Source organism: Paroedura picta, chromosome 8 (genome assembly GCF_049243985.1).
Source record: "Paroedura picta isolate Pp20150507F chromosome 8, Ppicta_v3.0, whole genome shotgun sequence".
Taxonomy (NCBI): Eukaryota; Metazoa; Chordata; class Lepidosauria; order Squamata; family Gekkonidae; genus Paroedura; species Paroedura picta.
The window spans coordinates 29,185,771-29,257,859 of NC_135376.1; the positions used below are offsets into that span (position 1 = coordinate 29,185,771).

Here is a 72,089-nt window from a genome sequence, read left to right on the forward strand (position 1 = left end):
TTTTACAAATAAATTCAGCCGAAAATCGGGCCCGTGAGAGGGGGGGGGGATTTTTTTTTTTATCACTCGAGGCAGCGTGCAAACGATCATACAATCAAACGACAGCTCACATTAGGCAGCTGGATGGGTCTCTCCGTAGCAACGAATCTACCTAGATTCGTTGCTATGGGTCGTTTTTTTTTTTTTTAAACCTTTCTTAAAGGGAAAGGGGCTGCTTGGGAGCATGCTAACGGCTGCCCATTGGCTGCTTGACGGCCAGGGGCGGGACGAGCTTGGCAATAGCGCTTCCTTTCTAGCGATTTCTGCCGAGACCGGAAGCCTGTGGGAAACGCTAAAAAACGCAACTGATTCCACTACAAAGGCAGGTATGCATAACGACGAATTCCACTATTTTAAATGGCGATTTTTCATTCCGCAAACAATTTGCAACAAAGATCCCTGTGCGAAAAGGCCCAAAGAAGATTCTCTTCTTCTTCAAAGGAGAATCTCACACCTACCTATGAGGATTTACTAACATGCAACCTCTAGATTTTCACCTGTTGCTTGCTTGACAATTGACTATGCAGATTTAGTGTAAAGTAATAAATGTTAGCAGGAGCCTTTCCATTTGACTGTTGAGAGGTCTGCAGAGATAGATGCATGCATGTATGTGACTGTACTTAAAAGGAACCTGGTTTCTATTGGTGGTGATATATGCTGCTGGATTTTAATTTTGTTTGAGTTCTAGCCTCTAAGAACTCCAAATCCCTCCCAGAATATAGAGGCAATATATGATGCATTTAATTCTAGCACCACACTCACATGGAAGCAGCAGCTCAGCTTGGCCGGTGGTTAAGAATTGTGGTTAATTTATTTGACAGGTTTCTATGGTCCCCAGGAAGGCAGTTTCATGGCACAATTGTGCAATTGGCAGTTTAGATGACTAAGATGGTGGTATACTTTGTTCAGAGTAATGAACATTGCCAAACATACTGTCTCAAAGTCCCCTGAGCAGCTTTGAACTGTGCTATCGTGATTGCTCCTTGACTTTTCATTAAGCGACTGCTTCTCCCAAGCCATGCCCTGAAGTGGTGATTGAGAGCAGGATTGTGCCAGCAATATATTGTCATCTGTCAAGGGACCTTCCGTTTTATAGCCTCTTTGAAAGCACAGGCTCATGTGCAATGCAGCTAGGAAAATGGAAAGGAACAATTATTTCTTGTTTGCTTTAGATACCTCACAAACACCGCTCTCAAACATGAGCTTCTATGGCATTTGCTTCTGTGAGTTAATTCCTTATGAGAAAAATAATTCATTTACATCACAGACCTTCTCCACTTAAATTGCTTCAGGATTTTCTCATTTGTGCAGTGCATAACATTTTCTTTCTTTCTTTCTTTCTTTCTTTCTTTCTTTCTTTCTTTCTTTCTTTCTTTCTTTCTTTCTTTCTTTCTTTCTTTCTTTCTTTCTTTCTTTCTTTCTTTCTTTCTTTCTTTCTTCCTTCCTTCCTTCCTTCCTTCCTTCCTTCCTTCCTTCCTTCCTTCTCTTTTGATGATTAGGGGCAAAAAAACCATTAGAAGATGGGTTATTTAACTCTTTCCCTGCCTACCTATTGCCCTTCTCAGAGCAGTTTTCCAGGCAAGGAAGGCATCAAGTTGCCATTACACCAGCTTGTGTATGAAATACATTGGCTCCTGACTGTAAAGACAACTTTCATTCGGAAGCACTTACCTATTATATACATAGCTTTTCTTAGTCCACCCCTTCCCTGCTCAATTTTTCATGTTCTTAGAGATCCTAATGCATTGGAGTCAAAGACACACAGACAAGGGCAGACAAGAGATATTGACTTCAATCCTAAAAACATTTCACCAGGAATAAGTGTAACCCTGGCTGATTCCACATGGGTGGAAAAGGCCGGGCTGGCACCCATATGCCTGCGGGGCTAATCCCTGCAGCCACACAATGTCACTGCCATCCCAGGCCCGTCCCAGGCCCATCCGAGGCCTGGCACAGATTGAGTCCTCCTCTGCCCTGCACGAAAGGTATGCGGAAATATCCTCATTTCCTTTTTTGCTGTGGAGGTCAATGGGGCCTAACTCTGTGGAGGCCCATGTGGATGTGGAAGAGGGTTTCTCCCTATCCTATGAAGGCCCAGGGTGAACAGAAAAGGCCCCACTTGGCTCATTGTGCTTCACAGTATTGTGGGACAGAATGGGGCATTTGTTTTTTGCAGGAAGGTGGGATTGCATTTTCACACAATTCTTCTTGCAACCCCCCTGCGGCCCCCCTGCACAGCATAACCTTTCCACCATGGCTGTGTCCATGGGGATGTATAAAAATGGGGTGGACACTGAAATGTGTCCCCCATGAGGACATAGGAAGTGATGGAGCATGCAGCTCTGCCACAGTGCACTGGTGGTGACCTGGTGTGATGCCGCTGGTGCAAAATCAGCCCCTGAGTCCACTAGAGGGAGTTACAAAGTTGGGGCATTCTCCTAAGGAAAAAAAGTGACAATTTTCCCTGAGGGCTTGAAAGACCTGAAGCTGCAGAGAGAAACACTCTCACCTCAGAAGCATGCCTTTCTATGAAACTATATATTAATGTTTTAGGGATACTGGAAACTCCTGTTAAGAACAGGAGACATTCCAAGACAGAGCACAGTTGTGAAGTGGTGCATCTTCAAGGGACTGGTGAGACCTAAGTCAGAAAGACTCAGACCTTGGTCTGCTCAAATACAAGAAGCCTGAATTGTTACATGTTAATTATTGTTCCAAATACAATGTATTTTGAAGTTGGTTCATTATTATTTTCATCAATGCAAGTGTCACAAGGTGGGTTCACACTGTCATAGACGTGAACTCTCTCAGTTCATTAATAAAAAGAAAATATTTGTTTGATATTGCTGCTTGAATTAAGTAGGTTATATAAGCCCCATTGAATAAAATAGCATTTGCTTTTGCATAGACTTGCTTAGGATCTGTCCCTATGGAAACTCAATCTGAGGCTGAGAAAATCCTCATTCCCTGAAGTGGGTGGAACTGTTGCATTTCAGTGCTTTGACATTTTGTCAAAACTGGTGCCTGGGTAAAGTGTAACTTTTAGTTAGTACAACAGTCACCGCTTTGGAAACATTCCCTCTGAATTATGTCAAAGAGAATTCCAGTTTCTTTAATCTAACTCATCCGTATCATCAGCACCAATAAACTAAGCTACTTCAGACTCCAGACTCCAGTCTTGCCAAGAGTTGGCATTATGCTTGGCGCCAAGTAACTTATTATAAACAATGAGTAGTTCAGGCCTACATGTGTGTGTATTCTTGCAGGAGGGATGTGAATGTGTGTAGCTGGCACCAGGGTTTTTGATCCTGCTGCTGCATTCTGAACGATGAACTCTGAAAGCCGAAGTATGAAATAACATCATAATAATGTGTTTATTAGTGCCTTGGCAAGGCATGAATAATTTGAAAAACATTCTAGTGAAAGTAAGGCTTACTTCAGCCAAACTTGCAGAACTGTAGCAAATCTTTTGAGGGACATCTTCACTTCATTGCACTACAAACAACCCCAGGAGAAGGAAGAGCGTGTCAAGATAACTAGCTGTGTCTTGAAGTCATTTTCGAACCTTGGAAAACTGCCCTGCAGTGGGGAACTGAAACTTCTGTGCAAGGCCAGTACAATCTCTCTCTGCATAGTTTACTTTATAATCAATTTATTAAAACTAGTTAGTTTATTGCATCCCTGATTTCAGTAAGAACACTTTGATTAAAGATAGCAATGGGTGAATGCCATCCCCCTCCCCCACTTGTTTGGTAATTGGATGGCTACTTCCAAAGTTACTTGTAGCCATGTGGGAGGCATGTTTATTCATTGTAAGGTTTACTGCCACCCACCCTTCCCACATTCCAAAGGGTCTTATATAAAAGGCAGTGAAAGCAATATTAAATAAAATAATATTTACTGAAACAAAAAATACATATTGGGTCTTAAAGGTGTCACTAGACTCAATCTACCATCGGAATATCTCTTCCTAGGGGAAAAGAGAAGCCCAGTAGTGGCTTCCTGGATGACTTCTGTTCTTTCCTTCCATGCTCCTGTGCCACTGTGAAACTGCAAAATGCTCCTGAATCTCCAGATTTTGTTGTTGCTGTTTCCTGCATACCAGCTGTGTTTTGTGTCATTTTGGGTGTTCCTGAGCCAACCTAAATTTCAGATATAATCTGAGCTCTGGTATATCTTGATCCATGGGACCCAACCAACTACCACCCATTCTTGCATTTCTGGGTAAGGTGGTTGAAAGGGCTGCCACGGATCAGCTCCTGGCATTCTTGGAGGAAGCTTCAGCACTTATCTATAGCAATCTGGCTTCCATCTTGACTATGGGGTACAGACTGCGCTGGTCACCCTGATGGAAGATCTCAGGTGTCAGCTGAATGGGGCAGTTCAGCTATCTTCATGTTGTTAGATCAGTTGGCCACATTTGATGTGGTCGACAATGAGTTATTAGCTCACCACCTCACTGGGGCTGGGATACATGGGACAGCTTTAGTGGCTGATCTCTTCTCTCCTGAACTGGACACAGAAGACTGCTGTGGAGAAAGAGTTGTGCCCCTTCCAACTCCCTTGTGGAATTCCACAAGGGGTGATTCTCTCCCCCATGCTTTTCAACATCCAATTGGTCCTGCATTCTGGGCTGGGCTGTCACCAATATGCGGTTGACATCCAGCTTGGTCTCCTGATGGTCAGCCACCTGTACCCCCCCTCCCCAGAAACATTTGTCAGTTGTTAGGAAGCCATAACTAGATGGCTTGAGCAGAGTCAGCTGAAACCCAACCCCTTCAAGATGGAGGTCCTGTGGCTAGGTAAGAAGGGGCCAGATCAGGAAGTGCACTTTCCCAGCCTGGCCAGGGTGTAGATTAAGAACTCAACCTTGACCAGGAATCTGGGGGTGATCTTTGATGCCTCCTTATCAATGTAGGTGTAGGTCACCAGAGTAGCCAGTGTGGTGTTATACAGTCTATACTAGGAGAGGCTACTAGTGCCCTACCTGTCCTTGGAGCACTTAGACATGGTGATCCATGCGATGGTCACCTCCAGGCTTGACTTTTATAACTCACTCCACACAAGCCTTCTCTTGTCCTTGGCCCAGAAATTGCAGCTCATACAGAATGCAGCTGCTAGGGTCACCACAGGAACATCTTGGAGGGCCCATATTCATCTGGTGTAGAGGCAGCTGCACAGGTTGCCAGTTGCAACCCAGATCAAGTTCAAAGTTGTGGTATTGACTTTTAAGGTCATCTGCAGTCTGGGACTGTAGTCTGGGACATATCTAAGGGACTGCCTATTACCTTATGCCCCCCGCAGGATCCTTAGCTCTGTGGGTGCAAAATTTCTTTTGTTTTGCAGCTAGGATCCTGGTTTCACTTCCTTCTGTATACTATGCAAATATGTCCAATGATGCAGAGTGCAAAACAGCTAATGTTGTTTCCATAAAAATTAGATGCGATGCAAGAAAATCAGAATCAGGCAAACTTATCTGCTTTTCTTTTGTTTTGCAGCAAGGATCCTGTCAGCCATTGCCTATATCAAAACCCATGTAGAGGTCACTGAAACCTGCTCCTGTGCCACTACATGGCACATCCGAGCTGGGCAGGTCAGAGTAATTGTCAGTTCCTCACTATTTGTGCTAACCTGAACTCATAAAGGGTCTTCTCTTCAGTTGAGACGGCCACCAGGAAGTATAGCATGAAATGATTAAAAGCAGTTTGAGGACTGTGAAAGAAATATGAATCATGAAGAATAATAAGAAATTAACAAAAAATGTGCTAATCTGATATGAGTGAGTGAATAATCCAGGAGACAAACCAATACAATATCCACTCTTGCACTATTGTTCCAAAGCAATATGGGAAATGGAAAAAGCTAAGATTATGTCCTAAATTACACTTGTGCTGTGTTCATGATTCTCTGCCATGTGTAGATGCACAAGTTTTCATATGTCATAAAAGAGCTACCTAACTGCTTTAAACCATTCTAAATTCCTCCAAACAACTGCGGAGGGCTGTTTTAAACAAATAAATTATTATCTGCAAATAACAATAACGATCTTAGCAACGTGATCAGCCACATTTTGCTGTCTCCTTGTTGGTTTCCATAAGTGGAAATTCCTGTTTCTCTGCCACACAGAAGCATGCAGTTTTGGAAAATGGAAGATTATACCTGTAATTTATTCAAGATGTGGAAAGACAAGCCCCATCCCCCTGGGATCAGATAAACTATAAATATAAAAATACGAAATCTGTTGGCCTGTGCGTTCATTTCATTTCAGCTGAACAATAATATAACATTGGTGGTCACCAGTTGTCGCTTAGATGAGTATCGAGAGTTTTAATAACTCTGTCAAGGACTTAATAAGTGCGGGATAACTTTGTGAAATACTTCAAGTGGACTAGAATCCATCTATTTATTCTGTGTAAAAATAGCCATGTTCACTGTGAAAATGCAGTCTGACAGAAAGTTGGTCTCTTTCCTTTCCCTCATTCTTCAGCTTCATATGAATGACTGAAAGATTCTTCTTCTGTGGAATAAAGACATCAGTGAGTTTACTTGAAGTTCATACTTTAATTATATCCAGATCATGAACCATTAGGAGTCAACGAAAGTTTTGTTGTTATTCAGTCTCAGGGAAGAACTAGATGTTATAGAAGTCTCTTGGTTGTTGCCAAAGACAGCACTCCACATCTCTTCATCATTTTTCTCCCGCAGCATCTGGCGAAAAGGAAATGTGATACCATCATACTCAGAGTCTTCCCACCTTTGCTCCACTTCATTGGCTAAAGCAATAGGGAAGCAGGGAAATTCAAACTATCACAACGTCCCATCACAGACTTCATTTTAGCAGATCTCCTGGGAACTGCTGTTGTGGTGAGGACATTTTCATATGTCTGTTCCTGCTTCAGCTAGAGGGATGCCTCCCCAAACTGAAATCTGGTCATTATGCTGCATTTGAGAAATGTTGGGTGCAAACAGACCACCATGTTAGCCTTTTGTGGCTAATAAAATAAAACGAAAGTCTGGAGGCACCTTTAGGACTATCAAGTTACACCTCACTTATTTGGAAATATAAACCAAAGATCATACCAGGAATCCTTCTTATGGGGAAGATTGCAAGGGGGGAGGAGTAGAGGCCAGGAGGTTTGGTGTGAACTCTCTCATGAATCTTTCAAGTGCAGATTCTCTGTGTAATAGGCAATAGGGTAGAATCATAGAATCAGAGTTGGAAAGGACCTCCAGGGTCATCTAGTCCAACTCCCTGCTCAATGCAGGAACTCGCAACTACCTGCCCACCCCTGCCTGGAGGGGCTGGGATGTGGAGGGGCCCTGGGTGAGCATGCACATAGCTATGCTTCCCAGACATATCCTGCATGATCATGCCGCTTCATCTGTGAGAAAGTAGGCCAAGGGTCAAATCACATGGGATGCTGGAGTTCCAGGAGAATTCCAGATATATTTTTGGCACTAAAAACAGCAGTAGCGGAAGGCTATTAATGTGGATCAGAGCTGCAACATTTGGGAAGGACAGTTTAACTCTTCTACCTATGTCATTTCTGTAAGTTCTCCCGTGCCCCACCCACCACAGTAAACTCCAGGGGAAAAAATGGCACAATATGTGCCTATATTCTTCCCTAAAGAAGCTGAAAGCAGTCATAGGTGGGGGGCACTTTTAAGAAAGACATGTGGGGTGAGTTAATTTCTCCTTCCTTACTGCCTCTGCTCCAGTCCATATTGCTCCTCCTTGAAACTTCTTTTAGGGACCAACATGAATTCCAATCACGAACTCCATTGTGATGTACAGATTGGTTTTAAGAAGCCTTTTTTTTTTTGTGGAGAAAAAGACATGGAGATGTGACAAATCACCCATGAAATAAACAAGACTATGACAGATGGTCTATTCTAGAGGAGGACAGAGTTAACAGGTTTTGGGTTGTTGTCAAAGATAAAATTATGAATTTTAAACAATATTCCCCAAACCAGAAGTGCTTGCTTGAGACAAGACATCTGGATCCCATGTCACAAATGAGCAATGATTGCCCATTTGCTGGACTATAAAACTGGTCATCTGGTAATGCCCTTAGACCGACTACCCCTTGAAGTTAATGGCTTTGATGGTGGCTGGGTCAGGCTCATAAAACATCTCTCTCTTTTTTAATACAATGAAAGTGTTATGCCCTGAAATATTGCCCATTATTTCCTTCTCACGGGTTCTTGCTTGTATAGTATTACTTAAAGAATTTTTTTGAAAAATGTGTTCATTTCCTTTACTTAAGCTCCGAGACCTCCTGGGAAGTCACAAGGGGCATTACTAGTTGACTCAAAAATACTTTTGTAGAAAAATCTGAGCCTTTAGCTCACTAGTCTGATTCAGTGAGAATGGATTAATCTGATTTTAATAAATATGTAGTTAAGGAAACCTGTATGGCCAGAATCTTATGTAAAATAGTGTTTACAAATTTGTTCCATTCAGATGAGAACTGGAGTGCTAGGCTGGAGAGATATCTACTAAATAGCTAATGGGGTTGACAAGCATTCATTCCTGATTTCTTTTTTTAAAAACACACCTTAGAACCACCTCCCAACATCTCAGCATAGGAACAGGTCAAAGTTTCTAATCCTTTACATCTACCCAAATGGAATCATGTCTTCATTTATTTCAGTGGAAGCAACTTCTGAAGTGGCTCAGTTAAATAAATGGTCTTCTTAACAGAGCTTCTCTTGGGCTGGACCTTGTCCATGATGTTGATCGTGTCCTATTTGCTTCTCCCCTATGCACCCTAAATAAGCCACTATGCTGCTTTAAACAATTTGATGCAGTCTGCACCTCTTCTTAGCTACATGTTTTAGAAAACAGTATAAGGCAGAAAAAAACATAATCCTGAATTTTATTCCACTGTGCTCGGGAGGAAGAAGAAAGGAAAGGATTTCCTCCAAGCTTGGTCTAATAAGAGTCTCATTTCCTGCTTGATTTTAAGCTTCTGTGGCACATTATCTCAAAATCTTGCTCCCTCCTGCCTATTACTGAAGTATGTCCATCTGAAACATGTGTCGGTAAGCAATGAGATCCTCTACGATGACAAAAGGGCAGGGGAAGAAAAGGAAAAAAAACTCACCCCATTTTAGGAAAAACATATTTCAAACAAATGCCGATGGGGGAGAGGGGGAAAGAAAGAGAGAGAGAGAACCAAAACAAAAACTGCTTTCAATGAAATGAATGACGTATTATACTACTATGACTGCAGAAACCAGGAAACATTTGGATTTAATTCACATTTGGATGCAGTTCTCTAAAGTTCAGCTGAATGTAAGTCTTCAAGCAAATGAAGTTCATTTCCTATCCACTGGCTTGGCAAAATAGATGTTTTTTTCCCCAAAACTTCTTTAGTATTGCATCTTCTTCAGCCATTTTAGGTTTTCCCTTTCAGTTTATCTTTCCTAGCAAAATCTTTGATTTGTGTGGAATTCCCATACTGATTCCGCACGAGGCTGCTGCTGGGAGTTTGCTACGGGGCCGTGTGCCCTGCCACTTCTTGGTTCTCCATGGGGGATGTTTTTGGGTGGTGCATCAGGTCCATCCCAGGTTACTACCTCCACAGCGAGGCAGCCAGGACAGAATTGTTCTGCTGCCCAGTGGGGACGGTGGGTTAAAAAAAAATGCACAAATGTGTAATTGCATGCAAATAATAATTAAAAAATGCCCCAGTTGGCCTTACACTGCTGTGAAGTGCCATGGAGCCAAGTGGGGCATTTTCTGTCTCCTCCGGAACACTGTAGGATGGGTCCAAATGGGCCTGTGGTGGGATAGGCCCTGTTGGTCCCTGCGGTAGACCGGAAAATGCAAATATTTCCATATTCCCTTGCCATGGGGCAATGGAGGCCCTAAAAAATGCCAGGCCCGGGAGGGGGTCATGCTGGTGCAAGCATCGTGTGGCAGCGGGGATTAGCCCTGCTGCTGTATGGGTGCTGGCCTGGCCTTTTCCGCCCATGAGGAATCAGTCCCAGAGAAACTTCTCTAGCAGTATAGGAGCTTTCTGCTTCCTTTGTTAGTTCCCTTGATATTCTACTGGCCAGAAATCTCTCTCCCCACAGTCTATCCTTCTACCCTAGCAATCTGCCGCTACTTAGTTCTGTCACTTGTCCAGACCGTATTATGTCTTCCTCCAGAATTAACCACTGACACTACTAGTATGAGCTTTGTTTCAGATTGTCCACTTTCTCACAAGCAGAATTTCTCAAGGAGGTTATCTGTCCCTATATGGTAAATGGATTTTGTCCAAGTAAGATGTGATTTCAAAAGTTCCTCCTCATATTTCAGATTTCAAGGGAACATTGAAGAGTTATGCAAAAAGCTGGGATTTTCCTTTCCAAACTGTCATATCTTACAGTGGTTACTTCTGGTTCATGGAAAAAATGTTTACCAATTCTGCATACCGTTGTTCTCTCTGCTATTATATGCTTTTATCATAGCATTCTATATAATATGCATTTACTAGTAAAAAATGTATGGTATGCTGCCTCTACCTAGTAACTCTAGATTTCATTATTATGGAAAAATGCAAAGACAGATGAATCATATCTGTGTGTGTTTGTGTACGAGCGTTGTTTTCTTAGCAAACAGAAAGACTTTTCATGTCAGAGTACAGATTAGTGGCTCATGGAACTGCATTTATGACATCCCCCCCGCCCCCCCAAAAAACTTATGTATTGTACTGCAGAATGACAAATGTTTAAAGTACAGTATTTTTGATAGCATGCTATGAACATTTAGAAACTACATGCTCCAGAAGAAGGGAAGGTGATTGTAAGCAACTTCGTAACTCCTTTGGGTAGTAAAACCTGGGGTGCAAAAAGCCAGCTCTTCGTCCTCCTCGTCCTTTATTCATTATGTTCAGATAAAGTAGAGATGAATGTATTTTAATTGTATGGCAACTGCCATGGCAACTCTACCAAAGTCTGGCAAGGGTTGTGGCTGGAGCTGCTCAGGGCAGCAGGAGCCCTGGCAGGGGATCCCTCCCCCAATCCCCCACTGGCCCATAGTCCCAGGCCCACTGTCCTCCCTTCCCTACTATGCTTACCGGGCTGGAACTTCTTCCAAGTGGAAGAAGTTGGAGGGGGATACAACCAGGGGCTGGGGACATCCTTCTTGATTGGCTGTTTGTTGGATGGACAGCCAATCAAGAATGGGACAGCCAGGATAGCCAACCTGATTGATGGTTAGGTGGTGAGTCCTGTCTCCTCTCAGCAGATTTATACCTCCATTCCCGTGAGATAGCCTAGGCTGAGAGAAAGTGACTCAAGTACACTCAGAGAGTTTCCATGGCCCAGTAAAGGTTAGGAGCTTTGTCTCTTAGATTTTTGTCCAATACCAGATAGTTAGAACCAATGCTGGAGGGCATTTGTCTGTGGCACCCATATTTACCTGCAGGAATTCCACTCTTAAGATCTTGGAAGGAATGGCAGTGGCAACACTGTCCTTATCCTTGCGTAAGGAGAGAGCCCAAGACAATAGACAAAGGCAACGAAGGCATTCTTTTTCTCCAAAGCCAAATTTACCCATGCCCTCCCACAGGGAACGTGACAGTGACCAGGAAACAGAATGCTGGTTCATACCTAGTGTGCAGAATCCATAACTCCCCTCCTCACAAAGTCTATTGTAAAGTGAATATAAAATCACAGCATCACGCAGTATAGAATAACAGATAAGCCATTTTAAGAAAACAGCCTTAATAACTATTTTCAAAAAATTGGCAGCTTCCTTTGTAATATCAGGGTCATTCAAACCATAATGGTCATGAAAGTTAGTAGCAGGCTTTAGAGCAAGCATATTTCCAAATGCCATATGAAGGTGGCAACCAAGTGGGAGTGTCAATGCACACCTTGTGAGTTTGCCAGAGATAGCTGACTGGTCACTGTCAGAAGCTGGCTGCTGGATTTGGTGGCCTGATTCAGTGAGGCTCTTCATACTTCTTAAGGGTTTCCCTTAATTTAATATGCATTTCAGGAAAGATACATTTTGCGACTATTTTAATCTAAAGTACTAAAATATCTGATAGGCTGTTAGCATGGCTTTTGGAACCATTTCAAACGCTGTTGTGAACCCACATTATAGGCGAGTTTAATGCCATTTAAAATATGTGCTTTTTTTTCAGCAACAGAAGAAGAAAATATATATTTTCCAGTCCCAGAACTTGTTTGCCAAGTTTCAGCCCAAAGCAAATTTTTATGGCTGAGTTACAAACCTCTGAAAATAGGGGTTTATAATGGAAACACTGACACAACGTTAACTATAGTGGCACAAACCGGGCAGCTATAATATACACTAGAAATAGAAAATAAGATTAGAGATGACATTTTGGACATGGGGCCTTCTTCAGGCTGTGGGAAAAATAACGTGTGCTATTTTTTTCCACAGCCTGAAAAGAGCCTCCTGGACTAAGTGTCACCTCAAATCCCATTTTCCATTTCTACCATATAGTTAATTCACCCCTTTTATTAGTTAGTTTTGAAATTGTTTTTAAAGTGCAACCTTAAAAATCATATTACAGTGTCCTCAGCTGGAGAAATCTGAGGTTGGTGGGATAACCTCAAAAGATGGTTTATAGCTCCTGGTATTTTTAATAGATGTGAAAAAGTACTTCTGAGCTGGGTGCATAATTACCTTGTGGAACTCAATGCCACAGTTTGTAGCGATGGCCATCAGAAAAGGGGGTTTAAAAAGAAAATGAGACCAATTAACGGGCATAGGAACCACCATATTCAATGATAGATACAACTTTGAACAACAATTGCAGGTTTCAACAACAGAAGTCTATGCAGAAGGCCCTGCTTGTGGGACTTTTGGGGCACTTGTTTGGCTACAGTGCGAAAGAAGACAATCTATTTGTGCTGTAAAATCAACTTGTTGACCATGGACTCTTGTATATAGAACAGAATCTCTGAGTATACAGATCAGTTCTGTCTGCTGCTATAAATGACTGCATTATACATGGAGTTGCCAGCTCTGTGCTAGGAAATTCCTGGAGATCTGAGGTGTGGAAACTGGGGAGGATGGGTTTTGAAGAGGGATCTCAGTGGGGTATAAAGCCATACAGTCCATCCCAAGCATCCAAAGGGGCTGATTGTTGCCGACTAGAGAACTGTTGTAATTCCAGGAGCTCTCCAGGTTCCACTGGGAAGATGGCAACCTCAATAATTAACTACATTAAATAATTCCCATTCTCTGCTTTAGGATGCTTTGGGCTGATCCTGCGTTGAGCCGGGGGCTGGACTAGATGGCCTGTATGGCCCCTTCCAACACTATGATTCTAAGATTCTATGATTCTATGATTCTCTTCCACAGAGACTCTGTAGTGTGAATACGCTGGACCTTTGTGGCACCACTGAAGTTAAAAGCAGTGGGTCATTACAAGGATATTCATTCTGAAACTAGAAAACTTTGATAGAAACTATAGAATCTTTACTTTGTATTGCTGAATTGGTATTTTGTATATTTGTGCAAAATCAAGTAAGGAAAAGCCCACCGGAAGAAGTCAAATGTAAAAAGAATACTGAAAGAACAATTCATCTGAAATGTTGAGGCTTTGCCTGAATAGCCTTCAAAGTTAAGGAACAAAGCTCCAGTTTGCGTTCTCGGTGTGTCGTGGTTAGGTGGAACTAAGTATGGTACCCTATGGTGACAAGACAATGGGGAGAAGGGTTTGATCTCCAACATAAATGTCCTTTTTGAAAAACAGTTTGATCCTCCAAAATGTGCTGCATTTCCTTTTATTATGAAGATGGCAATTGTCCTTTCTTTCCATTGACATTTTTAAAAATTCAGTTTTTAATACATCATTTGGTGAATGCAATATGTTATGAACATTTTCATTCACAAAATACAATATTAATAATTAATTAAAGACCCCCTCCCCATTCCCTTCCACTGAGACTCTGTGGCACTTGTATAACAACATCTTGGAAAATGGTTATTTTCTTTTGGCTGTCATGACATTCTGGGCTTTCTGTCTAGTGACACACACTGATTCCAGTTCCACAATACAGCTTTTGTTAGGGGAGTAAAAAAAGAAGGTCTCACAACACAAGAAACACTATTTAGACCTGTTTTCAATATAATAGTTCTAGCATCAATGGAACAAGACTGGAATATGAGTCATTTAGAATGGCCTTTGCCTAATGGGATAAAATATCGTCAAAATGATACTTGACCTATATCCTCTTTAAAAACAAAATAAAACGTACTGAAACATTTAAATTACAAAAATACAAAGTAGTACAATTTTGTAAATATACATAGCAAGCAAGGCTCAGAGGAATGTTATGAAATGGGAATACCACAATGAAATTCATACCTTTCCACAAATTTTTGATTTGAAATATTAATAGACATCAAACCTAGAAAGAACAAAAACATGTATTACAGATACAAATGAGTACATATCAATAAAGCATCAGATAGTCCATATATATGATACGAAATTACACATCTGTGATAGATGAATCAATAGATGTAATGGGCTGGATCTCACTGAAATTGTCTGCTAATGGAAGGAAAGTGATTTCTGCCAGCTCCTCCCTCCCATGACAGTTCGTTGGCTCCCCCTGCACACTCATCCTGTTCGATTCCTTCTTCCTGGGAGGAGCATTTCGGGGATCAATTTATGCCACATGAGGAGGAGGCAACCAAGTTCCATTCTGTTGATGGATGTCCCTTTTTCTAGTGGAGTTTTACCAAGGGGTCCAAGCCATACATATAGACAAAGTGGCTAAAAGAAGGCTAGTGATCCATAGAATGATTTCATTGTATGTGCTAAGTACAGTTAGTTTTCTTTGATGATTATTGTATTTTCACTTACAGATTGCTTATATAATTGTTGTGGAAGAAATATGAAGAAGTTCAGGAACCATATAAGCAGTGATTGTTTCTTTCTTTAAAAAGTAAAAGAAAAAGAAAAAAAAACAATCCAATCCAGTCAATCTTTAGTTTATCACCATTGCTTCTACAGTAACAATATAAAACGTTGTATTGGGCTATGCAAGGTATCCTATCCTATCAGGCTGAAGTTGCAAGTAAGAATCCTTAAGAGTCAATAGAGTGACTGGGTGCTGATGAGCCAAGCCTGGGGATCCACCGATACTGAGGAGGGACTAAACTGACAAGCCAAGCTGAGGGATCCAGAAGTAACCAAAGAAGAGCTGAGCTGACAAGCTGAAGCTCCATTTCTAGAGAAACATTTCAACTCTTAAAAAATTATTGAAGCAGCAGGCCATGCATATATCACATTTTGAAAATGAAAAGCAAAGACAGACAAAAATTACATTTCAGAGAAGTGTGAAGTCATGAGCGGTCAAAATAGGAATGATATTGGTGTTGTTACTGCAGCAATTTGTATAGCAAGAATTGTGTTCTTCCAATGAATCCTTGTAATGCAGTTCTGCAACATGACTGTTATGCTTTGCGTTTTGCAAAAGGTTACAGCAGTAGTCATTCTGTCATATGATCTCCAGGACTATCAGAAGTACTCAAGAAGCCTTACAGAGAAAGTTAGAATCCCATGAGTTCTGATGATAGGCTAGAACTTTTCTCTGTTCTTCTTAATGCTACAGATGTTTCTCTGTATTAGTATCACCAAACAACAGTACAGAAAATGAAACTTGGAGCCATGAAGAGTTACTCAACATAACTCTGGTAACTGACCTTCTGAGACATTAATGGAAACTGATGGAGCCAATATCAGAAAGACATTGGCTGGCTGCAGGAATAATTTTTTGAAATGATAAAAAAATGTATTCAAGACAAGCAAAGGTTTCTCAAGAAAAGATTGATATTGCAAAAGGCAGAAGACAAGGCTGTCCTATCTCATTATTATTTAATCTGGTACTAGAAGTCCCAGCTACAAAGATCAGATCCAGGAATTTCTGGTCTTCAAACAGATGGAGAAGAATTTAAGATTAGAAGCTATGCTGATGACATTGTAGTAATGATAATCAAACCTGGAATGTCCGCGCCTAGACTGATGAACTGCTTAAATGACTTTGGAATGGTATCTGAAGAAGAACAGTTGGTTCTTATATGCCACATTTCTCTACAAGAAGGAGTCACAAAGCAGCTTACAATTACCTTCCCTTTCCTCTCCCCACAACAGATACCTGTGAGATAGGTGAGGCTGAGAGAGCCCTGAAAGGACTGCTCAGTCAGAACAGCTTTATCAGTGATGTGACAAGCCCAAGGTCACTCAGCTTGCTGCATGTGAGGGAACGGGGAATCAAACCCGGCTCACCAGATCTGAAGTCGGTGCTCCTAATGACTACATCAAGCTGGCTCTCTGTTATAAAATAAACAAAGACTAAAATTGTACTACAAGGACAAGTTGAGAGAATTAACAAGACTGATTGGATGGCCAATCAGGGACAAGGCATCCTACCTGACTGGCAATTAGGCAGTGAGTCCCAACTCCCCTTCCCATTTTATTTATATATTCAGATCAGATGGTAAGCAGAGATATGGGTTAGGTTTTCCTTAGATTAAGCTTTATCACCACACAACTGTTTTAACATGTATAACAGAATAGATCAAAGACCCACTGAAAAGAAGCTTGAAATATGAAGAAATGGGCTCCATTCAAAATGTGTGTAATTTATTATGGCCAGCAAAAAAAAAAAAAAATCCAGATGGTATCAAATATGGAAAGCCAGCTTTCTGAAGATATGGGGAAAGTATAGAGAAAGGATTAGTCTGAAAGCTTCACAATTAAAAATTATCATTGAAAAGATATCAACAAGCTAGATTTTTTGTGTATTCAAAACCAGGCAGATAAAGAGAGGAAAATGAAAAGTTGACAGCAGATACAAGAAGAAGAAAAAAAAAAGTAAATTGGCTCACCTATATGCAATGGACATATAAGATGAAAAAAGAATTATAAGAATCCCGAGGAATTCTGAGAGACCAAACTGAATTTGAAAAGTTGATAGTGCAAGACCAATAGCATCTTTTGAGCAGAATTTATAAACTTTCACCCGAATATGAAACTGAGTCAGAACAAGGGAAAATGTGCATGATAAAGTGGATGCAAAAACTTTGGTGTGACTATTAATATGAAGGAATGGGAACAATTATTGTGTAAAAAGGTGAAATTGATGAAATGACAGACACATCATCAAAATTAGTATAAGATCTTTTTAGGTGGTATTTAACACCTAAGGTTATTATCAAAATGTCCAAACAAACTGATGTTAAATGTTGGAAATGTCAAGATGCTATTGGATCTTTTTTCCATATGTAGTGGAAAAGTTTTGGATACAAGTTCACAATAAATTGAAAACTACCTTTTAACACAAGTTTCTATTATACCCCAAATATATGTTGTTAAGCATTATACCCACAGGTATACCTAAACAGGGTGCTTTGTAACTTGTGAATTCCTGATGAGTGTACAGGGAGAGGGAAGGTCCCTGCCCTGGGACTGCCTCTCTTGGGGATACTCCAACAGGTGGCTAGAAGTAGCTTCAAACCCATTCAATAAATTTCTTCTGTTCATGTTATGTAGAATCCAACTCAAATATTTGTTTTAAATATTGCATTTACTTTATTTAACTGTTTTGATTTGACTTTTGATTGGCTTTAAAACAAATTATGGCATTTTAAAATAAAATCACCATACTACTATATCTACTGGCAAAGCACTGAAAAGGGAGACTTTTGGTTGGCATAATTTTTGAAGCAGCACTAGCCAGAATAGACAATCATGTAATGGCAGATCTAGCCTGGGACTGAGTACCACTACCACCTATCAGGACACTGTGAAAATGTTCTGGTAAGGAATCTGACAGCACCATTTAAGGATTATACTCTTAGTCATATTATTTACTTCTCATGCTACTACAATAGTCAGTGCTAAGAGTGGGCTAGATATTGCAGTGCATTAATTATTCATTGAATCTGCTATAATTACTTATCCATGTCCAGAGGGCTGTGGATATTGGGTGGCTTTTTCAAGACATAATCAGACTGATATCAGATTAAAAGGACATCTGAATGAATACACGGCTGAAACATAACAGGGTGATATGGTATTGCATTGTAATAAACACAGGACCTCAAAGCATTTGTCTTCAAATCAAGGTGGATGATCCTGAATATCCATTTACATGAGTCTTTCAAGAGGTGGTGGTATAGAAATCTAACAATAAAAGAAATAAACTTTTATTTATTCAATAGCCATAAATTTATATAGAGAAATTAAGAGAGAGGGATATGAACAAGGGATTCCTGTAAAAAATATTTCCTAAAGACTGTTCGTGGTTTTTTTCTCTTTCTGATACTAATCTACATACCCCCCAAATACAGTGTTTCTTGATGACAAATTCATTCATTCTTAAAATATGGCCACTTAGTTCACTAGTCTTTCTAGTCACATTCCTAGTCTTGATCAGAAGACTGATAGTGAACGAAGCTGTAGAAGAAATAAAACTTAGCCCACCAGGGATTTTGTAAAAAGTTTGGAAAGACTTGGTGCCTTTTGGCCCCTTCACACACCAGTGTAACAATGGATCTTTTTCCATTCCATTTTTTTAGCTCATCACTACTTAGTCCCTGGACTGATTCTTTGGCATCTGGACAGGACAGGATACTGAGTGTTGCAGAATCCCTAGAGCTAAATTGATGATGACTCTGTCCTGCAATAGGGTATCACTGCAGACCCATTCCACTGGGCCATCAGTATGCCTTGATTTATTGTTTTCCCCAGTGTTTTATCATTCCATAATGTTAACTGTTATTAAAGGTAAAGGTAAAGGTATCCCCTGTGCAAGCACCGAGTCATGTCTGACCCTTGGGGTGACGCCCTCCAGCGTTTTCATGGCAGACTCAATACGGGGTGGTTTGCCAGTGCCTTCCCCAGTCATTACCGTTTACCCCCCAGCAAGCTGGGTACTCATTTTACCGACCTCGGAAGGATGGAAGGCTGAGTCAACCTTGAGCCGGCTGCTGGGATTGAACTCCCAGCCTCATGGGCAAAGCTTTCAGACGGCTGCCTTACCACTCTGCGCCACAAGAGGCTCTAACTGTTATTACTGTATTACTATAAACTGAGTTATCTGTATTGTTCCTGTTTGATGTAAACCGCCCTGAGTGTTAGGGGAGGGTGGTATATAAATAAATAAATAAATAAATAAATAATGCCACTCCAAATAGAAGTAATGCTGGTTGGGAAGGCTGAGGTCTTGAAGGACATTGTGCCCCAGTCTTTGATGTGGTTCGGTTGACATTTGCTGACTTAGTTAAGAACCTAGGGCAGGGGTAGTCAAACTGCGGCCCTCCAGATGTCCATGGACTACAATTCCTATGAGCCCCCTGCCATCAAATGCTGGCAGGGGCTCATGGGAATTGTAGTTTATGGACATCTGGAGGGTCGCAGTTTGACTACCCCTGACCTAGGGGTTACACTGGATCTGACACTGTTATTAGAGGTGCAATGCAATGCAAAAAGACATTATTTAGCCTGGAATATGCCCGCCTACATTTACTTGGCTGATCTGGTTGTGTGGTTACCTCAAAGCTAGGTATTGCAATGTGCTCTACTTAGGTTTGCCCTGAAACACAATTTGAAAGCTCCAGTTGGTTTAGGTTGCTGCAGCTTAGATACTACCAGGCACTAGGCAGAATATACATTTCAAACCCATTCTGTAAACCCTCCATTGATTACAGATCAGTTACTGAGTTCAGTTCAAGGTTCTGGTCACCATCTATATAATGGTGTTCATTCATCTGAGCAAAGCTTTTTAAAGGTTCCATCCTGAAAATTCGTAAGATCAAGAGCTGCACATTCTGACTACCCCTGCCATAGATAGTGTGAAGTTTGCATTGTTTTCTAATTCTGTAATCCTAGTCCTATTGCATTATTCATTGGTTGTCTTATGATGCCTGATTGTACGGGTTTATATCTTGTAATATACCTTGAGTCTCAGCAAGAAAAGAGGTACTGTAAATAAAATAATTTCCTCTTATAGCAATACTTCAATAGAAGTGTTGTCTTCCTTCTAATCTTTGTATTGTTCTTCTTTCTTCTCCTCCTTCAGTTGCACATCAGCTGGATCTAAAAATTCACGATGATTCCGTGAATGACCTCTTGGATGTATGTGCTTGTGCTATATCATAAACATATGAGGTTCTGAAAATTCTCGGGGGCAAAAATGCAAAGGCTCTCAGACAACACCATTTCTAGTGATAAAAGATATTCTGGAAGGGAAAAAATCCCTCCCTAATTAGTGAGTTCTTCAAAACATGGGCAAGGTGAAGGGGGAAAAGGAAAATACATAAAATGTTGGCTGCAGAATCTAGCTTTTTTCTTTGACCTGCTCAGTTTTTTGAGAAGTATTCCTGCTGTCACTTTTACATCATTCTATCAATGCTGAAATTTGCTGATAAAAGACTAACATTGGAAATAGAAGCACTTCCCACCTTGAGTTTTATATTTGTTACTGTCAAACAACATTATGAGTGTTCTTCTAGCCTTTCACTGTGTAACAAAATTTGATAGGTTAGCAGCTTCTGATAGCGTCATGGCTTAAGGCTGGTCATAGCTTCACTAAATAATGGGCTGCTAGAATGCTGACTTTATTAAGTCCACAAACTTTTCTTACTCTCTCAAGGTCTTCCAAATTAGAGGTGCATTGAAAATAACATTAACTTCATGAAAGTTATAAAGATGTTATTAGAATTACATTCAATAATGGCTAGGATTCCATAGGTATGATCACACATAAGGGAATCAGTTACTGATGGTCAATCCCCTGATTTGAGACTGAGCTTGCCACACTGAGCTATTTTTACTCTCAAATTCAAAATAAATCAGCCCACCACCATTGAAGTTCGTAAACAACATTGTACTCTTTCCTTCCTAGCTTTCCTAGAAACTCTCAATCCACCCGAATCCTTCTTCCCTCATTAATTCAAATGTTTATATCCCACTTTTCTTTAGCCTCAAGGTGACTTGTAATGAAAACATTACAAGTTAAAACCAAAATACAATTACAGACTCCAAGTACCAGGCCAGATTCCTGCTGGTCATGCATGTATGTTATGTGTCTTCAAGCTGCTTCTCACATATGGTGACTCTATGAATTAATGACCTCCAAAATGTCCTATCATTAACTGCTCTGTTCAGGTCTTGCAAACTAAGTACCTTGACTTCCTTGATTGAGTCAATTTATTTTGTTTTGGAACTTCCCCTTTTGCTGCTACATTCAACTTTTCCTAACATGGTCGTCTTTTTCCAGTGACGTCTTTTTTCCATTCATGTGACAAAAGTGTGATAGCCTCAGTTTGATTTGATCTACAACCCATTTAATAGTCTTTTTGGCAGTCCATGGTATCTCTAAAACTCTCCTCTAAGGCCACATTTCGATTGAATCAAACTTCTTCCTGTCAGCTTCCTTCATAGTCCAGCTTTCACACTCATATATAGTAATGGAGAATGCTATAGTATGTGTTATCTTGATGTTGGTCACCAGCAGCACATCAATATACTAAAGGATGTTTTCTAGCTTCTTCATAGTTATTGTTCCCAGTTTCCATGCCCTTCTGATTTCTTGACTGCACTCTCCCTTTTAGTTGATGATAGAGCCAAGGAATGAATACATCTTTGCAAATTTCAGTCTCTTCATTGTCAACCTTGAAGATGTGCAATTCCTCAGTTGCCATTAAATTTATCTTCTTGATGTTCAGCTCTAATCTTGCATACCCATTTCTTTTAAAATAAACTGCAGCATTTCATGAACCATACAGTTAAAATCTATGCTGTAATCAAAAATTATTTTTCATGCTCCAGTAGCCAATATAAAATACCAATATGATATTTAATGCCTCTTCCTTTTCTGAATCACATTTGAACATCTGGCAATTCTTGATCCATATATGGTAACAATCTTGTAAGATTTTGAGCATCACTTTAGTTGCATGAGAAATTAATGTGATGGTTTGATAGTTGCCACAGTCTTTTATATCTCCTTTTTGGAATTGGAATATAGATTGAGCATTTCCAGCCCGTGGGGCATTGTTATATTTTCCATATTTGTTGATATATTTTTGTTATTATTTTGATAAAAATGTCTATGGTTTGAAATAGCTCTATTGATTTTCCATCTATTCATAAGAACATAACAGAAGCTATGTTGGATCAGGAAAATGGTTGAGGAAAACAATACAGTCCAAAACTCTGTGTCACACAGTAGCCCAAACCCAGGTGCCATCAGGAGGTCGACTAGTGGAGCGAGAACTCCAGAAGCCCTCCTACTATTGCTCCCCAAGCATCAAGAATACTACCTCACACATAATGTTCTATCTATTCCTTGTGGCCAATATCCACTAATGTACATCTGTTCCATATATATGGCCAATCCCCCCTTCAAGCTGCCTATGCTTGTAGCTCCCACCACTTCCTGTGGCAGTCAATTCCAGTGTGCATTACTCTTTGGGTGAGGAAAAACTTCCTTTTATCTTTTCTGAGCCTACTGCTCATTTATTTCATTGAGTTCCTGTATTGTGAGAAAGAGAGAAAAGTACTTCCTCTGCCTTCTCCATCCCTGGTGATTTGTTTCTCCCAACCACTTTGAGTGCAGCTTTGGCTTCACTTTCTAAAATCTCAAGTTCTTCTTCAAAAGATTCTTCTTTGAAGGAATCTGAGGTCCTTTTATCTCTTCTATATAGTTCTTTAGTGTATTGTTCCCACTTTTTCTTTATTTTGTTCCATTTAGTTAATGTTTATCCATTTTGATTTTTCGCCATGCCTAACCGTGCTTTACATTTCCCCTTTGATTTCTAAGATCTTGTGGAATGGGTCTGTTCTGTTGGGTGCTCTCTTCTACTTCTTTATGCTGGTTATTATAATGGATCTCTTTGGCTCTATGTGCCGATCACTGGAATGCTGCATTTAGATTTCTGATTGTGTTTCTGCTGTTCATAGCCCATCAAAAAAATTCTGGCAAATAAACAACCCTTTCAGTGCCTTCTGAGTATATCCATTGAGGGGATTTTTCTTGCCTCTTCAGGAGGATCATTACACACAGAAACTGTTTATGCACTGGAGGTTTCATGCCAGGCTACAGGCTAGAGTTTTAGTCATGGCAGGTTGTCCCACCTCTTCCTGCACCCACACGGGGGATCATTTGGCCCTGTTTGCCTCATCTGCCCCTGATTTGTGTTCCTGCACGAGAGCTGGGGCAGTGAAGTTCCCTGTGTATAAACAGTCAGAGAGAGACATATTATAGCCTGGGCTTCTTATTTTCCTGGTGGCAGCAGCAATGGTGGCAGCAGAAATTACAGTTGGGGAAAGGTCTTGCTGCTATGTCTAACTTACTGGCACCAGGAACACCTGAGTATCATCATATCAGGTGCCCAGGAACTGGTAAATATCACGTTCCCATGGGAAATTAGGCATCTTGGAGAAACTGTTTTCTGCCATGTTCCCTAGTAGGGAGAGAAGAATTCTTTTCTAGCTCAGTATTCAATATGACACACAGAAGAACTATTGGAGAAATGTTGCCTAATTCAAAATAGAGTTGCACATTACAACAACAGTAAGTTTATAGCTCAAATTGGGCAAATACAAGTTTTGGAAATATCTATTCTAGTGAGCAAATAGAACTTACTGCAGGCTGAGCTCATCTCACTCCAGTCTTTGAATGAAAAAAGTGTTCCACAAATGCTAATCATTGCTTAATTTAGGACAACTGTATGGGTCCAGTGTGGAGAGCTTCAGTTTAGGATCATCCCCCTGATGTGTTTATATACCTCAAAATGTACAGAGTCATAGAATCCTGCTTCTCCAAATCTCGTCCTTATTTCCTGCTGGCATACTTCCACAGATAAAGACTGCTAAGCACATTCTCTTAACATAAACAAGTCATTGATTTTCATCAGTAATAATGCTCCTGACTCCTTAAATGTTGCTGATGATCCTTGCAGTTTCCGCTCTGTAATGATTTTAAAATATCTGCTGCATTTTTCATTTGCCTATTACAAATCTGTAACTCTGTACTTACTAAAACACACACACACTGTGTTCTCTCTTGAAATGTTCTCCCTCTCTCTCACCTCTTAAAGACAGTGAAGATTAGGAAGATGATATAAGACTGAGATTAGTGATGAGTGAACTTTCCCAGGTTTAATTTGAGAATCCAGCAAATTATAAGCAACTTCAGAGAGCTTTCTACTTTCTAGAGGGCTTGCAAAGAAGAGCTCTTCCACCAGGTTTATGGTTGGGGCCAGTGCTAGAGCCAATGTTATGGGTCCCCTCTCCTGTTGGAGTGCCTACATCTCGTTGCCAGACATCTGTCCCCTCCCCCTCCATGCTGCCTCTGAAAGTATTCTGTTAGTAATAAGGGTTTCTGCTATCTGGGATTATTGTACTATTGAGTTTTTAATGGGATTTTATGGGCTTTTGTTGTATTACTGAATTTTCCTAAGAAACACTTTTTAATTGCTGTTTTATGTCTTGCATGCATTTAAGTATTGATGTGGAAATATCTACTGGCATACCCCCTCAAATGGATGGGACTACGGATGCGATGTCCACAGAGTGGCCAGTAGATGAAGAGCACAGGTGGCCTTGGTTGGCGAGACCCAGAGCCGAGCTCTGCTCACTGTGCTGCTGCTGCCCTCAGGGTATCATGGGCGGCCTCAGAGGATGAGTGGCAGTGGTGAATGGGGCTCAGCTCTTGGCCTTGCCAGCCACTGAGGCTGCCTTTGCCCTCTAGAGAGCATGGACGGTCTCCAAGAACAAGCAGTGGGGATGGCTGGCGATGCCCAGAACTGAGACCCATCTTCTGTGCTGCTGCTGCCTGTCCTCTGAGGCTGCCCCATCCTCAGGAGAGTGCAGGCAGCCTCAGAGGACAAGTGGCTGTAGAGTAGCGAACGGGGCTATGAGCTTGGACTCGGCCACTGTCACTTGTCCTTGAGGTTGCCCCTGCCCTCAGGAGAGTGCAGATGGGTGGTGCTGGCAGCAGCAGTGCAGTGGGCAAGGCCCAGTGCCTGGACTCGTGCCACTACTCTGGCCATTATATAATCATAGAGTTGGAAGGGAACTCCAGGGTCGTCTAGTCCAACCCCCTGCACAATGCAGGAACTCACTACTACCTGGCCACTCACAGTGACTCCAATTTCATGCCCAGGTGAATCCCCCCCCCATCAAAAATCTCCAGAAGCCAGCCTGGAGGAAACTCACCTACTATCCCACAGTGGCAATTAGTGATTCCCTGGGTGTGCAAGGAAGTGCCACAAGAGATAAATCCTGGCACATCCCTTCCTGTCCACCCACTCACAATCTGCTTTGGGGGAGTTGGGGGAATAACCCTGGTTCCTGTTGTCCAGAGTCACTATCTACAGGCAGATCCTGGAAATGATTTCTGAGTGTCAGAGGGGCAGAATATCTCCTTATTTTTCAACACCTTTAGGTAACGTTCTTCCTTGTGCTGTCGTCTTGTACTGGATTCTCCTTTACTTGGTGATACACCTGTCCCAACTGCCCTCCAAAAAGTGCTCCATGAGTTGTTTCTAAGAACTCTTTACCCTCCTTTTTAGAATACAGTGCTGACAGGTGTTCTTCTAGCTTCTGCACCTTCTCCTCCAGGAGTGCTACTAACTTGCACTTGGTGCATGTATATTTAAAATTACCCTGAGGTAAAAATACAAACATGCCGCAGACAGTACAAATCACAGCCTCAGGTCCACTGCTACCTATGTCACTTCGGTCCATTGCAGGAAGAAGCAGATCCCTTCTGCAAACTCTGTAAACCAGGAGTCCTTTAGGCTTTCTACTTCAATGTGCACGTTTGGCGAGCAAAAGCCTTTTACAGCACAGAGGTCCTCCCAGCAGAGGGTGGAGCTAGCAGTCAGCCTCAGGCAAAACTGCCAGCTAATGTAAATCAGCTCATACAATTAGCTGCAACCCCCCACCACCTAGGCAAGGAACAGACAAAACAACACTCAGCCTCCACTCTCCTGCAACCTATATACCCTCACACTCTGCCCTCACACACTCTAAGTAAGAAAGCAATATTCACCAGTAGTTCCTGGACTGGCACATTCTCCTTCTCCGTGCCTAACTGCTTGTGCTACTGATGTTTCCACATAATGGCTGAGAATCCTGGTGCCGGCACTTTTAATTATAATTCTTTACTGATGTGTCAATTTAATGGTTTTCAAAATATGATTTATTTTGGTGGCCCATATAAGGCGATTTATGTTGGTGGCCAATATAAGGGCAAAGAGATAGGGCACAAATTTTGTTAATAATAGTAATAATCAGTAGCACAATATACAAACCCCTGAGGTTTTGGACCTGACATGTCTCTGGCCCATTCCGCATGGTGGCCACCACACTGGGCCACCAGTGGTGTGGTGCTTTTTACTCTGGCACTAACATGTGTCCCCCCGGGAGACACAGCAGCAGAGGAATGGTTTGGCGGCTGCATCATATGAAAGCAGGGATTAGCCCCGCTTCCCTCTGACCGCTCTCTTGCCTTTTCCGCCTGTGCGGAATCGGCCTCTTTGTGCCTTCAGTATCTGTCAGCTCATGCACATACTTAATCTTGCAATCACTTTATGAGTAGCTGATGATGATTGCAGCCACATAGACAAAAAACAACGACATAATGTATCTAATGCTTGTCATTTAAAGGTTACACCAACTGCACAGTTGTAAAGAGGGGGTGAACAGTAAACAATTCCATGTTTAACAAATAGGTCACTTTCATGGCCTCATCATAAGCTTGAGGATTTGTGCCTCTTTTTCAGCAGTTGAGAAAATGTAGTTAAATTCATTATTTCAAGTTATTACCAAGGCACTACCTGCTGTGTAGCACAAATGTCTTCTGCACAGGTACAACACCACTTGATTATACTGTTTTTGAAAAAAGCTGTATTTATCATGAATAACTCTTCATGTTTCTCTTATATAAAAAAGGGTAGAATATAGCTGTATAATGTCTTTTGCATTTCCCTTTTCCAAAAAGTGTAGGATATTCCTGTAAGGTTAATTTTCTTAGGGGTGCTCTCAAGTAGTGTTTATTTACAGGTATATAATCCGCCAAGTGTTATGGGCCTCTAGGGACACATTGTAGTACCCTGAAACCACAATAGCATCTCAAAATCACAAAGCCCCTATCCAGCTCCAAATTCAGACTGCTTTTTCGTAGTTCCATACCAGGATTTCTGCTACACTGGGCTTCACCAAGGATTACTGCTTTGAATTCCAACCCTGAGCACCATGCGCAGTTCCATGGTCTTTTTTAACTCAATAAGCAGCATGACTTGAATGGCGGTTGGGAAATGTTTTAATTTGATTCGTTAATGAAATTTGTATCATTTTGATCTGAAATGTTTACAAAATTTTAAATCTATTTTGTCAGGGCTTATGGCTACATGCAAATAAACTGACTGATGTGAATGGTGCAACTATCCTTGCACAGCCACAGAACTAGCAGGGGTAGTCAACCTGTGGTCCTCCAGATGTCCATGGACTACAATTCCCATGAGAATTCTCATGGGAATTGTAGTCCATGGACATCTGGAGGACCACAGGTTGACTCCCCCTGAACTAAGGCTCATACAAGGCAACAGTTTTTCCATGTCACACATGCAGAAAAGTCAAAGGAGATCAGCATAGAAGTTTGGCAACTGTTTCACAAACAATCCACGGCTGAGCTTCCCCCAGGAACTCCAGATAGTTCATACTTTTAGCCTTACATTAAAATCCTATGTTGTAGGTAGGAAAGGAGGTGAGTTTGACCACTGAAACACATGAAAATGAATGACTGGTTGAACCAGGCTGGTGAACAGCAGCACTGAGATCCTGGGAAAAGCTTGGTAGGAACGATGAGAGAGTAGTAGGGAGGGGGACTCCTTCTTGCCTGGGTTGTCTCAAATTAATTTCTGCTTATGTTACGGGAGGACATTTCACTATCATTTTGTTAATAAACAGCAAGGGTGGAGAGAAAATGCTCCCTTTTGTGCTGCAGTGGTGAGCAGCACAGGTGGCTAGATGCTAATTAAATCTTAGGACCGTGACTGGCTGAGGAGCAAGGATTCCTTAGCAACCACACACTGGCAGGGATGCCGCATAATCACCAAACATTTGAATGCTGGAACATAACTCAGCGTCTGTGTTTCTTTGCCCGCAAAGATGCGGCTGCTACTACTGCTATAGCAGCTGCAGAGGAGAGGATCTTGCTGAAGTAAGCAGGGATGGCTGTCCTTGCGATCAAAACAACAACAACATGGTAGGTGGTGAAGCTCTAAGTGACGGTCTTGTCTAGGTCTGCTTAAATGTATCAGATAGTGGAATGTCTTATGCATGTTAAGGACCACAGAAAGAGGTCTTCACACCCCCTTTCATAAAATAGCAAAGAGCATAAAGACTGATCCATAATTTAAAGGGGGGGGGAACCATCTTCGACTGCTTCTGACAGAGTAACTGTGATATATAAAAGCCCGAATTGGGGCACATGAGTCTATGTATTCATAGCTAATGAACACAACAATTATTTAGTCACATGAACAATAATTTGTTTATTTTGAACATTTTCATCCCATTCTTCCTCCAAGGTGCTGATTGCCTTTTCTATTTTGTCCTTATGACAACAACCCTTTGTGATAGGTTAGGCTGAGAGATGATCCAGTGAGCTTCATAGCAGAGTGGGGAGGTGAGTCTGACTCTTCCAAATTTCTAGCAGACACGTTTCAATTATGTCTGTTTTTAAAATAAGTAATTGGCCTTATGAGCTATATTAAGCTGTATTCTGTAGATCTAGTGCAGGCTTTCTCAACCAGGGCTTGCTTTGCGAAACCCTAGGTTTCTTTATGGCCTTGGAAGGATTTCCTGAATGGACGGAAGTTAATTTATTTTTTAATATATTTTTAAAATTTGTTGGGTGATATTACCATATACGGACATGTCAATTTCTCTCTCCCCCCCCCATGGCCAATGATGGGCCTGGAGGGGGGGAAGGGGAGGGCCCCCAGGTGGACATGTACACAGCTATGCTTCCCAATCATATTCGGCATGATCACCCTTCTTCTGGGGTTTCTCAAAGCCTGAAGAATGTTTCAGGGGTTTCTCAACAGTTTAAAACATGAAAGGCTGATCTAGTGTTTGATGATATCCCAGCCAGATATCTTCCTCCCATATCCATATCATGAGACATGGATTATAGACTTCTAGGGTATTTTTGCACAGGAGTTTTGCATGCTGCAGAATTCCTTTGGAATGAAAAACAAGAAATCTGAAAACAAATTGTTGATTAACAGAGTGCTCCTCACTTGGAAACTGAGATAGAGTTTCTTCCATATCCCGCTGTGCCATTGGACTGCAGAAATATGCTGGCATGGGGAAAAATTACAACAATGCAGCTATAACAATACTGCTGTATCTACACAATCACAAGCAGGAAAGTGTGTCAGAGTCAGAGGTATGGTATGAGATGAGTGACTACAGGTGAAGTTTGGCACAGATGTTTCCAGGTTCAATCTCTAGCATCTCGGGGAGGAGATATTGAGAAATATCCTTGGAAAGAGTTTTTGCAAAAGCATTTCCCTGTTTAGTTTGCCTTATTCTTCTCTTCAACCCCCTCCCCCAGTGATGTGTAAATCAGCTTCATTCTTTATGTAACCCAGAAAATATGTTTTGGCCCATTATCACTCAAAAAACAGCACCTCATGTTACCACACTTACTAAGGAAATAGCCATCTCAGATGGAAGCCGATCCTTTCCCAGTATTTGCATTTTCAAATCATTATTCAAGCCTTTCCAGTGATTATTCTGTATATCTCTTGTCACAAAAGGATTCTGAAATATTGGGATTCTGCTAAAGAAAGAACTATACCCATATACCCACACATGTCTGCTAGTCGCAATAACATAAAAGACTCTTTGGAATTGCCCACCAACAGCCCATGTCAACAACTATACCAAGTGTCTCTATAATTAGGGCTAGACTGTATCCATAAAGTTCAATTTTTATTGGGATGGATATGGCCATCCTCCAATTAGTCTTCCTCCAGCAGAAGACCCATTTAAATTGGAGGAAGACTTCACACTTTGGCCTAAAGGATAGGTTGGGCTCACATATTAAATAAATAAACTGCCGGAAAATGGACTTCTGGACCCAACAGGGGCTTCCCAGAAGGATCAGCACACTGAGGGAAATAAGATGGTATTCCAGATGGACCTCTGGTCTGATCCAGCAGAGGTTTTCTTCTGCTCAAGGGCCTTTTTTTAGAATTGTATATTTAAGATTTATGTTGATCTTAACCTCATAATGAAATATTAATCCCATACACTATTAACTTACAATGATATACAATCTTGAGGTCAGATTTTTAAAATCCAAAATAGAATCAAAACATTAGCTTCTGCTTGAGCATACCTGGCTGACTAAAATATTTCCTTAGGGAAATATTCAATTCGGACAATGCCCTGGAGGGTCAAACAAACAGAAACCCAGTCTTTTATTGGATTGTTATGTGTGTTACCAAGGGAACCATAGATGGAATGCTGAAATGTGGTGTTCCTCCTCTAGCCTGAAGGAAAGCTGAGGGAGTATCTTGGGGTGCTTCAATCTCTGCAATTAGCTGCTGTTTGGTGGGGCTCATGATAGGCTTGATCAGACTAACTGCCTGTCAGAGACACTAGGTAAACTTCTCAACATTTTTGACCAGTTTAATTGAGCCCAAGGCTCCTTGTTCTATGCCCTTCTTCTGTCAAAAGGGATTCTCTCACAATACAGGCTGTCCACATTTATACCCAAGGCATATCCAGTAATAGAACATTAGCATATTGCCAAACCTTTCTGATGGACTTCAAACTGCCACACACAGGAGTATGTTTGACACAATTTCATGACAAATAAAGACGTTTATCTTTCAGGAAAAGGACATCCAAATAATCAGGTTTAGGCTATCATTTTTTTTTTTAAGCAACCCAGTACCCACTTTGTCTGGCAATAATCCGTTCCTCTTGTATGACAAAATTGTTCTAAATAAGAATGCAGTGACTTATCATTAATTTGCTCAATGCAGGCAAAAGTCCTGCTAACATCAATTCTTACAAATCTTCCTTATGTATAATGAGATAGCAGATGCACAGACATATGTTCTGCTCCTCCTATATGTGACCTGGATTGCATGTAGCGTACACATGATTCTTATATCATTTATTCCATGTTGTAAGGAATTGTGCAAATTAAATCTACAGATACACCAAAGTACACATATAGGCTCTGCCCCATATTTCTCATTGTGTGTACCAGTGCAGGGGACATATGTGGGTGGGTGTCTGCTGGACTACCATGCATGAGGCTGACAGAATGAGAATGTATGAACCACTTTCACGCTTAAAATGATATACACATGTTTCACATAGATGCCTCAGTATGAAAGGAGATATATAAATGAAAATAAACCAATGAATTTCAGTTATATTTTAATCAGTCACTGGTGCCCACAAACACCTCGTAGTGTCTGTACTATTGTGTGAGCAACAGACACAAAGAGTTACAAAGCACATAGATACACTACTCGAGAGCCTGCATTTATGTAGCTGTGGGACTAGTCATGAGAATGGTAGAATAATATTGAGTTCCACAGATACTTTCAGATTGTAGCTGTAACAGCATCTTCTCATGGCCTTGTTACAGTAAGCAAGGAATCAGACCTTAGCCTCTGAACCAGTCCCAAGCATGTGAATTTCATTTGCCAGCAATGAGATGTGACAACAGCATGTCCATATGTTCAAATGCAGTCCCTTGCCAAATAGATACAAACTGCGTGGGCAGGAGCAGAGTTGCGGGTCTTGTATGGTGAAGAGGCAGAGGAGAGTGTACTCCATCCGTGTACTTCCCCCCACCCAAACCTCTCCCAGATGTGCTCTGTGACCACAAAGAAACCTTGATGGTGGGGGAAGTGATTTGGTAAGGAAAATTAATACCACTTACATCACTCATATGTTGATGTGGTTGTCAAGCCACAACTAATTTATGGCCATCCATAGGGTTTTCAAGGCAAAGAGACATTCAGAGATAGTTTGTCATTGCCTACCTCACTACAACAGCTCTGGTATTCTTTGGGATTCTCCCATCCAAATGCTGACTAGGGCTGCCCCTGCTTAGCTTCCAAGATCTGACAAGACTGAGATAGCCTGAGCTAAACACGCCATGGAATTCTTGTGTTTTATTTCTATTTGGACCCTCATGATTCCAGCCCATGGCAAACTCTGCCAGCACTCCCACGTAGTTCCTGACTGACCACAAGAAATCTGGATGTTTAAAGGACAGTTTAACATCTTAAACTGATTGGGAGGCTACTAGTCTCCAATGCTAACTCCTTTCAGTGATTTTCTACTCCTCCTTCCAATAAAATTTCCTCACCTACTGCCCACTCGCCTAAAAAAAAAAAAAGCTGGACACTTGGACAGTTTAACGGAGGGAGACTGTACCCCACTGGAATGGCTTAACTGGGCCACAAATAATGATGACAGTCCTACACCATTCTAAGCCCACAAATTTCAACTTTTTGGATTGTATGGTGAGCATAGTTTGCAGTTCTACATTATCTTTTGTTTTATGACCTCCTGCCATCTCAGAACGATCTAGGACAATAATGAACATTTCTTAAGGAACGTAAAGACAAAAAAATGATTACATTTCATATTTAAGAACTGAACTGATATTAAGCTTTTCAGAAGTTGAGCTACTCCCTCTATGTTTGTTGATATTGTCAAGCATCCACCCGAAGCAATAGAAGGGCTACACATAATGCTTGCCAAAGTAAGTTAGTTTGGTTTTGTCTAAATGCCCATTTCTACAGATCATAAAACTGTTGCACAATTTGGTTTGACTGGCAGTCTCAGTGTAAAAGGAGCCAGCTTCTAGAAATGCAAAGGTTTGCTTGTTGATTCAAACTGTTGTACTGTCAAGAGATGGGCATGGCTTACCCACAGTGTAGCTGCCTTTGACCAATCCATAATCACTGAAATTACCATTAATTTTCTAAACAAATTTCCTAGTATTGCAGTTTTGTCTAGACATTGCCAGGAAACTTTGCTCCGTATGCTGAGAATTTATATGGACAGAAAGGTGAATGTTAATTGCCTTTCAAGTTAAAGAGTGATTTAAACGCCACTCTTTAAGAATAAATTGCCAACAATGGAAACAGTTCAGATTGCCTATGATTTGCCATTGCATCTTAAAAACAATTGAATGGTCTTTAACACAAATAATAACAGAGAGACAGAAAAAGGAAGTAAAACCAGAATCCAAACACTGAGAGCTTCTATGCCCACATGAATTGATAACACCAGACTGTTTTTAGTGACTAAAAAATAGGTAATTTTGGGGGTTGGGGCTGAGTTGTCTACTTACAGGAATTTCTTACCCTGGAGTTCCTGGAGACTCTTAGAGCAACCCAGAAGTTACAAAGGTACTCTTGTTAAGTAGCCACTGGCTCCTGTCATGACTTGCTTGGCCAGAGTTCCAGATCTCTGTGTAGAATTGGCTATTTATCTCCCACCAAGAGGTTTTAGCTGTAAACAGTACTATCCTTTGAAGATAAGAACCATCTTGTAGTGAAGACAACTACAAAATGGCTGCCACAGGAGGAGCAGCCAATGACCAAATGTCTGCCACAAGAGGTGGGGCCAAACACAAAATCTCAGGGAGTGAAGTCATGCATATTTCTAATATAACTCTTCAGCATTTCAAAAATAAGCTGTGTTTAACAGAAAACCTTTAAAATTTAAGCTATGTTTTAGAAACTCAAATAATTGTTTCAAAACATTTCATTGTGTACACACAATTTACGTTCAGTCATATGGTGAAGTAGTGATAGATGCTACCAAAAATAAAATAAAGCCAGATCTCCAGCTGCCAATCAGAGTCCCACTCTCCAAAAACAATTGGCAGGTGCCAGGAAAGATGTCAACCCATTGGCGTCCATTGGATTCCCACTGAAGAGAAAGGCAGGGTATAAATGAAAGTATAAAAGAAAAAACTAAAGTGCACATGTCATTAAAAAAAATAATGCTTTTCAATTCCCCTCTTGGGTCCCACTTTGGTGCAAGAGAAAGGCATTGTATAAATATTAGAATAAATACTGTTGAACATTAAACCATAAAATAAAATGACCTGTGATAAGTTGTGTGCACGTCAAGGAAGGAGACAATTGCAGTATACAGTTACAGTGATGTAGTGTGCACAGGCTTTTTACCCACTCCCAGTCCGAATAAATCCCTGCTGTTTACACTGAATTTGATTTCTATTTTGATTTTGGGTGCTTTAAATGTTCCCTCTGCAACATGCATAATTGATCCGGAGTGACCCTACCTTTCCCCTGCGATATTCAGAAGTGGATATAAGTTTCAATATTTGAAAAATCGGCATCAGTAAGTGTACAGCTTCCTGCCTTTTGCAAATTAACTTTCTTCTCCGTGCCTGGTTGCAAAGCAGTCTTCCCTGAATGGCCAGGGCATCAGTTCAAAGCCTTCCTGTTTCCCAATTTTAAGGCTTGTCTTAAAGTGACTGTGCTCCAGAAGTCCTAACTTCTGTCAGCAGATATTTGCCTCTTGGTTTTTCCCCTCTCCTCTGCTGTCTCCAATCCTCTCCACCCCCCCCCCCCACTCTCCTTGCTCAAGAAAAGAAAGGCTCCTGCTGTGCTTGGCTCCCTTCCCTGCTGAGCTTTCCCAATCAAGTGCAGAACAATTTCTGTTTCAACTGGGTGGGGGGATAGAGGAAGACATGAGTTCAAATCTATCTGAATTCAGCAGGATCCACAATGAAAAAACAAAGTGCAGAATCAGCCAGTGTTAGAGTAAGTCTAGAGAGAGCCAGGATCAAATCCCCACTTGGACTTGAAGCACATTAGTCACTGTTTTGAGGATCAAATTAACAGAGTATTACTTTTTCTGAGCTCCATCGGAGAAGGGTAAGATAAAAATGTGATTGATGGATGAGAGAACAGATTGTGAAAAACAGAATTTCAGACTGTGAACTGATCCCCCCCCCAATAAATCAACAAAAAACAATCCATATATACATCCAAATAAAGAGCATGGGGGAAGGAGGAAGTAAAAGAGGGTAAGTCTGTGATTTTAATGGCAAATCATGTTTTATTAGAAGCTTTTTTATTACACAAATTTTAATTATTTTTCTCTCTCTTAAACTCTATGCTGTAATATGTGCTGGGTTCCAATTTCTGGAAGAAAGGGTTATAATTATTTCATTAAACAAAACTTATGTTTGAGCTGAACCAGAATCAGGCATGGGGCAGAGTCTCCACTTCCCCACCCCTTAGTTGACAGGCTTGCATCCTTGTGTTGAGGGAAGCTGAAAACTGGAGATGGCCATTGGGCCCACCTTTAAAAGAAGGTGAGCTTCTCTCTCTCCCCCACTCACCCCTTCTCTGGCTGTCTTTCACTCTTCTCTCACCAACTTGGATGTTGCTTCTAGGAGTCATGTAGTAGAAGCAGAGATGATGGTAACCCATATGGTTGGACAGCAGGCTGAGAAAAGATTTTCCTTCCCTCTTTTCCTCTCCCATCTCATTCCTCAGACACCCTGCATCCATAACACACCATAACAACATAACACATGCTCACAAAATATAGTTCCCAAGATCCATGGCATCTAATGCCAGACATCCCAAGAACCACATTTCCAGAGTGACAGGAGCCATGGGTGCATTTAAATCAGGGGTAGTCAACGTGTGGTCCTCCAGATGTCCATGGACTACAATTCCCATAAGCCCCTGCCAGAAAATGCTGGCAGGGGCTCATGGGAATTGTAGTCCATGGGCATCTGGAGGACCACACGTTGACTACCCCTGATTTAAAGGATCAGAGGATGAGATGGAGGTTAGGAGAATTTTCCTTCCAGTTGGCCACTGCCACAAGCCATCATTTTAATAGCAGGTAAACAGAGAGTGGAGTGGGGATTAGGGAACATAGAACCCCACTACTGTGCTCGGGATATCAGGCTTGACATAACCACATTTATCAATTTGGGACATTGACAGTGTCTCTCTAAGCAGAGTTACAACTTTCTAAGTCCACTGAAGTAATTGGACTCAGAAGGGTTTTTAACTCTGTTTAGGAGGGTTAATATCTGTCTGGTGGGGTGGGAGTTTTTTCCCCCAATTAGCAGCCTGTTAATACTGACAGGTTCAAGGCAGCCTGTAGTCCCTTGGTGGTAAGGGGGTGGGGGGAGTGGCAAATTCAGGTTAAAATGTCAATTACAAAATATACTAGTTTTTTTATTTTTTTAAATCCCTACTCTGTAATGAAACCCTTAAAAGGATTTTAATAATCAAGAACACGCCCTTGCAGCAAGTATCTGACTAAAATGGCATTTCGCCACCGTCTCCATTAAATTTCTCCCTCCTGTGTTCAAGCTGTGTGTGTGTGTGTGTGTGTGTGTGTGTGTATGTGTGTGTTTGGTCAACCTATTATCCACAGTGAACGACAAAGCATTTGCCATTCCTACAATTAATACCATTTTCCCTTCCCATGTTCAATTCCTTGGAAATATGCCCTGACAGCCATCAGCACCAGTGAATGAAAGCCCTCCACGCATTCTATGGGAGGCGCATGTTATTTTGCCGTCCGAGGCTTGAGACGGCAACGGCGTCAAAAGCGGCGACGGCAACGACGACAAAACCCTCCAGCCTTTGATTAGTTGAGCTGACATCAAATGGTAAATCAGGCATTCAGAGTCAACACTATAGGAGGCCTTCCAAAGGGAAATTGCTGCTCCTCCAGCGTGCGCCGCTAGTGGACCCTTAACTATTTTCAGACAATGCCATTTAACTACCCTTAGAAGAACTCTCTCTTCTCCCTGCCGCCCCTGGGCTCCCAGTCCCTACGTCTGGTTCTTCTCCTGCAGGCCCCCAGGAGGAGCCTTTGAAATGGAACATTTATGTGCCACTGAAACATTTGGTGCTCGCAGAAAGAACTGAGCCCCATCAATCTGCTGGTTCTCAGGCAGCCTTTGGCCCTGAACCTCATGTGAGGCAAGCAAGGCCCGCTCCCATAGACGACCCTTGGCCACTACGAGTTCCTTGGGTTTTCTCTCTCCTCCCCACCTCTCAGCACGACCCCTTCTTTTGCACAGAGGTGTGTTATTGGTGGAATCTGGCAAGCAAGAATAAATCCAGCTTCGAGATCAGTTTGCTGTTTAGATGCGAGCCCTGCATGAATGGCTGGGAATGTGTGTTTGCCTTAACTTCCCCGAGTTCAATGAGGTCATTTTCTCATCTTCCCCTGTTTTCTGTATTTTCCACAGACATGCCAGCCTCAAACAACACCCTCTTTCTTCATATTAGAAATGGAAACACGTCCTCTGCAGGAATTTTCCACTTAATAGCTTGTGCTTTCCTACCGGGGGCCTCAGCGCACCACCACTGCAATGCCGTATTTCTTGCTGCTGCAGTTTGACATTTTGCAGCCAGCACAATAAGCTGTATTCACTTGCTGCAGATTAAAAAAAAAAAAAAAAAACAGCACGTATCCGTATATACACATGGTGCATAATGCAAACACCTTCCTTGCCATGCCTCAAATAAAAGATACTTGCACAAGATTTGGTGCTGCAGCATTGTCAAATCGTAATGAGCTTTTATAGCACTTCATACCGCTTTCCCCCCTTTGGACATAAATACACACAAGCGAGCCACCGTTTTGTGCTTGCTTCCCGGCAAGCATGAAAGGCAATTCTCATGTTCCGTAGCCGCCTGTAATTGTTTGCCTTTGTGAATTATATCCTTTGCATAGCATGTGCAAACTGTACATCAGCGCCTGACACGATGATAAGAGGGAACACAGATTGCTTATAATCTCTGCAGTAAACAAACAAACAAACAAAAACCACAACCCCAAAGCCTGGCTTTAAAACATGCTGAAATGACCTGTCTGGGCGCCACCGCATTTGTAAGACTCTGCCTCTAAACCCAGATGCTGCAGTATAAGATCTGGCCAAAAAAGAAATCTTAAAGGATCAGAGAAGCAAAAGATTTAAGTAGCTTCGATAGAGGGGTGTGGGATATAGTACCAATGATGCTTATCCCCCCCACCCCCCAAAAAAGAAAAAAACAAAAAGGAAAGAAAATAATCTTGCCCAACTTAATTAAAGCTTCATTAGCAGATATGGCCTCCGGGATTGTGCCAAGATTTCCCCTGTCATTCTTAACGCCCGAACTGAGTGTCGCAGGGAGTGTCGCTGAGTTTATGGTCGAAGCAGAAGGCTCCCCTGTCTGCTCAGAGTGGTACAGTCTTCAGACAACAAGGTCCCAGTAGGTCAGACTGGCGAGCATGTTGAATGGTGCATTATCAAATGGAATCAGGGGTTGCGAGAGGGGGTGGGAAAAGGGTGGGGGGGAGAGGTATGGTAGTGTCCAGGCTGAGAGGGTGGGCCATTGGGGAGGGGGAGTGATTGATGGATTGCAGGACACCTAGGGTATTTCTTTCAGGGGGTATTACTTCCACTGTTAGCCAAGAACAAGAGCAAGGGGGAGAGAAAGCAGCAGGGACTGACAGCCTTGTGTTGATCAAAGGGACACAGCGCTGAATGCCTTGCTAGCTATTTATTAGAAAGACAGGAGGGCTTTGCTATTCTAGCAGGGAGAGAGGGATTAAAGATCAAAAAAGGGGGTAAGGGGGTTTGCCTGACTTTGTTGTTCCAGGGGAAAGGGGGGGGGGGTTTGGATGATGATAATGAACAATTATTGTACTATCCCTTTTTTAAAAAAAAAATGTTGGGAGGTCCCTCTGTGGGGAAATGTTTGGGAAACTTGTCTTTTAGCCTGATTAACCTAGGAAATAAAGTTTAACTGCACTGCTGGGATTGTATTAGGGTCATCCATCCATACAACAGGGAGGTGTGTTCAAAAACAGACTCTCTTGTCATGTTGCAGAAATGACTCTCTGCTCCTGTGCGTGGAAAGGTTACTCTGTCAGCATGACGTCTGTTTCTCAGTGGCAAGCTACATGCTACACCACCGCCACAAGTAACAAAGCCAGGATGGTTCCTTCGTCTTCAGAACAGGGTATGAAGGAAGGGGAGTTTTCTCTGAAATGCCCATCTCCTCTCTACAGTTTGCATCTCACGGGGTTCAAGATCTGTATATGTAAGGGAAATGTGGATTCAAATTAATAAGATGGGCAAAAGCTTTTTCAGGATTAAGCAGTTGTGGTATAATTTTCACTCAATGGGGGTATTATGTATCCTTTGTTTTATACTCACCGCTTGGTACCACTTTTGTGTCCCTGCAAAGAGGAAAGAAACACATCTAGTTAACTGACTGTGCAAATGTACAAACAAACAGTATATGTGTGCTGACCAGTAGTATTTGGAAAAGATCAGATGATTTCTGATTGGGAAAAAGTCAGACACCTAGACTGGACTGCCATTTTCCTGTTTTTAGCAGCCACTGGATCAATGGACAAATCTTTTCACAGCTGCCCTAACCGTGCCCTCATGACCATTGAATGCACATTAAATATGTGTAAAGGGGAGCAGGGATTATTCCCAACCTGTGGCTATTCCTTAGATCTGTGTAAATAGACCTTATTCACTGTTAGGAACTGTGCAAAACCCAACTTATTTTATGGGGTCTTTTTCTGTGACCAACTGCATGGATTACTGTTGAGAGCCAGTTTGGTGTAGTGGTTAGGAGTGCGGACTTCTAATCTGGCATGCCAGGTTTGATTCTGCACTCCCCCACATGCAGCCAGCTGGGTGACCTTGGGCTCGCCACAGCACTGATAAAGCTGTTCTGACCGGGCAGTGATATCAGTGCTCTCTCAGCCTCACCCACCCCACAGGGTGTCTGTTGTGGGGAGAGGAATGGGAAGGCGACTGTAAGCCGCTTTGAGCCTCCTTCGGGTAGGGAAAAGCGGCATATAAGAACCAACTCTTCTTCTTCTTCTTCTACTGTGTCAAGGCCCACCTGAAACTGGAGGCCAGTGAGTGGTCTTAGCATAGATGGTGGAATGCAGACTATTACTGAGGTCACATGTTTGTCCATAGAAAGCAAAGAATTGAGCCACACCTCCAGACTTCTGACCATAGAAAGTCAGATGCCTTCAAGTGGTCAACCCAGTGGTTCAGGCTTCCCCAGCTACATGACCTCTGTCTTGGACAGATTTAGCTTCAGCAGCCAAATAGCCATTTCACCACTGCATTTGGGAATGATGCCAAGACTGGAATTCTGGCCAATGATTACACATCATATGAGAGGTAGAGTTGGGTGTCATCTAAATATTGACTGCACCTCACTTCAAACCTCCTGATGATCTCTCCCAGAGGGAGAGAATTGTCCCCTGGGGAACTCCACAAGTTAGGGCCTTAGGGACTGCGATGATGACTTCTCTCCTCCCTCAATTACCCTCTGGGACTGGCCCTGAAGGAATAAAGAGAACCAACTCAAGGCCATACCCCTCATGCCCCAGTTGGCAGGGTGGCTGACCAGGACCAAGTGGACTACTATGTCAAAGGACCAGGACCAGTAGTGCCACAGTGCCTACATAAAAGTCATAACAGCAATGGCCAGAAAAATAGATGGCAACTCCACTAATCAAAGTTTATCAGAATTACAGCAACACAATCAGTTTGCAAAGAAAACAGGAAATAAGAATGGACAGGTAAGAGAAGACTAGCTTACAGACAATGGAACAGAACAAATGAGAACTTAAATGTTGAGATGACTAATTATTGTTATATTCTTTTACTTGGGATGTATACAAAATTTTCTTTCAAATATTTGTTTGGCTTGTGTTGTTAATTAATTTTTTAAAAAATAGTTCATATCATTATGACTTTGTATATTCAAATGATGTCTCCATTGGATCCATAAGAGACTAGAGATGTCATCTGTTTCATGGCAAATGCATTTAACCATTCAATTCACCTGGTTCAGCTACCATCATCAGTATGAGCTAGGGTTGCTAGGCTGAGAGTGGCAATGGTCAGGAAGGATGGAGTTGGGGATATGGTGGGGGAAGCATTGTGGGTATGATGAATTCACTTCATCTAGAAGTGATGACAGGTAGCTCTAGGAATTGCTGGAAATTTCTATGGAATGAGTTTCTGATGATTCCTAGAGCTACTTGCCATCATGTATGGAGTTTCCCTGGAGTGATGTAACAGCACACATAATACTGGTGAGTTACTTGACCTCCCCCCACCCCCCAACACACACTTTTGCTTGGAGTAGCAGCCGACAACCTTGAGGTAGGACATCACTACCCGAATTGGAAAGGGTAAGCCTAGTGTAAGCTGATTTCCAGATTTCCTCAAGGTGGTAGCAAACAGCTTGTGCTGCAGACTTTTTGCCCAGCATCGCACAGGATATGCTTGCTTTCAAAATGTTCTTTCCCCCTTTCTAAAATTCTTCTCACTGTATGGCACAATCTTATTTTATGGGGGTTTTCTTTATTTTTTTAAGATGTGAAAAAGATGCAACACCCATGATGCTTCAACCAAGTCTTTGTAAGCCATACAGATGTTATTACCATTAATAAGGAATATAAAAAGGAATAGGGAATGGCAGGATTAAAAAAAAATAACACAGCACTGATTTGCTAACAGTTTGTGTACTTGATTGATTTAACTCAGGTTGCAGAGCAAAGTGATAAGTAGCCATGACTTTAGGGAGGGGAAGTTCAACCAGGATAGTTGGCTGTTGCAACTCAAGGTGATGGAAGGGGAATTTTTTTTAAGTGGTAATGTTTCCTGCATTGCTAAGTTATTTCTGGGAAAATTAGGAAATGATGTAGAGTAGTTGGTTTTAGAGTTCCTGGCAATTCATCAACCTACCCTGTTGATGATGTTAGCCCTTCAGTCGAGTCTGATTTGTGATGATCCTATGGCATAGCTGCCGCCACAATTTCTTGCACTGCTTCTTTTAGTTGTGTAATGTTCTGGATGGTGTCCATTTTGATCGTATCTGACTACCATGTTCTTTGTCGACTTGGTTTCCTTTTTCCACTGACCCATCCTGGCATAATTGCTTTCTCCATTGAGTTGGATCACATGATATGGCCAAAGTAAGTGAGCTGGAGGGGGAAAAAATACAACCTTGGTGCACTCGTTTCTTTACCATGCTAAGTTTTCTATAGAAGTGATGTAGATTAGAGACACAGCCACCACCGTGTCCCCCAAGTTTCTGCCCCCATCCCACCCACCAATTGCCAGGTTCAGTTTGCATCCCTCCTGTGTAACAACACATGTGCATGAAAGCTAATAACGCCATGCTGTGTTCTGTAGAGAAACTATCTGAACAGCCTCAAAAGAGATCTGAGGAGTGAAAAATCAGGTCCCAGTCAGGAAGTACCCCAGACCCATTTGTGCTCAAGAATCCCTCTCTGAAACACTTCTGCCTGTAATGGTTTTCAGTACAATCCTAAAGAGAGTTGTATCCTTCTAATCCCACTTGGTTGAGTGTGCAATGAAAGGTGTAGCTGTATAGGATTGCACGATTTGGCTCTCAACCCATTTAGAAGAGATTTGCCAGGACTATTTCTCTCATACAACTTACAGGTAGGTGGAAGAAAGTCTCCCTGATCTTGAGGTAATTTAGATTCACATTTGCTAGCTAAGGCTTAGTTCAGATCCAATGGTCCTTTTCCATGGGGCAAAAAGTTTGTTCCTTCCTTGTCCCTACACTCCTGGAGCAGCATTTTGTTTTTTTATTTTTTTGGGGGGGGGAATTTGGGCTGTAATGGAGAGGGGAAAGTCATGCTTTGCAGGCAGAAACCCTTCTGCCCATGGAAACACTCTATTGGATCCAAACCACTGAGCAAAAAAATAGTTCAATTAATCTAACTGTGGTTGCTGAGATAATTCCAGTAGCTGTGTGAGTCTGTTGCACAACAATTAAGCAGAAACCTAGTGGCACTTTAAAGACTAATGACATTTCTTCCAGCATAAGCTTTTGTGAGCTGTAACTCACTTCAGAAGTAAACTGGCCAGTATGGTTGTTTGAATGCCTGCCACTAAACTAATTGTGATTAGTTAGGGTTTACCCGCAGTGGGCTTTATTAACCACAGTTTAATGCGATTTCTGACTGCAGATATCTTGGGTTCATCCTGATTTCATCCTTCTTTTTCTGGGCCTCCCACAGCCCCCCTCCAAATGGTATACAGAGGCTGCATCAAGAGGTGGTCTGCTTCCCCCAACCCATCTCCTCCAAATTGGAAGAGGCCAGGGCAACTTACTAGCAGCAGGGCAGCTCCTCTTCCATCCAGCAAATTTCTGACATGACCAGGAAGTTACAGGTGGAGAGCAGACCCCTTATTAGGCTTTCCTGGATGAGACCCATGACTTACTCATGAATACACATTCCCAGCTTTTCCTGGCTGACTGCAGGCAATTTGAGCTGATTGGTCCTCACTGGCAGAGTGCTTTCTCCCTATTGGCAGCATACCCCAAGAGAGGGTCGATCAGGTAGGGAGTGAGTTGACTGCCCGCAAGTTCAACTTTATAAAGTTTAGTGATTAGTGATGTCAGCTTTTCTCAACATTTTTACCATTGAGAAACCCCTGGAACATTCTTCAGGCTTCAAGAAATCCCAGAAGTAGCATCTCCAGGTCCCAGCTGGAGGATGGCATGCCAGCCTCCATATGGGATCTGGAGAACCCCCAGAATGAAAGCTCTTCTCAAGACTGCAGAGATCAGTTCTGGTGGAGGAAAGGGCTGCTGGGCGTGGGGGGAGGTCTCTGTGGCATTGAAAACAATGGATGGCAAAGAACTTACAGTAGGTTTCTCAATTACTGCCTCTGTGTCAGCTTTTCTCAACTGTTTAACCATTGAGAAACCCCTGAAACATTCCTCAGGCTTCAAGAAAACCCAGAAATGGGATTTCTAGGTCCAAGTTGAAGTCTGGCATCTGTGCCACTGTTCAGGGATGCCAGCCTCCAGGTGGAACCCGGAGAACCCCCAGAACGAAAGCTTCTCTCCAGATTTCAGAGCTCATTTCCCCTAGAGGAAAAGGCTGCTTGGGATGGGGACTGTGTGTCACTCCTCTCTACACACACGCACACCCTTCACTTGCTGATGCCCTCAGGAAACAGAAGGTTTCTGATGGTGAAAACAGAAATGGAAAGAAAAGTGAAGGTGCTGACCTGCCATCAAAATAATGTTTGATTGTGGCCTATTTGATTTCTCCCCAAAAGGCATAAATAATTCCTTTTGTATAATTTACCTTTCCTGTGCTAGTGAACGGGGAATCGGATTGGAATGTTTATATTCATGTAAACGTTGCTTTAAGATGTTATGTTCCAGATGCACATCCTTAGGAGGAATAGTCAGTAGTGATATACTGCCCCATATTTCTCCACCCATTGCTGAGCTAGTGTTAAGCATCTTTCACTGCCTCGGAGTCAGACTTTATGGCATGCAAGCTATCTGTATTACTAATTTTGTAAGTGCTACTACGAATTGAAGTCACCTAGTGTTACAGACCTGGTATAATGTGCATCCTGACAAATCCTTCCTAGCAAGAAAAAAGGTCTTTGTTCCTCCTGTTTATTTATTTATTTATTTATTTATTTATTTATCATACTTATATACCGCCCTCCCCGGAGGCTCAGGGCGGTTTACATCATAACAGAGAACAATACATAAAACAGTCTGTAACATGTATAACTGATAACTAATAATTGTAACCAAAATAACAGCACAATATAACGGTATAACAATATAGTACTACAAACAGGTCCAGGGTTTAAAATGAACTTACTCCAGGAAAACACTATCTAAATAATTTCCTCTTAAGCATGCAGGATTCTTGCTTCCCCCTTCCGTTCTAATTTCCTTGTTTAGAAATCAAAGGACTTGGAGATTCCTGTAGACTACATAATTAGCTTTAATACGCAGCCTTGCCACTTTTGAGGTGTCGTATACACTTTCTGCATGAGTAGAAGTTTCCCACTGAATGCACAGCAATCACCTGTGGATAGGCTGGTTAATTAAGAGAGTTACTACCCTATTTCATTCCCTTTTAGACCACAGCCATTTGGACAAGGGTAATCACCTACCACAATATATAGTCATTTAGGCCCCTTTCAAGGTTATTTTAGCAATTATAATCCTGGAGAATATGCTAGAGATTGAGCACTTTTGCTATTTTCTACATTGCTTTATTCTTGTGAGCTCCCATGCCTGTGGCTTTTCTTATAATTAAACTATCACTTTATAGGAATTCATTCAATACTAGATAGTCTTAATATCAGCGTATGAGCCCTAATTGACAGGCCCAAGGTCACCCTGTAAACTTCCATGCTAGAAGGGAGATTTGAACCTCAGTCTTCCAGATCTTATTCTGATATTCTACCCACTCCAACATAATAAGCCTGAATAATTTGATTAACAGGTTTGTGAGAATGAATAGAGACTGCATGCAAGACAGGGAAAGATTGTGAAGTACTTTGGAGGTATTCTGTCTCATCATCTCTCCAAAGAGCTCTGGATGGAATATTTGGCTCTTCCCTCTTTACTTAACAGCTATGGATGTTCCAACATACCACCAGTTCAGCTTATGTGTTGGTCGCTTGTCAAGGACATGGAGCTGATTTTTCAGTTTAGTATTTTACTGTTTGTGAGCAGATCAAGCCTGTTCACTGGGACTGTTTCCACACTGGGAATTTCACTGCCCTGGCTCCCATGCAGAAGCACAAACCAGGGCAGGTGAGGTGCACTGGGCCAAATGCCCCCCCTTGTGGTAGCAGGAAGAGGCGGAGCAACCTGCCCCAGCTCAAACTCCAGCCTGCAGCCCGGCGCAAAGCCTCCGGTGTGGAAATGGTGTATGTTATTTTTCTTGTATCCATACAGTAAACTACAATCTTTTCAGCCTTGGCCCATCCTGGTGGAATAGTCAGCCAAAAGATATCAGGGTCCTATGGGACCTTAACCCTGCTAAACAGCACTGTTACACCAGACAAATGGTCAGGACCTAAAGAGACCATCAAAAAGTGCTGGCTCTGCTGATGGGTACTGAGGAAGACCTGGTCCAAGAACTCTGACACCCCTCACCCCCCAATTTGATCTGTTGACGTGGTTGGAGGAAACTGAGATGACTGTTTTTATGATTTTATTGATCGTATATTATGATGTTGTCACCTGCCCTGAGCTCCATAGGAAGTGTGGGGTATAAAAATAAAGTTCATCATCATCATCATCATCATCATCATCCCCACTTCGCCCATGCACATCGATACATAGCACAAGTCCTTGTTTCCTCTCCTTTGTCATGGACCTGTCTTTGCTGCTCAGCAGCCAGTTATGCGAATTAGTAAGTCAGACAGCAATTATAAATAAACCTTGTAATTTTTTAAAACAAAATCTTACTGTTTGATGTTTAAGTGTGTTATCACTGATACTGTTTCACACACGCACAGTTTTGCACAGCCTTATGGGATTCATAATACCTTCCCAGTATAATTTAATTGCCTGATCCAATTATCCATGACCCTGAGGGAGAATTGATTTCACAAACGGTGCAGACGCAAAAGCCGCATGGAAGGCAGAAGGAAATGGAACTCTACCATTACAGCTGCTCAGTTGTTCAAGGCAGATGGCAGACCGGCAAATGGATCTGAAGATCGGCTTGCAAGTGATCGTGGCTGTCTAACTTGGTATGTTGGCCTGCTGAACATGATCACCATGAATAATGGAAGTTTCATGACACATTGGTTCCACTTTGGAAGCAGGAGCAGGGAAGCTGGAATGCCAACATTTGGGGAGAATTGGGATAAGAAGACTTTGGCCGGCATCCCCTGTCTGCTATTGCTTTTGGCCATTTGTGGTTGACACTGTGTACTGTGGCAAACTATCAGGATTATTATTGGGGAGGGGACAGGAGCATAGTGATACTAGAATTGTGTGGTGGTTGGAGGGAGGATGAGAGATGGATAGTAGGAGGCCAGCCAGGGGCCAGGGATCCCAGTGACTAGGTGATGTATGGTGCTGGGAGGAGGTGTGTTAATTGAATAAGTGAGAGATATGGAAAGGCATTTCTTCTAACCTCTATCCCATCCTGAGATACAACAGTGAGGGGGACAGACATATGCAATTCCAAATCCATAAATAATTGGACCACCACTCTGCATGATTTTTTTTTTGTATGACAGAGACCTGGGTGTGGAAGAGTGAGATTGTCATACTGGGACAATTGACCCTGCCTGGATTCATAGTCCTTCACCATTTTCAGACCAAAGGCTGAGGGGAAGGGGAGTAACAATATTGATCCAAGAATATTTTTCCTTCCAGGCAGTCTCTGTCCCAACAATCCCAGGAATTGAGTGAGCTGATGTGGAACACAGTGGAAAGTTTGGCTATCTGTCTGGTGTACCAGCCACCTACTACAATAACAGATGCTCTGCCAAATTTCCTGAAATTGATTGCTTGGGTGTCCAGTAAAGTTTCCCAGACTATTGGTCTTGGGGGATTTCCATGGCCATGCCGAGAAAGTCAATTCCTGGCAGAATTCAGACCTAGTGTGCTGGCCCCACACACCAAGCAAGCCACATCCTGGATTTGTTTTTTTTTGGGGGGGGGGATGGGGATACATATTGGTCCAGTCCAGCAAATCAGGCTGCCATAGTCAGATCACATTTTCCTGACTTGTACTCTCAGCTACTGTTGTCACCTGCAGTCACTTTAGCACCTCCTTGCTCTTCCCCCAAAGATTATTACAGTCAGCAGACCAAAATCTGCTCAGGGTCCCTGGCCCCAAAGAGGTGAGATTGGCCTCAGCCAGGGCCAGGCCCTTTTTGGCCTTGGCTCCAGCCTGGTGAAATGCTCTGTCAGCTGAGATCAGGGCCCTGCAGGTCCAGTAAGACAGAACTATTCCACCAGGCCTGTGGTTGAGACTGGGAACACAGCATCCTTAACACCAAACTGGTTGGCCTTCCTGGGGAAAACTCTGCAGGAATGAAGAAAAAAGATCCATCTAAGAATGAAACATCAGAGACAGAAATCAAATAAGGCAGATGTATGGTAAGAAGTGTAGAATTGTTTTTATTAATGTAAATTACTGTGTGCTTTTAACCTATTTATGGTGGTATTTTAGTATTTGATGCTTCCCACCCTGAGCCTCACGGGAAGGGCGTGTTAGGAAAATGAAGTTATAACAATAATATTATTAATACTGTGAACCCACCTTACACATTTTCTTTATGTTTGAGTCTTTAAACGAATCATTCTCCAGCAAACAGAAACTGCTTTTTTTCCCCCCAGGATTCAGCAGTTCAGTCCTGCTTACAGAAATGTCAGCAGTAGCCGGATCAAGTGTCTCCCATCCCTTATAGATCTTTTTCTACTAAAACCAAAACTGAGCTTCGTGGACATGGTTTTTGTACTATGCTGCCTATGCTGATCGAGCAGTAATATCAGGGCTCTCTCAGCCTCACCCACCCCACAGGGTGTCTGTTGTGGGGAGAGGAATGGGAAGGCGACTGCAAGCCGCTTTGAGCCTCCTTTGGGTAGGAAAAAGCGGCATTTAAGAACCAACTTTTCTTCTTCTTCTTCTTCTTCTTCAGACACCATTTGCTTTGACCCTTTCCCTCCCACTGTAGAACTCGGTATGAAAATGTAAAGAATGTTTTACAAGAACTACTCCCAGTACATTTTTGGCCTTGAAAACCAGCTGAGGCTGCCCTAGTATTTATCAGTGCATTACAAGCATATTACATAATAGCAATTTCATTAAATAATCCTGAAACCATTGGGGTATTCATTGCATCATTCAGAGCAATTCACAGTAAAGCAAGACTTGGGTTTGCCGAGAATAAATTATGCACAAGTCATCCCAACAGGCTTTACAAACTAATGATTCCTGTCAACTGCTGGCAAGTGGGCTTCCTTTGAAAAGGGGGGGGGGGAATAGAACATAGTGAGCAGCCTCTTTAATTCTTTAGTGAAAGAGAGAACTGCAGTAAGGCTGGAGGGGAAGACTCAATATTTATTACCATACCTCATGGGATCTTTCTGCTCATTTCATAAATGTGTAAAGAAGTCTTGGTGGAACTGGTCATTCTTTGGAAAAATGGTGGATTTTCCCAGTTTTCCAGACCATGGACCCACTGAACTGTAAGTGTATGATAAAGAGAATAAAGAGTCGGTTTCTGATACCCCACTTCTTATGACCAGAAAGAATCTCAAAGTGGCATACAATCACCTTCCCCTCCTTATCACAGACACCTTGTGAGGTAGGTGAGGCTCAAAAAGCTCTGACAGAACCGCTCTGTGAGAACAGCTCTAACAGGACTGTGACTAGCCCAAGGTCACCCAGGTGGTTGGATGAGGAAGAGTGGGGAATCAAGTCAGGACCTCCAGATTAGAGGCTGCCATTCTTAATCGCTCCACCAAGCTCACGTGTGACATCAGAACCACACAACAGGAAGAGAGGCAGAGTTATGACTTCACCAGGGAAAATCTACTGTGGGGAGTAGGTCAAAAGAACCAGGATTCAGAAACAGGAAGTGTGCCGCAAAGAGAAACAAGTCAATGGTCAAGGTTCTGAAAGGATATGTCCCACCACATGCAGCCCAATCCTGAGGGTCACTATTGTATTGGAGACTGGCCATTGTGTAACAGTAGTGCCACTAGTCCCTGAGTCCCCGGGGAGGGCGGTATATAAATATAAATATAAATATAATAATAATAATAATAATAATAATAATAATAATAATAATTAATAATAGTCAATTCCTGCAAGGGGCACTTTTCTTTTCTTTTTGAATGGGTACCTAAGGGCTATGCCATATTTTTAGTCTGGCATAACTGGATGGCATTTGTGAGGGATATTCTTGGGATCTAGCTCCTGCCACATCCCAGAAGGCCCCTTTATGTGCTGATGTGATGGATGTGCCAGCGGGCCTCCAACCCAGAGGTATGCTGGCATCATGCCTAGTTGGCTCCACGAGTGATCTTGTAAGAGATCTTGTTTGCTCCTTCTCTCAGCAACAGTCCTAAGAAGAGCAGGACACATAGTATCCTTGCTCTATATGTATGTTTGCAAGCAGCACATTTCCACAAAGATAGTTAAAAATGGCAGCTCAGAATGGGCTTGCCACACAGCAGGTGGTGCTCCATGAATCGCTTGAGGATACCAACCTATGAGTTGAAAATTAATAATTTTAAGTGGAACTGTTTTAAAGGGTTGTGGCATTAGGAAGGTTGAGAACCACTGGTCAAATTAATTTTAGGTGGTAGTTTCCTGTGTGCATTTTTAAAAACAATTGATCTATTTTAAATGTTTTTTAAATTATTGATTTATTACAGTTTTGTTGTCTCTCTATGAAATTATGTGCTTTTTCCACTGTTGATTTTGTTATGGAAAGTACCTCAAAAAGACAATGTATACACTAGCCCAGGGGTAGTCAACCTGTGGTCCTCCAGATGTCCATGGACTACAATTCCCATGAGCCCCTGCCAGCAACAGCTGGCAGGGGCTCATGGGAATTGTAGTCCATGGACATCTGGAGGACCACAGGTTGACTACCCCTGCACTAGCCAACTAGCAAGGAAATGAGCACTGTGCCAGCTGAAGGGTTATTGCAGCAGTTAGAACTGTTATCAAAAGACAGATTTGCATTCATTCACATGCTTTACAGACATGTGAGCAGTTCCTCTCAGAGGAAGACTGATAAAGAAATAATATCAATCTGGTCCATTAAAACCAAAAAGAATTGCTGGAATCTCCTTGTGAGTCCCCTCCCCATTTTTCCCACCATGGGTGATTTCACTGTATACAATCCCACCCTTGTCCCATGCTTGATTAGCACATGCTTTCATAATAATAAAAATAGACCTCTCCCTCTGCCTTCCCAGCTGCAGATTCCCACCCAGGCTTACATTATGAGTCAGAGCAAATACATGTGTTTAAAATAATACAGAATATCTCGCTCTCCTCTCTTTCACCTTGCTACACATTCCCACACACAGACTCCTCCCCAGCCTAAATTAACTGAAATGTGTGTCATCTCCCCCCCCCCCCGAGTATTGTTGATCTCTCTTTCATAGCAATTCTCTAGCTGATTCCAGTGAGTAGACTGCTTGATGTCAATCATTGCTGCTGTATTCATTTAAAGTAACCAGGCAAAACAGATACAAAACGGCAAGGTAAACAGGATGCAGGCATAATGGGTGAACAGAGGAACAAAGGCCGTGTTTTACTTTTTGTGAGTCTATAGGGCTTTATACACAAAGCTAAAATCCCTGACAAACAACTATTGTGGAGGCATTCCATGGACTTAGATTTGGGGGGGGGGGGGTAGAAAAGTAGAACAATACGTAACCTGGACTGGAAGGGGGGAGAGTTACAGATACTGCAAGGATTTCAAAATGCGACTTTTCCAAAGTTGACTACAGCTTAATGGATACTAGAGTGGAATGTTCAAACAATGTGATTTTTCTCATTCAGTTTACAGAAGCATCAAATGGTCATTAACGCATAGTTGTTTTCTTAAAAGAAATCCTTGCTAAGATTCAAAAAGTTATTGAGGCAATTACATATACCTGCATAATTCCCTAGGATTTGTTCACAATTGACTTTTAAAGATCCTATACATTTTATGTAAATAAGAACAATAAGGGTATGATTCTTGGGAACTCTAAATTGTGGGGTTACATGGCAGTGGGTTATTTTCCTTGGATTGTTCTTTGCAGCTTTGAAGTTCAGCTTGATTGATTCTCATCCCAAAAGAAATAGTCACATTCTATTACCAGCCATGTGTCATTACCACCCTGGAAATGTTGCATTTAAATTAGACACAGGGTTGTGTTTTGTCAAGCAATTTGATTCCGTTTCATAGTTATTATTTACAGTTACAGCTAATCATTTCCTCCCTCTGTGGGGATAGCAAAAATGTCTTCCCTTCCACATACTGCTTTCATTTCACATTGTTTATTTACTCGTGTTTACAACCTAATGTCTCCCAGGTCAGACTTCCTCAAAAGCATCAGTAACGTAAGTTCGTCACTGGAGTGGAGGGAACAGAAAGCTGGATGAGCTAGCAAGATCCATCTTCAAATCTCACGAGGTGATCCAGGCCTGGCCCACAACCGTCTTTTAGCCTAACTCAATTTTATGGCCAAACTCAACTAAAAACAGACAAGCTAACTTGGGTCCCTTCCTCCCTTTGTAGACAGTGAGGACCAATGGAGGGCTAGTTTGTAGCCCTTTTTCAAATGTCAGGAATCACATGCCTGATATCAGAAATGAGGACATGATAAGTGATGAGTGGAAGAAGTAATTCTGGAGCAGTTTTGCATGAAGTAAAAGTAATGATGAAGTGGTTTGGCCTTAAAATATGGAATCTCTGCTTGAAAGGTGCTGCAGAAGGCCTAGGGTTGCCATCTGTGGCTCGGGAAATACCTGGAGATTTTGGAGGGTGGACCCTAAGGAGGATGGGGTTTGGGGAGCCGGAGCCAGTTTCTTGTTATAAGTAACCCTCATGAGGAAAAAAAATTCAGATTTATTAATGTTATTATAAAGGTAAAGGTAAAGGTATCCCCTGTGCAAGCACCGAGTCATGTCTGACCCTTGGGGTGACGCCCTCCAGCGTTTTCATGGCAGACTCAATACGGGGTGGTTTGCCAGTGCCTTCCCCAGTCATGATACATGACCCCTAAATAAACTTCAGTTAACCCGTATTTTTGATGTCTTGTGTCTTCTTCATGAATTCAGTGACTAATACTTTCAGTCCAAATGAAATTTTATCTTTGAATGGAGCCAAACCTCAATAACTCCAGGATTTCATTCTTGTAAGAAGTAGCTAGGCCTTCAGATGCTGAAAAAGGTGAGGGAAAATGCGGAAGTCTTGTTTTACTCTTTTGACCTACATTTCCTTTCCTAACCATTCATTTGAGTTCAGAGTTCTAGGTCATTAACCACTGGAGATACGTGATTTAAACCTGTTGGTGACCTCTGTTAGGGAGCAATGATGATTTGGTTCTTTTCTGTGTTCACAGTACCTTGGCAACTATCTTTGGAAGATACCATGCTTCACTAAGTAAATACATTGTATATAACATTGAAAGAAATTAGATGATACATCTGACTGAATGGGAGTACTATAAATATGAGTCATGCACTTCTCTGACCTGAGTAGTCCAGACTAGCAGCACAATTTCATAAAATCTTGGAAACTAAAAAAGGGTCAGATTGGCTTAGTTCTTGGGTGGGAAGAAGCTGTTTTTTTTATACCCCACATTTAACTACCCAAAGGAGTTCCAAAGCAGTTTACAAACATCTTTCCCTTCCTCTGCCCACAACCTACACCCTATGAGGTTGGTGAGACAGAAAGCCCTAACAGAACTATTTTGAAAGAACAGCTCTAAGAGAACTGTGATTAGCCCTAAGAGGACTGTGACTGGCCCAAGGTCACCCAGCTGGTTGTATGTTGAGGGGTGGAGAATCAAACCTGGTTCTCCAGATTAGAGTCTGCCATTCTTTAACGCAGGGGTAGTCAAACTGCGGCCCTCCAGATGTCAATGGACTACAATTCCCATGAGCCACTGCCAGCGAACACCAGTAGGGGCTCATGGGAATTGTAGTCCATGGACATCTGGAGGGCCGCAGTTTGACTACCCCTGATACTGGCTCAGTGGGAGACCACAAAGGAAGTCTTGAGTTGCTACCTAGAGGCATGCACAGCAAGCCATCTTGGAATGCCTCTTGCCTTGAAAACCGTATTGAGTCACCGTAAGACAGCTACAACTTGACAAACAAAAACAAAACATTGCTTGTGCAGGCATCTGTTTATTAAATGTTCATGCCAGGGTAAATCTTTCTCCCATAATTGTTTTCAGTTGTCCAATTTCACCAGTTTGTTCCAAAAGCTGTGGCATAATGAATGCACCCATATGCAGCTTTCTGGTGCTGACATATAACCCAATTCCATATGCACTGATGATTACAGTTTTAGTTTAAGAACTCATTAAGAATATCCATAAATTTTCAAAGTGTTGTGGAAGTTCTGTTCCTTTATTTACCAATTTTTCTTCTTTATGGCTGCAGTCCAGAGCCCCAGACATGAACACATTATGCTGGCATAGAGAAGTGAGAGAGATGACTCCCCCCTTCTGTATGCAGCCAAACTCTGCAACCGGAATATTTCAGAACAGAATTAATAAAATGCCCAAGAGTCATTGTTGCAGCACAAGATCACCTTCTTATAATGGATGGAATTGCAATGGATTGGGATGAAACAGATGAACTAAACTGACATTTTTTTGTTCTTGAAGAGAACATGATGAGATGGATCTGAGAACGATGGCTGTCCTCCATCTTGTAAACTCATTTTTCTTCCAGCCTGTGGCCCTTTTGATTGGTGAAGACATTTCCATAAATTACCTCAATGATCTTTTATTTGGTAGCTATAAGCAAATGTGTAAACAAAAGAGCCCAAAGCTATATCCTGGTTCTGAGGCTAGTAGTAAGCTGTGCTCATAACAGCTGTCTCAGCAAGCTACTTTGGGCTTGTGATATGTGCCAACAATAAAAAAAAAAAGGTCAGGCTGAAGGCACAGAAAGAAAGGGTCATTCACAGTATTCACTGCAAACATGTCAGTATATTAGCCCCTTGGCTCTCCTATCAGCCTGAATCTTGGGACTGTTGCCTAGGTCAAAAAGAGCAGCAAGGTGGCATTTTTTTTACTGTCAGAGAACCAGATCTCTTTTCTGTTGTCTCCTAGCTCTCTCTATCGTTCATCTTTTAAAACAAGAACAAAACCTGGACTCTATAATTGTTCATATTTATAAAGTACCAGATAACCCCTGATGGGACAATGACAAGGAACAGACACTTCTGAGATTTGTTTTATTTATTTAATTAAAACATGTAATGGCTGATTTCTGCTTCACTCAAAGCAAGTGACAATCAAGTAAGTGACTAACTAAAAAGAAGAAATTATAAAGGCAACAAAAGCAATGTATGAATGATACCGGGTCAGAAGTCATGCAACTGGATCAGAAGTCATGCAGACACAGAAGGTTGGGGACCAAATTACATGTGATTGGAGGGAGTCACGTGCATTTATTGATGTGGGTACTCCCATTCACATATAACATGTGGGCCTTTAAACAAAAAACATTAAATTAAGGGGCTTTTTGCACGGCTTCAAAATCGCACAATGGTTGCTAATTGGAAACGCTATTGATTTGCCTTAACGCACGACGTCGTAGACAATCTGCAACACTCCTGAAACCGATCAGCAAAAAGCGCTTCGTTGTAGCGCTTTCAGGGGAATCCCAAAAAGTGGATTCACCCTCTGGAAAGCACTACACTCTTGCAAACAATCTGTAACACTAGTGATAAAGACCTGTGCGTTACCATTGTTGCGGTTTCTTCAAAGTCCCTCCTCCTGAGCCTGTCCTCCAAACTTCCGGCGAAGCGATCGCCATTTTTTTTTCTCCGAGCGAGCAGGGATAAACGCACCAGCGAGCCTCTTTCTGTTTAGAGGCTTCCCTGGCTTCAGTCCTTTACCTTTAGTCACTAAGCACAAACCACATAAAAGCCCTTTTGCTGAAATAAAGTCCCTTTATTTTTACACATTAATTCAGCCGAAAATCGGGCCCGTGAGAGGGGGGGGGGATTTTTTTTTTTATCACTCGAGGCAGCGTGGCAACGATCATACGATCAAACGACAGCTCACATTAGGCAGCTGGATGGGTCTCTCCGTTGCAACGAATCTACCTAGATTCGTTGCTATGGGTCTGTTTTTTTTTTTTTAAACCTTCCTTAAAGGGAAAGGGGCTGTTTGGGAGCATGCTAACGGCTGCCCATTGGCTGCTTGACGGCCAGGGGCGGGACGAGCTTGGCAATAGCGCTTCCTTTCTAGCGATTTCTGCCGAGACCGGAAGCCTGTGGGAAACGCTTAAAAACGCAACTGATTCCACTACAAAGGCAGGTATGCATAACAACGAATTCCACTATTTTAAATGGCGATTTTTCATTCCGCAAACAATTTGGAACAAAGATCCCCGTGCGTAAAGGCTATAAGTGTATGGATGAGGTGAGGACAGGTAAACCCTCTTGCCCCCCCCCCACCTTACCATACGCTTCCTCTGACACTGAAAGCAAACCAGACTGAGGAGAGAAGTACTTGTAACAATCGCAACAATGAAGTAGAACAATAGCCCCCACTTGGATATGTACACTGTTGCGTGTATTTTAAATGGAGCCCTGTTTTATAGTTGAATGGCATAATGCTATGAAAAGATAACTCATGGCTTCTCTGGTCTTGTCTAGTTTGGCTCTTAGCCAGTTGAACTCAAAGCTTCCTGAACAAGAGGACCTTGCCTCAGCTTCAAGGCAATCACTATTTCTCTAAAGAAGTTAGTTGTTAGGAGGTAGTCCCTGGTAGCTTTCTGTATTCAGCAGAGGTTTGTGAGTCTCTCAGGGGAGAAGAGCCAGAAGGAGCGTATGTGGGAAGGACAGCAGCTTTAAGAACATCCAAACATTAAAATGGCCATGCTGTATTATGCCAGTGATCCATTTGAACTCACATGAGGTTTCATGGTGGCTACTTAGATGCTGTCAGAAGGAGGTCACTAAGGTGAGTGGGGAGAAAAGCTTTCCGTCTTGCTTTCCCGCTATTGGTGTTCAGAGTGTTACTGCCCCTGAACATGGAGGTAACCCATCGTGCCTAGTATATCCATTTATGGACCTGTGTTCCATGGATACCCTTTAAAAACGATGTATATTAGTGACAGTGAATGTCATAAGTAAATTATGATTGGAGTGGAGAAGTATTTGTTTTATCATTCCTGGATCTACTGCCCAACACTGATTAACTCAGTTTGATATACTTCGCAGAAAGTCAGGAGAGTGAGAGTTTTCCTGACCGCCTCAGGCAGGCCATTCCATAAGGTGAGGGCCACCACAAAGAAGACACAGGTACAGGCAGTTGTTAATCTTGCCCATTTGCAGGTTGCCATCTGTAGAAGGCCTTGTTCAGATGAGCAAAGCTTAGGGGGAGATGTGGTCTGAGGGTCCGAAGCCATGTAGGGCTTTGTATGTGATAGTCAATAATTTAAATTGAGCCCAGTAACTGTCGGGCAGTTCTTGGAGTGACTGCAGAATTGGAGTGATACGTGTGGTCTCTCTAGCTCCTAATCATAACAGAGCTACAGCATTCTGCATCAGCTGGAGTTTCCAAATTGAATTATTCTGGATCTCTGAAATGATAAAAATCAGATTTGGAATGATTAGTTTTTTCCAAATATAGCAATATTTAGTGCTTCTGCTTGCTTCCAAATCCAGATTGCACACCCCTAAAATAGGATGAGACGTCTAATAGGCAGTGTAATAGGACTATAGATATTTGAAACAAAGCACAGGATATTAGACATGATGTGTTTAAAAAAGCAGAAAACTGTGGTTCATGACTATAAAAACAATGCAGTGATATTAGGGCAATCTATATACAACAAACAGATAAAATGAACCATACTAAGCCATAATACTGTGCCCTTTATAAAAGTGCCTGCCTGGACCTTTCCATTGTAATGTAGTCCTAATAACTTTACAAAAATACCTACCTGAAAAATTCAGTTTCAGGCGGCTTTTTTTATTTAAAAAAACGGCTTGCTTCTATATTGTACAGAATTTAATGGGAAGCTTCTTTGAGGAGGACTATAAAGAGGTGGTGCAGAAAGATCAATGAAAAAGAAAGAAATGAAATCCATAGTTTGTGGAATGAAGTAAGTATGGGAGCCTTCCTGGCCTCCTCAGGCAAGTCATTTCACAAAGGGGGGGCTACCCCTGAAAATGCATATCCTTGGGCAATTCTTTGGTCCTCATCATCCTGAATACTTGAGTGCCGAACCCCAATTGCAGACTAAGAGTAGATTAAATAGCAGCAGTCCCAGTAGGGCAGACCCTGTGTGGCCCTACTGCTTATTTTAATCGATTGTGAGAACTGTTCTGCTGTCTGCAGTCTGTTGCTAGACCATGAGAGAATGCATGCTGTTATCTTGTGGCTGCTTAATATGCCAAGGGATCTTTGATAAGGGGCTTTTGACAACAGCTTTTGGAAGTCCAAACCTATAATGTTTACTGGATTAACATTGCCTACCTGTTTAAAAATGCCAAAGTTTGGTGAAATAGTGTTTTCTTGTACAAAAGTAATGTTGATTCTTTCTCAGCAGGGCTTGTTTTTCTATGTGCTTAATGATTCTGACCCACCTCTCACCTGATTAGTTAACAAACAGTAGCCTGCTCTCACTCTCCTTCCTCCACGAATAAGAGTCCAGAGACCCAGTCTTCTTGTTGGGTAGTTCTCCCTGTCTTGGTACAATGAGGTGTGGGGGGACCTACTATATGTGCTGGATCTTCCAGAGAGCTGAGCCAAAGGTTCAGTGCTATAGCAGCCTTTCTTAATATTTTTTACAATTGAGAAACCCCTGAAAGCATTCTTCAGGCTTCAAGAAACCCCAGAAGTGGTGTGATCAAGCAGTATGGTTGGGAAGCACAGGTGTGTACACATCCACCTTGGGGTCCTCCCCATCCCACCCCCTGCAGGCCCATTATTGGGGGGGTTAGGTAAGCATGACCACATATGGTCACAACACTCAATAAATATTTAATAATTTTTTTAAAAAAAATTACTCCCACCCATATGGGAAACCATTTCAGAGCCATCAGGAAACCCCAGGGTTTCTTGAAACCCTGGTTGAGAAAGCCTGATCGATAGATAAAATGAATATTTTAAACAAAAAACCTCCTCAGACATTCCATAGTTCTGAAAGACCAAAGCCAGGTAGAGTTGTTTATTTGCCTCTAAGGCATGCTTGTGGGGCTTAAGGACAAAGCTTTTAAAATAGATTATGATCTATTAATAAGTCAGGTTACTTAGGTTTGAAATGAAAGGATCTGAATGAAAACATTAGCTGAGAAAAAGAGCAAATCACAATACATTTAACATGGAAAAGGAGATCAGTGTCATGCAAAGTCTTCTGACTCTGCTTGGGATGGTGCTGCTGCCAATAATCTACTGTTATGTTTTATATGAGAACTGGTAACCTCTTCCCCACATACATGTTGTAAAAGTAGACTTCAAAACAGACATGCAACAGTTGATTAAAAAAAGGCAAAGCAGCTATAAAAGAAACCTCTGAAATCAGGACAATTTAGAACAAAAAAGGATTCATGAACATTTTAGATTTTTTAAAATTTAGGGACATAAAAGAAGGCTAAAAGAACTGAAAATATGTGTATTGTACGTTCTTCTGTAGTGCTTGAAAAATGAAATGGCATACTATTTGCTGTCATGCAAGCTGAGATTCATGGCTGTTAGGCTGCGCGCAACCTGGTGGGCTGCACACACAAGTTCTACAGACTGGCTTTTAGTTTTGTTTTTGAAAGTTTTAAAATTTTCATTTAAATATGAGTTGCTCACAACTTGCATTTAGCAAAAGGCCCAGAACACGACAAACAGAAAGGGGCAAACAACTTATGTAAGACAGAGAGAAGTAAGAAAAGAAAGCAATTACAGCAGCTGTCACTATATACTATTTTAAAAAAAGCAATAAATTATATTTGGGAGAAAATATATGTTGCCTCAATTAGTGTTTAGAGGGCTCAATTTGTTGTTTGTTTTTAAATGAGATATAGTTTTGGGTTTCAATATACAAAGGAAAAGGGAGTCATTTATTTTTATAGTTGCCAATATAGCTGCCATTCCCCATATCTTTCAATTAGGACAATACTGTACTTTACCATAATATCCCAGGTCTTGGAGGACCAGATTGAAATAATAGGGAGTTTCCCCTTATTCTTCCATTTTTGGGAGCTCTATTTAGATTTGCCACTGAAAGTAAGTTTATAAATTCTTAGCTAACTCAAAAAATCATCAATATAGTTCCCCTAATAAATTATTTTACTTGGTTTTCCTTTAAGGTCACATTCAGATTGCTTTGTGTACATGCAACAAATTGGCCTAATATGAAACCGGACATGTTATTTAATGCCTTAGCCTGAGTGTCAGATTAGCAGTGTGTTACAATTTACTGCCTTTCCCTTTCATCTATACTATTTGAGATACAGGAATTTAATAATGCAGTACCATAAGAACTGTGAAAGCATGCTGTGTTAATCCCAGTCTCTTGTCATCCAATAGATTTATGTATCGAGAGGTCTTAAAAAAACTTGCCATGAACATCTCTTAAATCTGAAAAAGAGCGAGATTAAAGTTACAGCAGCAGCAATATCTGCTGTTATGAAGGATCCATGTACAAATCCTACAGTGGTTCATAGACATCATATTTTGCTGTATCCTCAGGACCTAACTAAATTTGACTGTAGAAGATCTGTGGTCTCCCATATTTTAAAAATGCTAAAAACAGCCAGAGGAGGAGTGACTTGGATCAGAGGATCATCTGTGTGATGCACTTTGTAGGGCACTGAGTAATCCGGAAAAGAGCACTTAAGATCACAGCAATGGCTTGGTGGGAAAAGCTTAAGCTTCCCTTCCCCCACTTCATCATCCTAAAAAAATTGTTAAGAAATACATGATCATGGATGTTCCATATCTTAGTAAGAAGGAAGTCACATATATGCTGCCAGCCTAAAATTACAACTGACCTCTGGACTATGGAGATTGACTCCATTGGAGAAAAAGGTAGCTTGGGGGGGGGGGCAACTTGTATGACATCACATCTGAACTCCTTCCCCAAACTTTTTGTCCAAGCTGCACCCCCAATTGTCCAGGAAATTCCCATTCTTGAGTCAGCAACCTGTCAGGAATCAGGCTGAGCCCAGCCTGTGGAACCTCAGGTGAAAGCGCATTCGAAATCCAACAGCCGGTTGCAAATTTCAAAAGTAGCTTTATTAGGCAAACTCCACAGTACGCTTAAGCATGCCAAGATCTTTCTAAGCAAAGATCTTGAGAATAACAAAGTACAGGGGGAACAAGCGGGGTAGTTATAGGGCTCACTAGGTAAGGGAGGGGGGCTGAAGATATTTCGGTGGGAGAGCAGAAAGGTGGCAAAAGCAAGCCGGTTCCCAAGCGGCCAGATGGCCAGGAACCTTATCAAGCGGTTGGCACTTTGTTGAGACTTTCGGCTGTCTCCGCAAGGACACTTACAGTAAGATTGATACATTCGGATGGAGCCTCTCCCGCTGGGAAAGGAAGGGAGTGAAGTTCTCAAAGGACAGGTTTATTGCTTTACGGCCTTGGCCAGAGCTGGCCGGAGGGGGCATGGAAGTGTGAGAATATGCAGGGACGGATGGAGCCAGGATGGCATGAATCAGGGTTCATGACACAACCGTCCTATGAGCTTCTTTGAGGAAGGCTGTGATAGAAACATGCCGAACAATTCATAATTATGGAATATTATTCCATGCTGTACAAAAGACAGACCCATTGCTAACTATTGGCCCACTTTCGACAACCCAGCTAAATGGCTGCAGTGATCACATAGCATTAGCTTTGTCTGAAGTACCTTGATTTAACTGGGTTTGATTTTGTAGTGAAATATTCTGCTGCTTATCGGTAGATAATTAGTCTTTCACAGATACATTTTAATGGTATGAATGGGATAATTTGTATTTACAGAAGCATGCTTTTAAAGATCCGTTCACTAATTTAGTTAATTTAGGTGTGCCTATCTTCTCTTCACTATATGTAAATAAATCCCAGGAGAATGTCAGCAAAAAAACTAAATATTTTATTTTGCAGTGGAGGTTCATTTATTGTTGAAATGTCTTTGTTTCTGCTTGCAAACACACTTGCTGGCTTATTGCATGCCTTCACCCAATTTCCTTCAGCCAAAGAGAATATTTACAATTCTTTTAAAGGAAAACAATTCGGCGTACAGCACCGTTGGAAAAATTTGTTCACTCCTGTGGTTCACTACTGCTTGGGTCTTTGCTGTTTTACAAAACCCATTGAGCACTGCCTTGTGAGCAGAAAAACAAACTAGGCCACTGACCTTTCCCATGACCTTGACACAAATTCCAACTCACATTGACCAGCAGAAGGTAAACATGAATGGGACCTGTCCTTTCCTCTTTTTCACCGTGCCTCACTCATTTCAAAGTGAGGGAGGCAGAACAGAAAACCATAAGTTAGGACTGAATGGCCTTTTCTTCATAACAAAATCCCCTCGGGGCCTCCCATTCCTTTCTTTCTAATTTGAGGAAGCTAAGTCATTTTGTTCTACAGCTGATTTTTAACACAGCCTGTGATGCCTTCAATAAACCGTACATCCTCCCAATAATACTCTTAAGCAGGTTCCCTTTAATGAATAAACTGCATTTTTTTAAAGGTGCTACCTCTGTTCGAAATATATTCTGTGTGAAACTATTAGTCATATTGCAGGCTTTCAGCTTCTTAAAACAGATGTGTTGCCTCTATTTCTGAGAGGGTCGTTCTAGATCTTTGTTTCACTATTCGGGATGGGTATGAACCAGGAAAATGGAGTTCAGTTCAGTTTGTGGCATGCCCAATTCACAAACTTTGAGCTGTCAAACAAATTGGCTCAGTTAGTGTGGTTTGTGATGTGGTAGAACACTTCTTTCCATGTGCTAGAGTTAGCAAACTCACATGGGATCTCTGATTGACATTCCTCTACCTGGCTTCCATCAAATTTTCAGGGGAACTCCCCTGATACTCCTGTTCATGCCCTCCAAGTTATGTAAAGATTGGATTTAGGAAGCTCGCTAAAGAAGATCCCACTAGGAAAGTGTTTTTTTAGGGAAATAGGCTCATGTTCAAAAGTGCTCATTACATGCATCAAATGCACAGGAAACCTACTGGTGTATCCAAGGCTGAAGAATTCCACCCCCCCTACTTGCTTTGAAGTTGCTCTATTGCTGTTTTGTTTTGAAGTTTGGAAGACATTTTGTTTGAGTGGAGACTGTCTCGAAATGTATCCATTCATGAATCACCATGAACTGCCACAAACTGCTTGAAGGTTTATCAACAGTTCATGGCAGTTGAACTGAGACAAATTTTAGTTCACAAACCACAGATTGGTCAAAATTCAATAGGAACTTTTATTTGTGAGCCAGTTCATTCCCATGTATCAAGCAGAATCCCTATAGCTTATAGACTGGGTTGATTGAAAGTGTGGGGTAGCACTGTGTTTGAAAGTATGGGGCAGTAATGAACTAAGGCTAGGGAGACTTGGGTTCAAGCCCCACTTGCTAAGAAACTCTGGATGGTTAGTTAACTTTCCTCAGCTTCCCTTAGGGTTGCCAATCTCTAGATTTTACACATAAAAACAAAAAGAGGGGTGTGTACAATAGAAACTCTATATGAAAAAAGGAAACCAGAATATCTAGAATCCAGTGTACACTATCTTTGTACAAACTGGAATATTTTGAGTTATAGATAATACAGAAATGGCTTTGTAAAATTATAGTATCTTTGATGATAGTGTACATTAGATTTGAGATATTCTGGTTTCCTTTTTTTGATATAAAGTCTCTAGGTGTTAACTATGAGCCTCTTGTGGCGCAGAGTGGTAAGGCAGCGATATGCTGTCTGGAGCTGTCTGCCCATGAGGTTGGGAGTTCGATCCCAGCAGCCGGCTCAAGCTTGACTCAGCCTTCCATCCTTCCGAGGTCGGTAAAATGAGTACCCAGCTTGCTGGGGGGTAAACGGTAATGACTGGGGAAGGCACTGGCAAACCACCCCGTATTGAGTCTGCCATGAAAACGCTAGAGGGCGTCACCCCAAGGGTCAGACATGACTCGGTGCTTGCACAGGGGATACCTTTACCTTTATAAGAGCCTCTTGTGGCGCAGAGTGGTAAGGCAGCTGCCTGAAAGCTTTGCCCATGAGGCTGGGAGTTCGATCCCAGCAGCCGGCTCAAGGTTGACTCAGCCTTCCATCCTTCCGAGGTCGGTAAAATGAGTACCCAGCTTGCTGGGGGGTAAACGGTAATGACTGGGGAAGGCACTGGCAAACCACCCCGTATTGAGTCTGCCATGAAAACGCTAGAGGGCGTCACCCCAAGGGTCAGACATGACTCGGTGCTTGCACAGGGGATACCTTTACCTTTACCTTTACCTTTACCTTTAGGTGTTAGCTGGAGTTCTCCGGGGATTACAAGTGAGGTCCATGTGACAGACATCAATTAACCTGGAGAAACTGGCCACTTTTGAAGGTGGAGTGTATAGCATTATATCCCATTAAAGTCCCTTCCCAATAAAATAAAATGGGCAAGGGATAAACATGGACCATACCCTGAGATCTTTAGAAGAGAGTGGGATACAAATGCACCTAATAAAATAAATCTATTTCATTTCTTGATTTCCTATGGGGGTGTTTTATTTGTTTGTTGCCAGGAAAATTAAGTAGCAGCCCCTTTTCCTACTGCATGGCATGTAATCCATTAATCATTTGGAAGGCTGCCTGGGCTAATTGCCCCTCACTCCTGCTGAATTTGCTTCAGCTAGAGATTTCTAAGCCTAAACTCCCCATCTTTGCATTTCTCAAAGCAAATGTCAGAATCTTGCAGTAGAGTTCAGTGACTGCTCCAGCCACTCCAGCCTGCTATATCATTCTTGCTTGGTAAACATTTTCAATCATCTCTGAAGTCATAAAAACCTGAAGCTTTATAGTAACAAAATACTTATTTGTCTCCTTAAGTGCTTGTCTGTAATTCAGTTTAATGATGCTGCACTTCCTCATGGGCCCTCCTTGCCTAGCGGGTAGTTTGTATTGATTTAGTCATTGTGTTCGTCTCAGTAACAAAGTACCACATAAAACACAGACTAGGAAAGGAGAAACTTTCCTTGGATGGAAAAACACATTTATCAGTGAAAGAAACTTTGTATTCATGGTCCTTTTTTACAAATGGAGGAGAAAAAAAACTGAATTGCCAAGCAGAAAGCTTTGTGAAGCTTATGCAGCAATATACACTTTTTAAAAGGAACTTGCACTCCTAAAATGAGAACATTTTCAGAAAAAAGGTTGAAAATAATGCATTATGAAAATATGCATTATGTCACAAATATCACAATGCAAATATCTGCATTGAATTAAGAATCCTTTTGTACATTATTCCTAAAATACCTTATTTTGGATTATTATGTCACAGGCATTCTTATTTATTAACGGCTGATGGTTAGGACTGATTTTTCACACTGTATTTTGTCCCTGAGAACAAGCATTGGCATGCCACATCAATTGCAAATGGTGTGCACATGTCCATTGCCACTGTACCCTTTCAAAACACCATGGAAGTGTGTGATGTGCATGGGGTTGCCCGTGAAGTCATCCTGAAAAATTCAGCAGCTCAAGTACTGCCAGGCTAGTTCATAGAAGTTACTTTTATCATAAAATTGCTACATTGGTTGCTTGTTTCCAGGTCTGATTCAAGGTACCTTTAACGTCCTTCATGGACTGGGACCCACAGAGCTTCCCTGCATGAATCCATGTGTCATGTCCAAGCTTCCAAGCAACACTTTCTGTCTGTAACCTCTTGCAAATGTGTGAGAATTGATACTGCATGGTGGCTTCCAAACTATGGAAAGGCAGATGCCTCAATATACTTGAGGAAATTATGCAAGGCAGAATGTTTTAGGAGGGCACTGGAAGACGGCTGAGTATAATAATGAGAGACCCTTTCCATTTTTATTGCCTGTATTCGGGCAAGCTCCTTTGGAGTGAACCAAAATGACTTAAATCCATGTTTCCCACTGTACAATTTGTAGATCAGGCAACTTGTATTTTTGTAATTCATTTACAGATGCATTGAGAATGCTCCCATGCAAAACAAAGAGAACCTTTCTTTAAAATATCCAATTTTTTTTGAATTATTGCTTCCATTTCAACTCCTAGGCATAAATAAAATATTTGTACAACATTACATGCAACATTAAAAGCATAGCACTAGTAAAAGTATTTGAAATAATTTATGGTAGATAAACAGCGCTGCCAGCATTTTCTTTGGCAACTTATAAGAGAGCAGATTAGGGGAGACACACAAAAGCCTCTTTCTTTGTAAAATATTTAAGACCTCAGCTTGCAAGAAGCATTTTGTCTTCCTTAGGCCCCGATCCTAGAGCACTTACTGATAGTTTTCATCATGAGGACTGAGCATGTGCAGCTTCAGAGTTCCAGTCTCTGGCCCATTCTGCACGAGGACCAATGTTTCCAACTGCTTTCACAAAGCAATAACGCTATTTTAAATAGTGGAATCTCAGCATTCCGCATACCTTCATTTGTAGTGGAATCCAGTAGTGTTTCATTCGTTCCCCACAGGTTTCTGGTCTCGCAGGAATTGCTAGAAAGGAAGCGATTTTTTCTGTGCTTGTTCCTGCCCCTGGCCGTCAATCAAACGAACAGCCAATGGTGGGTTGCTATCATGCTCCCGAAAAGCCCCTTTCCCTTTAAGCACAGTTAAAACACACACACACACACACATTTCAACGAATATGCCTTGATTCTTCCTAACGTAGAGACCCATCTAGCTGGCGTGTGAGCTGGCGAGTCATCGTTACCATGTTCCCTCGAGTGGAAACCCCCCCCACCGCACGGGTGTGATTTTGGGCCGAAATTAAAGGGAACTGGCAAACAGGGGGCTGTGTTGTGCTTGGGGACTTAGGGAAGCTTTAAAGCACTTCTGTGGAGGGACTGTAACCGGAGAAGCCTCGCTGGGTGAATGAAACCTTGCTGGTTCGTTGCTTTTCCCACTCGCTCCGAGGAAAAAAAATGGCAATCGCTTCGCTGGAAGTTCAGAGGAGAGAGCCAGGGGGTGGGACTTTGTTGCAACCACTACATTGAGAACTCACAGGTCTTTTTCGCAAGTGTTGCAGGTTGTTGGCAGGAGTGTCGCGATTTTCTGAGGGTGAATCCACTTTTCCCGATTCTCTGGAAATCGCTACAGCGAAGCAATTTTCGCACTAGTGTTGCAGGAGTGTTGCAGATTGCTCACGATGTCATGCGGAACATAGTTTTAGTGGTGAAAACAAAATGCAAAACTAGTGCTATATTAAAGTCGTGCAGAATGGACCTCTTTGTTGACCACAGACATTTGTCTCCTTATGCTGATTTCTTGCCAGTCCACCCACACAGGATATACAGCCTTCAAGACTGTCTTCATATCTGTAACCACTCCTGTGGAGCAGTATTAATAAAAGGCTAAGGGCTAAAGGGGAGGTGAGAGGGCGGGCCGAGTCTGTGATAAAAGCTCAGAGGGGCTAATCAGGAGCAGCGAAGCTACTTGGCCCATCCTCGGCTGAGCGCTCTGGTGAGTTGGCCATCCAGCGAGGCAGCTGTCCTCGCCTTTGTGCTCCCTCTCAGTTAAGTCCTCCCAGCCGGAGAAGGAACAGGGCCCTGCTCATTTCCCGCCGCCCACCTACGGACCTTGCTCGGGGAGGGGGGTGACGCCCAGGGAGGGGGTGGCAGCATAGGGCTGTGCCCTGGGAAAGAAGCAGGGCTACTGCATTGAAGACATGGTGGCCCTGCTTCTTTCCATGTGCCAAGCAAGCCACCTTGCCCAAACGGGCCTGCCCGCACGCAAGCAGGGCTGCCACATCCACGTGATGGCCCTACTCTTTGCCTGCCGCCAACATGCCCACCTTGTTGGCGAGCGCGGCAGCGGCCTGTGCTCCTGGCCGCAGCTGCACCCTTCACAAAGTGCGGCCGCCCATGAGGGCTGCAGGGCCACCATGTCCACGCGGCGGCCCTGCTCTTTGCCCGCCGCCCACGTTCCCACCTTGCCAGTGAGTGTGCTGGTGGCCTGTGCTCCTGGCCACGCCCTTCACAAAGTGTGGCCGCCCGTGAGTGCAGGGCCCCACCCTGCCTTCGCTGCCCACCTAGAAAACCCCATTTTTATAAATGGCCTTTTCTTCTAGTATGTTAAATAATGGAGCTAGGGATGCCGCGTATTTTGCCACAAACATGATTCCTTGGTGAATTTACTTTCGTTGGTTCTCTCAATCAGGTGGTTGCAAGTTCCTTTCCAGATATCCTTGGTGATATTGGTCGAAGTTTGTGTTAGCTGCATTTGATCCTGCACAGTAGCCGTTTAATTTCCTTCTGCCTTGCAGGCACTTTTGCATCTGCACAGATGCAAATCAGTGATGGTTAGGTTAGGTCAGGGGTAGTCAAACTGCGGCCCTCCAGATGTCCATGGACTACAATTCCCAGAAGCCCCTGCCAGCATTTTGCTGGCAGGGGCTTCTGGGAATTGTAGTCCATGGACATCTGGAGGGCCGCAGTTTGACTACCCCTGGGTTAGGTAATCAAATACTATGGTGTGGGGACTTGAACTCCAACAAGATTGTATGAAAATGTGTATGCACAGAGTAACCACACTAGAGCTGGTTTTTGTACTTCCCAAAGGAGTCTCAAAGCAGCTTACAGTTGCCTACTTTTCCTTTCCCCACAACAGGCACCCTGTGAGGTAAGTGAGGCTGATAGAGCTCTGAGAGAACTAAGACCAGGATTACCCAGCTGGCTACACATGAAGGAGTGGGGAATCAATCCTGATTCTCTAGATTAGAGGCCACCACTCTTAGCCATTATACCAAGATGACTTCTAGTAACACAGGCTTAGGCAAATACAAAACACTAGGACTTTTTAAAAAGCAGTGCTTATTATAACCACTGGCTTATTTCTCTGATCTGAGCTTACATGACTGCCTGTCTAGCAGTGTGCACTGATGGCAGGTTTGTAGTAGAGAAGGACTGAGTAATATATGCACACTTGAAACACTACCAGTTGCATAGAATGGCACTGTACTCTCTGCATACATGAAAAGGAACCCAATGAATAGGGTTGAGCTGCTCATGAACTGTTGAACGGCTCAACAAAAACAACAACAACAAACTGGCTCCTGCACTCAACGGGCAAACATAATATGAATTGAAACAGACTGTGTGTTGGATTCCATGATCTGATGGTCATGGATCTTTTCCTCATCCCCCTCCTCCATTAGTTCTTTCCAGTCCCAAGAAAGTGGAGAGTCACATGGGTCAGACTGTAAGTGGGAGGCTAAAGGAGAGGATTACTTGCAAGTAATTAAATGTCTAAGAATGAGATGGGACTTCTTACCTTGATTAAGCAGTTAAATACGTATTAAATATAATGTGGCCTTTGGTTCTTAATCAGTATGGGGATGCTTGTCAAATGACTGCTCCCTGGATAGTGATGGTGCAGTATATGAAGCAATCACCCAATTAACAGCATTTCTGCAAAGTCATTGTCTTAAAGGTACATTAAAGGTTTAAAGAAAGCATGAAAACTCTAAAGCTGTCTAAGTGAATAATTTGTTATGTCAACATCTGGATAAATATAAACTTGATAGATCTTAATGAATATATTTTTAACTGCTATTATCCATATTTGAAATCCGTTATATTGAACAAATGCTGAAAGGTATGGTATAAACCAATTTGTATAATTTTCAACTTTTTTTCAGTGATGGAATATTAATTATGATTATTCATGTTCAGGACAACCACTGAAGAAAATTACTTCTTGAAAACGGGACACATCTAAAGACCATTTTGATTGGATCCTTCATAAAAAAAGAGATAATTTTCTCATTTTGCATACCTTTTTCCTGTACAATTAAAAAATATTCCTATATTTGGAAAAACTTTATTATAGTCGTATCTATTGTTATAAGCCAGGGGGCAGGTTCTTTTTCATTTGTTGTATTATTACTTCAAACTGTCCCATTATTCTTGTTGTAACCTCTAGGTGGGGACTTGGGGACCTTCAGGAATAACTGGGCCAGCTGGTTCTGGAAGTGGCTATATAAAAATCAAATTAAAAAAACCTGATCTCCAAGGAAGAATGAGAACCAATCTGGAAGGAAGGAAAGAAGGAATGAAGGAAAGAGGGAGGGAAGAAGAAAGAAAGAAAGAAAAGGAGGGAGAGATGGAAAGAGAGAGGGAGAAAGAGAAAGGCAGACATGAAGGGAGGGAGGGAGCGAAGAAGAGAAAAAGAAAGAAAGAGAGAGAGAAAGGGGGAGGGAGAAACTGAAACAGGAAGGAAACACAGAAGAAAGAAGGAGTGGAAGGGAGGGAGAGAGAGACAGAAATATAGTGAGAGAGAAAGGAGTGAGGGAAGGAGAAGGAGAGAAAGAAAAAGTGAGCAAAAGAGAGGAGGGCCAATCAGGTAGGGATGGAGTTGTCTGCAAATTTGCCTTCCTTGGGAGAATGCTTTCTCCCTATTGGGGCACACCCCCAAGGAAGGCCAATCAGGTAGGGAGTGAGTTGTCTGCACACAACATGAACTTTACTATATTTAAAGATTTCTGGCAACTACAATCTATTTATATTATAGTGCGTTGATTCTCATTTTGTCCCATTTTTTCCCAACATATTGTTTACAAAAGTAAGGCAGAATTGAAACAACATTCTATGTCTTTAAAAAATCAGCAGTATTGGACAATATATTCCCTTTTAAAATATATTCCCTTGTGAAAATAAGAACATAAGAAAGCCCTGTTGGATGTGACCAGTGGTCCCTCTAGTTTAGCATCCTGTCTCTCACAGTAGCCAAGCAGTTCCCCTGGAGGGCCCACAAAAGGACATAGTGTCTAAGGCCTTCCCCTGGTGTTACCCCTGGCACTGCCTCTGGATAAGTAGGTTTCCTTGAATCACCATGGCTAGTAGCTACTGATAGACCTATCAGTTGTGGTTACTTGCTCTTACTTTGAATCATGTTAATGTACTATCATTGATGCTACCATATAGAAAAATCAGATGAACTAAGGAGCATGTCATCCAGTTGAATGTGTGTTTCCAAATTGTTTGGGATCACCAGTATAACTTATCCAAGAAGGAGAACAAAGCATCTGCTAAGTGAACCAGCAGTGCCAAACAAGCTTAAAATGGTGAACAGTCACACAAATTAAGTAATAGGTGGTCAGTGGTAAAACTTCTATGCTGATGACATCAACCTAAAACCTCAAAACTGGAAAATATTTGGTAGAGCACCATTTGAATGATTTTTTCATATATATTTATTAAAAAAACTGAACAGAGATATGACAGAAACCTGCTAGATATTGTTAGAAATATTCAGCTAAGAGCAATTTCATTGTAGACAAGTTTTCATTATATGCAAACCAGAAATCTCATGTAGTCATTTCATTCACTAATGATGAATGTGATCAGCAAAAATAGAATATTTCATCAGGAAAAAAGTACTCCCTGCTGCTAAAATAAGCCACATTCAGGTTCTGCTTGGGAGGGAAGGCACCTTTCTTAATCTCTTATTTCTTACCTAGATCAATATCTGATTGCATACCTTCAAAATAATTCTGCTGATATCAGCCAATGCTTTAAAAAGTGAACTACTGGCCTGGGATCTCCTTCTGAGACTCTAATTTGGCTGAAGTGAATTGATTTATTTACAATTTTTTTTTCATGCAGTCACAGACAAAAAAAAATCTTTCTTAGAAAATAAGGAAGAATGTCTTCACAGGGCCAAATCTACTACTTTCAGCCATGATGTTAATGGGTACAGTCAGAGGTTTCTAATAAAAAAAATGTACTGCAGCAACTAGTGCAGTAACTCACAGCAATTAATTACACTGTATGTAAGAATGGGCCATAGTGTTGCTCTGTAAAAATTGGACTTCTAAGGCATACTGCTTCTGGACAAGGTGTTTCCATTTATGACTACCAGCCACTGATGGATCCTGGTACTTAATCTGTACTTAATCTGACAGCTGGAAGTTTCTACTAAGACTCCTCTTCCCTCACTAGAATCTTGTTTGGATGAAAGCGGTACAACCATCCTGTGGCTTTCATTCCTCCTGCTGGTGACACAGGCTAGGATGGACCTCCCTCTCTGCTACAGTCTCAGAGCAACTGCCAGGTGAATGAGGGTTTGCCCTGTCAGAAGAGGGAACTAGGAGCCAATGACTGGGAGCCAAGCAGGTCTTCTCCTGTCATGGGTGTGAAGGGATGTGACCCTCTTCTGTGGTCCTTGGTGCTCTGGCTGGCCACATAAAAGATGCTGTAGTGCATGAGGGGACATGGGGGGTTGTCTTCACTTTTTAAAGCTAAGTTCCTTACTTATGTAGGTATTTACTCCCTG

General features: G+C 42.0%; 2 long non-coding RNA genes across 2 annotated transcripts; both read right to left on the reverse strand.

Moving 5' to 3' along the window:
* Positions 1-6,466: 6,466 nt before the first annotated feature.
* On the reverse strand, positions 6,467-34,535 carry LOC143843182 (uncharacterized). The gene is made up of 3 exons (XR_013233485.1): positions 34,402-34,535; positions 14,382-14,424; positions 6,467-6,747 (listed from the first exon to the last, which is right to left on the reverse strand). It is a non-coding gene; the product is annotated as an uncharacterized LOC143843182 (long non-coding RNA).
* A 174-nt stretch (positions 34,536-34,709) lies between these two features.
* On the reverse strand, positions 34,710-42,121 carry LOC143843181 (uncharacterized). Its single transcript, XR_013233484.1, has 3 exons — positions 41,884-42,121; positions 39,310-39,332; positions 34,710-39,185 (listed from the first exon to the last, which is right to left on the reverse strand). It is a non-coding gene; the product is annotated as an uncharacterized LOC143843181 (long non-coding RNA).
* Positions 42,122-72,089: the final 29,968 nt, after the last annotated feature.